The 65724-nt window shown below is 44.3% G+C and overlaps 1 protein-coding gene across 4 annotated transcripts; it reads right to left on the bottom strand.

The window, feature by feature from the left end:
- Window positions 1-6673: 6673 nt before the first annotated feature.
- Window positions 6674-47035, bottom strand: LOC118389800 (cytoplasmic polyadenylation element-binding protein 4-like). Of its 4 annotated transcripts, XR_008147260.1 has the most exons (12): window positions 46594-47035; window positions 43429-44583; window positions 23872-23962; window positions 21324-21374; window positions 19827-19850; window positions 18788-18958; window positions 15446-15535; window positions 14416-14534; window positions 13634-13748; window positions 13106-13287; window positions 8372-12332; window positions 6674-8252 (listed from the first exon to the last, which is right to left on the bottom strand). XR_008147260.1 is itself a non-coding variant. In XM_035779658.2 (11 exons), exons 2-11 carry the CDS (start codon window positions 44536-44538, stop codon window positions 12105-12107), a joined length of 2181 nt encoding a protein of 726 aa, XP_035635551.1. In that variant the 5' UTR covers window positions 44539-44583; window positions 46594-47035; the 3' UTR covers window positions 6674-12104. The 4 variants fall into 4 exon arrangements, 3 of the variants coding, with proteins under 3 accessions (XP_035635551.1, XP_035635552.1, XP_035635553.1); XM_035779658.2 differs by having other exon boundaries at window positions 6674-12332; XM_035779659.2 differs by lacking the exon at window positions 19827-19850 and having other exon boundaries at window positions 6674-12332.
- Window positions 47036-65724: the final 18689 nt, after the last annotated feature.

Genomic DNA, 65724 nt, shown 5'->3' with positions numbered 1-65724 from the left:
CCAGACACCACGACCTAGCTGTGTTTACAGAGTGGTCCATTTCTCTGTGACCTTGTTACTGACTGCGACAGAGGCAGAGAGAGAGAGAGAGAGAGAGAGAGAGAAGCAGGCATCCGGTAGCAGAATGGATTGGCTCAGCAGAACCTTTGTCTCCCCTGTGAGATAGACAGGCTTTATGTCATCTGGGTCTTTCATCCAAGCCTTGTGTCACTAATATTCTATGCACACTTCCTGCAGCGGGATAGCCATGCAATGCCATCCAAAACTTTTTCTCTTGCATGACTTATTTGGATGATAGCAAGGTAATTAGATATCAGATGATTTCGTCTACATTGAAGAAAAACACTAGGGGAGAGTTGGGTTAGTTGAGCCACCCCTTTTTTCTAGGAAATCATACACAAAAAGAGGTCATCATTTCATGGAGTCTGTAAATGAAGAAACCACATACAAAAAAGTGGTAAGCAAGTTAGGTAAAAAAAAAAATGATTTTCACAAAGTAAAATGAATTTATTGTGTTAAAGGTTTCATGATGCTTGTTTCTAAACCAAAGTAGATTGTTTTAAGACTTTAATGCATCTGCTGGGGTCTCTGAAAGCTACAATATGAGATCCTAAAACTACATGACAGTACATCTTTGTAGCTGTGTGGGCTCATATAGTCAAAATGTTTGCCTTGGGTTAAATTGAGCCAATCACCACCATACCCCATTCAAGTGATGATTGCAAAAATTCTATGCATATTAACCATAAAACAGACTAAATGTAATATGTCATAGTGCATTTGTATTGTTACATCGTGTATTAAAAGTAAAACAAGCAGGGGTCTAGCCCCCCTTGAGGTTCTTGAGAAAGAAGACAAGGAAGTGAGAGAAGGGATGAAGTCCATATGAACAGCAGCAAGGACCTGAATGACACTGAAGAGGTACATTAACAAAAAATACTAATAACATGTATCTGTGTGAAAGGGAGGCTATGATAGAGTAGCAGAGACACACCAGGTCCTATCTGATGACATGGAGTCTCAGCTTGATAAAGAGAGGCTATGACAGAGTAGCAGAGACACACCAGGTCTTATCTGATGACATGGAGTCTCAGCTTGATAAAGAGAGGCTATGATAGAGTATCAGAGACACACCAGGTCTTATCTGATGACATGGAGTCTCAGCTTGATAAAGAGAGGCTATGATAGAGTATCAGAGACACACCATGTCTTATCTGATGACATGGAGTCTCAGATTGATAAAGAGAGGCTATGACAGAGTAGCAGAGACACACCAGGTCCTATCTGATGACATGGAGTCTCAGCTTGATAAAGAGAGGCTATGATAGAGTAGCAGAGACACACCAGGTCTTATCTGATGGCATGGAGTCTCAGCTTGATAAAGAGAGGCTATGATAGAGTAGCAGAGACACACCAGGTCTTATCTGATGGCATGGAGTCTCAGCTTGATAAAGAGAGGCTATGATAGAGTAGCAGAGGCACACCAGGTCTTATCTGATGGCATGGAGTCTCAGCTTGATAAAGAGAGGCTATGATAGAGTAGCAGAGACACACCAGGTCCTATCTGATGACATGGAGTCTCAGCTTGATAAAGAGAGGCTATGACAGAGTAACAGAGACACACCAGGTCCTATCTGATGACATGGAGTCTCAGCTTGATAAAGAGAGGCTATGATAGAGTAGCAGAGACACACCAGGTCCTATCTGATGACATGGAGTCTCAGCTTGATAAAGAGAGGCTATGACAGAGTAGCAGAGACACACCAGGTCTTATCTGATGACATGGAGTCTCAGCTTGATAAAGAGAGGCTATGATAGAGTATCAGAGACACACCAGGTCCTATCTGATGACATGGAGTCTCAGCTTGATAAAGAGAGGCTATGATAGAGTAGCAGAGACACACCAGGTCCTATCTGATGACATGGAGTCTCAGCTTGATAAAGAGAGGCTATGACAGAGTAGCAGAGACACACCAGGTCCTATCTGATGACATGAAGTCTCAGCTTGATAAAGAGTGGCTATGACAGAGTTGCAGAGACACACCAGGTCTTACCTGATGACATGTAGTCTCAGCTTGATAAAGAGAGGCTATGACAGAGTAGCAGAGACACACCAGGTCCTATCTGATGACATGGAGTCTCAGCTTGATAAAGAGTGGATATGACAGAGTTGCAGAGACACACCAGGTCTTATATGATGACATGGAGTCTCAGCTTTATTAACATATCAAGAATCTTGCAGACCAGTTTCATGGGCTTTAGTAGCCTCAAATCCAGAGATCTTGCCTACGAATTGGCACATCAAAACAACATCCTTGTCCTGGACAATTGGTCAAGAAATGGAAGGGTAAGTGATAAAATTAAACCAAATCAAATGTTATTTGCCACATGTGCCGAATACAACATGTTTAGACTTTACCGTGAAATGCTTACTTACAAGCCCTAAACCAACAGTGCAGTTCAAGAGGAAGAACATATTTACCAAGTAGACTAAATAAAAAGTAATAATCAAAAGTAATACAATCAGAATAACAATAACGAGGCACCGGTACCGAGTCAGTGTGCAGGGGAACAGGCTAGGTAACCTGTACATGTAGGTGGGGGCGAAGTGACTATGCATAGATAACAAACAGCAAGTAGCAGCAGTGTACAAGAGGGAGGGGGTCAATGTACATTGTCCGGTGGCAATTTTTCTGAATTGTTCAGCAGTCTAATGGCTTGTGGGTAGAAGCTATTGAGGAGCCATGTGGTCCTAGAGTTGGCACTCCGGTACCGCTCACCGTGCGGTAGCAGAGAAAACAGTCTATGACCTGGGTAACTGGAGTCTCTGACAATTTTATGGGCTTTCCTCTGACACCGCCTATTATATAGGTCCTGGATGGCAGGACGCTTGGCCACAGTGATGTACTGGGCCGTTCGCACTACCCTCTGTAGCACCTTAAGGTCAGATGCCGAGCAGTTGCCATACCAGGCGGTGATGCAACCGGTCAGGATGCTCTCGATGGTGCAGCTGTAGAACCTATTGAGGATCTGGGGACCCATGCCAAATCATTTCAGTGTCCTGAGGGGGAAAAGGTTTTTGTCGTGCCGTCTTCACGACTGTCTTGGTATGTTTGGACCATGATGGTGATGGTGATGTAGATACCAAGGAACTTGAAACTCTCAACACGCTCCACTACAGCCCAGTTTATGTTAATGGGGGCTTTTTCGGCCCGCCTTTTCCTGTAGTCCATGATCAGCTCCTTTGTCTTGCTCACATTGAGGGAGAGGTTGTTGTCCTGGCACCACACTGCAAGTTCTCTGACCTCCTCCCTATAGGCCGTCTCATCGTTGTCGGTGATCAGGCCTACCACTGTTGTGTCCTCAGCAAACTTAATGATGGTGTTGGAGTCGTGTTTGGCCATGCAGTCGTGGGTGAACAGAAACTACAGGACTAAGTACACACCCCTGAGGTGCCCCAGTGTTGAGGATCAGCATGGAAGACGTGGTGTTGCCTACTCTTACCACCTGTGGGCGGCCTGTTAGGAAGTCCAGGATGCAGTTGCATCCTCACATAGGTGTTCCTTTAGTCCAGGTGGGAAAGGGCGGTGTGGCGTGCGATTGAGATTGCGTCATCTGTGGATCTGTTTGGGCGGTATGCGAATTGGAGTGGGTCTAGCATGTCCAGGAGGATCCTGCTGATGTGAACCATGACCAACCTTTAAAAGCACTTCCTGGCTACCGGCGTGAGTGCAACAGGGCGGTAATCCTTTAGGCAGGTTATCTTCTCTTCCTTGGGCACAGGGACTATGGTGGTCTGTTTGAAACATGTAGGTATTACAGACTCGGTCAGGGAGAGGTTGAAAATGTCAATGAAGACACTTGACAGTTGGTCCGCGTGTGCTTTGAGTACATGTCCTGGTATTCCGTCTGACCCAGCGGCTTTGTGAATGTTGATTTGTTTAAAGGTTTCGTTCACATCGGCTACCTAGAGCGTTATCACACGGTCATCCAGAACAGCTGCTGCTCTCGTGCATGCTTCAGGGTGGCTTGCCTCGAAGCGAGCATACAAGGCATTTAGCTCGTCTGGTAGGCTCGTGTCACTGGGCAGCTCGCGTCTGAGTTTCCCTCTGTAGTCAGTAATAGTTTTCAAGCCCTGCCATATCCGACGAGTGTCATAGCCGATGTAGTAGCATTCTATCTTAATCTTATATTGACGCTTTGCTTGTTTGATGGTTCGTCTGAGGGCATAGCGGGATTTCTTATAAGCATCCGGATTAGTCTCCCGCTCCTTGAAAGCGTCAGCTCTAGCCTTTAGCTCGATGTGGATGTTGCCTGTAATCTATGGCTTCTGGTTGGGATATGTACGTACAGTCACTGTGGGGACGAGGTCATCGATGCACTTATTGATGAAGCCGATAACTGAGGTGGTGTATTCCACAATGCCATTGGAGGAATCCCGGAACATATTCCAGTCAATGCTAGCAAAACAGTCCTGTAGCATAGCATCTGCTTCATCTGACCACTTCCGTATTGAGTGAGTCACGGGTATTTCCTGCTTTAGTTTTTGCTTGTAAGCAGGAATCAGGAGGATAGAATTTTGGTCAAATTTGCAGAATGGAGGGCGGGGGAGAGCTTTGTATGTCTGTGTGTGGAGTAAAGGATGGTCTAGGACTTTTTCCCCCCTGGTTGCACATGTGACATGCTGGTAAAAATTTGGTAAAACTGATTTAAGTTTGCCTGCGTTAAAGTACCCGGCCACTAGGAGCGCCGCTTCTGAGTGAGCATTTTCTTCTTTGCTTATGGCCTTATAGAGTTGGTTGAGAGCTGTCTTCGTGCCAGCTTTGCTTTGTGGTGGTAAATAGATGGTCACGAATAATACAGATGAGAACTCTCTTGGTAGATAGTGTGGTCGACATCATAAGGTCCTCTACCTCAGGCGAGCAATACCTTGAGACTTCTTTAATATTAGACGTCGCACACCAGATGTTATTGACAAAAAGACACACACCCACACCCTTCGTCTTTCCAGAGGTAGCGTCTCTGTTCTGCCTGTGCATGGAAAATCCCGCCAGCTCTATATTGTTCGTTTCTTCGTTCAGCCATGTGTCAGTGAAACATAAGATGTTACAGTTTTTAATGTCCCGTTGGTAGGATAATCTTAATAGTAGTCAACAATTTTATTTTCTAACGATTGCACGTTAGCAAGGAGAATGAAAGTCATTGGGAGTTTATTCACTCACCTCCGGACTCTCAGAAGGATCCCTGATCTGTGTCCCCTTTTCTTCACGCAAAAGGTGTGGATCTGGGCCTGTTCCAGTGAAATCAGGACATCCTTCTCATCAGACTCGTTAAAGGAAAAAGTTTCTTCTAGTCCGCGGTGAGTAATCGATTTTCTGATGTCCAGAAGTTATTTTCGGTTATAAGAGCAGCAAAATTATGTACACAATAAGTAAAAAAATAAGTTACGCCAAAAAAAGATCAAAATTGCACAATTGGTTGGAAGAATGTAAAACTTCAGTCATGTTCTTCGGCGCCATCTTGATGGGAGTGATATTGAACAAAGATATATATATATATATGTATGAATGTACACCCCCAATCCATGAATTCAACTCTGACCTACCAGCACCATCACACTGTCACAGGACACCATAACCCACTTACCCCAAGGAGGCTCAACTTACTCTGTCCCTGTTCTCAACTTACCCCAAACCCGGGGTAAGTTGTGTCATGCGACCACTTTTTCTTTCGACAAGCTATGTTTTCAAAACTTTTATGTTTACATTAATTCTGATTACATCCAGGAATACACAACATTCTGAATATATGTAGATATCTTTGTTAGAATACTATATTCCCCTTGACGTAGTGATGCTGAATGTAAAAAATGTCTCAACATACCCCACTCTCCTCTACTAGGATGAGATGGTTTTGCCTATATTGAAGGAATATGGTATGGGTTTACACTTTAGCCTACTCATGCAATGTGAGTGCTGCTACCTAAGGCACGCAAGGTCCCAAAAGGTAGTGAGCTAATGGTTTTCTTTTCAGGTTGGACAGATTATTAGAAGACCACAGAAAAGTGGATTCTAAGTAGTGCAACAAGGTTTCACACTTTATATTGGTAATGTACCAGTCAGCAGGCAGGTGGAGCTGCTGAGTCTGAGGAAGGTGATTACTTCCTGTGTTTGGAATTGCTGCAGTATTATCAATAACCAGGCATGCATGATGCATCTATTTTACATTGACTGGCTTCATCAGCTATGGCTTGTGTAGGATGACCAAGGATACACAAGGATGACCATAGCATTATAGTGACATTCTAAGTCTTTGAAAAGATCAGAGTAACAGCTGGCATACAAACACAATGACTTCCTAGTCTGGACAAGGAAATAATCAATGGTTGCAAAATAAATGCTCATAAAATATGGTTACTTTGATACCGACATTATCGAAAGCTGCTTGTGGTCAGCATTTCAACTCCGTCTCACGCTCTTTCACACACAGCCTAACGTACAGAACTCATCGTGACCTTATCGGCTTGTATGTAGTAAAGATATCTGAATTCATTTGGAGGTTTTATGAGCCAGGGCCCAACAATGGCTGCTGCCTATCTTTGTGAAAGCAGCAACCGATAGACCGCTACAGAAAACAGACTGTTTACAATCCAGACCAAAATAAACAGACAATGAGCCTTATCACAGTTAAGTTTTATTCATTCAACATTTCACATTACAAATATTTCAAAATGATGCACTGTTATAAATAGTTGGCTGCAAACAATTAAATAACAGAATTGTATTTTTCGTTTCACTAGCACTGCTACAGACCAACTCCTAGAAATATGGACATTTTTGTATTACATAACTTAATTAGAAAGGAAAATACAAAAATAGGAACTTATAAAGTGAAATGACAATAGAAATTAAGGTGATATCTGAAGTAAAAAATGCTATTAATAAATACAACAACCTTCCCATACAGTTAAAAACTATTGAAATTTTGCCATTAAGTAACATCATTAACAGACAAATATTTAAATATTTATTTTCCTTCAGAAAATGTTAATCATATATTGTGGAGCACAATATAGCAATTAGTAAAAACTAGACACTTTAAAAGCTTCACCTCAAAAATATAACAAAAATCTGATCAAAATTATAAAAATTATACATTCCAATTAAAAATATACCAATAAACAGCTAAATACATTATTGACCTAATAATTACAATGCAATCACAGTAGCTTGAAATAAACAAATGAGCACAAAACCTTTAATGTTTTAAAAATAACTTCAATTATTTATATTAGTACAAATAGTTTGATTTCTTTTTCTTTTTTACAAACACCAGCATGAAAAGGATTACAATAACAGTAGAAAATGACTGAAAAACATATTAACGTCTTCTTTAAATGTCTGCAATTAAAAATGGCATTAAAGAATTACATTGCAAAGAGTCTTTATCTGGAAAAAAATAAAATAAAATGTATTGCACATAACAACTCGAAGTTAACTTGCAACATTTACCACATTCAAGTCTTAAAGTTCCCCTTCTTCCAAAACGGTTGAATTACCTCAGACAGTGGAGATGAGTTAACAAGTCTTTTCAACAGTGTCCGTCCTATAAGATGCTCAAGTCCTCCACTGCTAAAATAGATTTTAGAGTTATTTTTTTTCTTATTTTCTCATATTTTTTTCTTTGCATCCTGCAGAGGTCTGAGTATGGAGAAGGCAAAGATATCAACACATGGGAGAAGTGAGGTGTGGGGGTGGCCTTAACAAATTAAAGTTGAGAAACATCTGGTGCACAACCACAACAATCAAATTCAATAGCTAATTCATGTACTTATCTTTTTTTCGTCATGCATGCTAAGGATTACAATAGGAGCTAGTTGGCAAGTTCAAGAATATATATTTTCAAATGTTAAAATATCTAAACACCAAACATCCATTCTTGTGATACGAGATTCAGCCGAAGCATGAACCATAATTTGCATTATCCTTATAATAGTTATATTCCAGCTATGGAGAGGAAACCAAAAAGAGAAGTTACCATTTTCCCCAACTAGGATAGCCATTTTTTTTTAAACAATAACATTAAAATTTTAAATGACAACTTTGTCCTCGCCATGCTGTTAAGATCTGATTTTTGTGAAACATCTAGTGTATAAGGTCTAAGACCTTTAAGCAGTACACTGATCGTTCCTCTGCCGTTTCGGAAGTCGCGTCAATGCACGCACGCTACTTGGTTGTGAAGATTCCTCAGCACTGAAATGTAGAAAAAAGCATAACTGAAAATAATATATATCGAAATCACTACATTTTTTTCGTTAAATGAAAAGTATCCATATATGCAGATCTCTCAGTAACAAAAGTACAAAAGCTACCTTTCACAATGTGAAAAATTGAGGTATTGCAAAAAGGAGTTTTCCCCATTTGTGAAAAATGTGCCTAAAATGACTGTTGGGAAGAAAAAAGAAATATTTAGAAAAGTAGTGCATAAAATGTTTATATGTGCATGACAAAATAATTTAGCTAGAAAACACTGTACCAAAAATCAGCAGGCCATGTATAAAATAATCTTTTTTTCTCTCATTAACAGCAAATTCTTCAAAAAGTGTTTAACTCCTAAAATGTTTATCCACCACACCAGCAAGCTAAAGTCCTGGTGCAGAACTGGTGCAGTAGAACACCAGCAAGCTAAAGTCATGGTGCAGAACTGGTGCAGTAGAACACCAGCAAGCTAAAGTCCTGGTGCAGAACTGGTGCTGTAGAACACCAGCAAGCTAAAGTCCTGGTGCAGTAGAACACCAGCAAGCTAAAGTCATGGTGCAGAAGAACACCAGCAAGCTAAAGTCATGGTGCAGAACTGGTGCAGTAGAACACCAGCAAGCTAAAGTCATGGTGCAGAACTGGTGCAGTAGAACACCAGCAAGCTAAAGTCCTGGTGCAGAACTGGTGCTGTAGAACACCAGCAAGCTAAAGTCCTGGTGCAGTAGAACACCAGCAAGCTAAAGTCATGGTGCAGAAGAACACCAGCAAGCTAAAGTCATGGTGCAGAACTGGTGCAGTAGAACACCAGCAAGCTAAAGTCATGGTGCAGTAGAACACCAGCAAGCTACGGTCATGGTGCAGAAGAACACCAGCAAGCTAAAGTCCTGGTGCAGTAGAACACCAGCAAGCTAAAGTCATGGTGCAGTAGAACACCAACAAGCTAAAGTCCTGGTGCAGAAGAACACCAGCAAGCTAGTCCTGGTGCAGTAGAACACCAGCAAGCTACGGTCATGGTGCAGAAGAACACCAGCAAGCTAAAGTCCTGGTGCAGTAGAACACCAGCAAGCTAAATTACTGGTGCAGAACTGGTGCAGTAGAATACCAGCAAGCTAAAGTCCTGGTGCAGAACTGGTGCAGTAGAATACCAGCAAGCTAAAGTCCTGGTGCAGTAGAACACCAGCAAGCTAAAGTCATGGTGCAGTAGAACACCAGCAAGCTAAAGTCCTGGTGCAGAACTGGTGCAGTAGAACACCAGCAAGCTAAAGTCATGGTGCAGTAGAACATCAGCAAGCTAAAGTCATGGTGCAGAACTGGTGCAGTAGAACACCAGCAAGCTAAAGTCATGGTGCAGTAGAACACCAGCAAGCTAAAGTCCTGGTGCAGAACTGGTGCAGTAGAACACCAGCAAGCTAAAGTCATGGTGCAGTAGAACACCAGCAAGCTAAAGTCCTGGTGCAGAACTGGTGCAGTAGAACACCAGCAAGCTAAAGTCATGGTGCAGTAGAACACCAGCAAGCTAAAGTCCTGGTGCAGTAGAACACCAGCAAGCTAAAGTCCTGGTGCAGAACTGGTGCAGTAGAACACAGGCAAGCTAAAGTCCTGGTGCAGAACTGGTGCAGTAGAACACCAGCAAGCTAAAGTCATGGTGCAGTAGAACACCAGCAAGCTAAAATCCTGGTGCAGAACTGGTGCAGTAGAACACCAGCAAGCTAAAGTCATGGTGCAGTAGAACACCAGCAAGCTAAAGGCATGGTGCAGTAGAACACCAGCAAGCTAAAGTCATGGTGCAGTAGAACACCAGCAAGCTAAAGTCATGGTGCAGTAGAACACCAGCAAGCTAAAGTCATGGTGCAGTAGAACACCAGCAAGCTAAAGTCATGGTGCAGAACTGGTGCAGTAGACCACCAGCAAGCTAAAGTCATGGTGCAGTAGAACACCAGCAAGCTAAAGTCATGGTGCAGTAGAACACCAGCAAGCTAAAGTCATGGTGCAGAACTGGTGCAGTAGACCACCAGCAAGCTAAAGTCATGGTGCAGTAGAACACCAGCAAGCTAAAGTCATGGTGCAGTAGAACACCAGCAAGCTAAAGTCATGGTGCAGTAGAACACCAACACAAGGATACGGTTTTCACTAGTGTGTTAAATTCTATTTCAGCACTCCCTCCCTGACATATTAAAACGCTAGTAGATTCAGATACTGTATGACTATAATAACCAAACCAAATGTGAGCCTTTGTTTAGCTTTTTGTGTTCATTTCCCCAAACCTGTTGCAGACCTATTCACGTTACACAACTGCCTAGCAACAAACATCTCTATTTTGACCTTTGGAAATGAGAGGATTGACTGGTGAAAAAGCCTGGGTGTCTGTAAACTGAATAAATCCAGTTGTTTTCACAAGTGTTTTCCTGGATTTTGACTGCACTGTTATCTATTCAAGGCCAATCTTTGGTTTGCTGTAGTCCATCTGGTCTTCGTAAGAAAAATAGGAAAAGAATAATGAACTCAGAAAAACTGAAATGAAATACTGTATTACTGCACTACTGCACAGGCGACTTTGGTTCCCTAAAGCATCTAGGTATAACCTCTTTATTGCAGTCTTGTTTGAGTGAGTGAACTGCATTGTGGGACGTACGTAGTAGAGCACATCGCATGGACTATCTTCATTTATGCTTAGAACACTGGCTGAGTTAGCTGGGCTGGCACAGGAAGAGAGGTCTGCAGGTCTAATAACGGCATCCTCCTCTAGATGGAAATGTGTTGATGACAAGCCTGGCTTTTGTAATTCATTTCTCTTTTTGAGGGGGGTTAAAAACAGAATACGGTTGTGAATAAAGGATTGGGAGATTTGCACCAACGCAATAATAATAATAATAATACATGAAAAGCAGGGCTTTCTGCTCACGTGCAGCCCTGATGACAACTAGGCATTAGCCTCTCCTCTCCTAGCTAGCATGGCCTCAGACACAGAGGGGGGGGGGTCACTTATCTCTATACGGGCCAGCGCTGAGGGTCTCAGGGACCTCCAATGCCATACATTCCCCAATAAAATGCTATGTTCATTCTTAGTACAACCTTGGGTCAGATTACAAAAATAAAGAAGTGACAAAGCAGCGTCTATAAAAATGTGTCTTTTTGCTGAAGCCGTTTCCCTTTGATTGTGGTCCTAAGGGAAGCGGGATACCAGCTTACTTTCTTTAACTTATTCGTCACATTAGCAGCTAAGCTTGAGGTATTAGTTTTTGCATGTCAAAATGGAGATCAAACCAGAACGCCTGTTGTGAAATGGATCTTGTCAAGTAACATCAAATATTAGCATGGTCTCAAAAAAAAAAATTCAAACATCTGATCTGGGAAATAATCCACGTTTCTGTACTTGTTTCTTTTTCAAACCAATTGAGATTAAGCTTTGGTTAACTACTGAGACTTTATATTCTGCACTCTAAAATAAAGAAATAAGTGCACTCTTCTTTAGCAACACCTTTGCTATTAACATCTGCTCTGTAGCCTATTGGATGAACATTTGAACTGAACATACTGCTGTGAAGTTGATGGTCAATGACACGCCAATTGGATAACAAGGTGACAATTGAAAGCCTAATCTTTTCAAATTCTGCTCTAATAAAAGATAAAAGCAACTGGAGAAAGTCAAGAGAATGGGATTTCACATGGGATACACAATTTCTTTTCCTTTCTTGACATATCTCCTCATCTTTAAAAAAAATATTAATTTAAAATTAAACTTTTTTTTTCTCCCAAATTAGAGTTAAAAAGGAACCAGCAACAGAAAAGTGCATTTATTTGTACAATGATTTTGCGACTCCTACTCCCCCCTCTCCCCTCTGCCTCTCAGTTCCAGCGGAAGGAGATGTGCCTAGGCCGGTCCCCTCCCTCCTTGACCAGTGGCTTGTGGAACTCCCGACCAGCGCGTGAGTGGATGGCCGCCCAGCAGTATTCACAGTAATACTGGAGACAGGTGACGTTGGCGCAGAAGAAAGGGGCAAACTTGCCCCCGCACCGAGTTCCCTGACACTCATCACACAACTGGTCGTCCAAGACGTATGGCTTCACTTCCACCTGGGGGGGGGGGACGAGGGCAGACAGAGAGAGAGACGGGGGGGACCCAGAGAGAGACGGGGGGAAGACCCAGAGAGAGACGGGGGGAAAGACCCAGAGAGAGACGGGGGGGGGAGGACCCAGAGAGAGACGGGGGGGAGGACCCAGAGAGAGACGGGGTGGGGGGACCCAGAGAGAGACGGGGGGGGGGAGGACCCAGAGAGAGACGGGGTGGGGGGACCCAGAGAGAGACGGGGGGGGACCCAGAGAGGACGGGGGGAGGACCAGAGAGAGACGGGGAGAAATAAAACCATCTATCAGACATGCAGTAAAGAATACAGCTAGGATGAATACATCTTACATTAATTAACGTACTGTATCTAAAGATTTAACACAACACATAATTGCATTGACAATTACATTCCAATTAGGACAATGGTCTCCAATAAACATTCTAAAGTCAGAATCAAAGTAGAGACGTGATTGGTTTGTACGTTCATTATCAATTATTCAAGTTGGACTGATTGTGGCTGAGTGAATTAGCATAATTCTTCTGTAGGTGGCAGCTGGTTAAATGTCTGCGCGACAGTAATTTCTTATCCGTCCTCGTATGACCCAGTCAAAATACCCCAAAATGTTTTACCTTAATCTATAAAACCATTACAATAAATAACAAATTGTCCTTTTAAAAATGTACAAGACAGGAGATAGGAGCCTTTTATGTGTTTGGTACAACATTTCTGTGTATTTGTGTAATGCTGTATTAGCCTGAGAAAGAGAGGGCCTTCACTAACCCGTTTATCGATTTCTCCATGCTGCAGCTGGACAAAACGAGCGCTGATAGCAGCGATGTAGCTCTGCTGATTGGAGAAGGCGACCCGCCCTGCTCCCTTGGGGTACTTGAGCTCCGGGTCTGTGTCGATGCCTGCATAGCACACGCCTCCATACAGCCTGTCCATGATCATAGCCAGCTCCACTGTGGACGGAGGGAAACAGGTTGCAGGTGGCACAATGCCAGGGTGCAGCCTCGTACACTTCATGTAACACTCGCAGCTTGGTCATCATGTTCCAAATAGCTTCCATTTGAGTTGCTACCAATTCCCTTCTCCATTACATACTGTGCATGCTGATGTGATGAAATGCAGCACTAATCTAACAGGTTTTAATACGCCGTCGAGGATACAGGTCTGTGTCCCAAATGTCCTATTGGCCCAGGTCAAAAGTAGTGCCCAATATAGGGAATAGAATGCCATTTGGGATGCAGACTAGGACTAAAGTGCCAATGGAAACGGTGCTTTAGCTGACTAGGGTCAAAAGGTTACCTGCACGGAGAGGGCGTGGCACCCCACCCACAAAGATTGTCTTCCTGGGGTCCAGAGGCTGGGAGCCGTCCATCACAAAGTCACTGTCGTTCAGGTTCCAGGGACGGATCTGGACCTGTCACACACAGAGAGACATGTTACACGCCGCGTTGTGTCTCGCCGCCGGCCGCGTTGTGTCTCGCCGCCTGCCGCGTTGTGTCTCGCCGCCTGCCGCGTTGTGTCTCGCCGCCGCCGCAGCATGCCCGCCGCCCGGCCCGTGCCTGCCGCCCGGCCGCGTGCGTCTCGCCGCGCCGCGCACGTCTCGCCGCCGGCCGCGTTGCGTCGCCGCCCGGCCGCGTTGCGTCGCCGCCCGGCCGCGTTACGCTCGACGCCGGCCGCGTTACGTCTCGCCGCCGGCGCGTTACGTCCTCGACGCCGGCCGCGTTGTGTCTCGCAGCTGCGTATTTGCTTGGTCTGCCACTAATCGAATGGACTCACAATCAAACATGAAGCAGTACAATTCTAGGGTGTATTAATTACAGAAACACCTTACCGTTTAAGAACGAAACGGAATCAAATGTAACAAAACGGAGAGTGACCTACCCAAATTTGTCCAATAGAAACTCTCGTTTGCATTTCCCCTTTTGGAAGTAAACCGTTTGTTGCGAAACGTTTTGCAACAGACTAAATGTTTCACAACATAATCGCCGTAATGAATACACCCCTGCTGCATCTTGAGCTCTTTCATAATGAGAGTTAAAGAAGGGAGCAGATGGATGATGGTGATGGCACAATCCACTCACCGGCTTGTCTTTGATGGTGGGGCTAGACACACACAGGTAGAGCTTGCCGTCCTCTTCAATACAGGCTTCAATCAGGGCCTGCACAGAGCTCTCATCCTGGAACAGCAGGAAGGCATAACCTACAGGACAAAACAGACACCACTTAAACCGCCTGCACAGAGCTCTCATCCTGGAACAGCAGGAAGGCATAACCTACAGGACAAAACAGACACCACTTAAACCGCCTGCACAGAGCTCTCATCCTGGAACAGCAGGAAGGCATAACCTACAGGACAAAACAGACACCACTTAAACCGCCTGCACAGAGCTCTCATCCTGGAACAGCAGGAAGGCATAACCTACAGGACAAAACAGACACCACTTAAACCGCCTGCACAGAGCTCTCATCCTGGAACAGCAGGAAGGCATAACCTACAGGACAAAACAGACACCACTTAAACCGCCTGCACAGAGCTCTCATCCTGGAACAGCAGGAAGGCATAACCTACAGGACAAAACAGACACCACTTAAACCGCCTGCACAGAGCTCTCATCCTGGAACAGCAGGAAGGCATAACCTACAGGACAAAACAGACACCACTTAAACCGCCTGCACAGAGCTCTCATCCTGGAACAGCAGGAAGGCATAACCTACAGGACAAAACAGACACCACTTAAACCGCCTGCACAGAGCTCTCATCCTGGAACAGCAGGAAGGCATAACCTACAGGACAAAACAGACACCACTTAAACCGCCTGCACAGAGCTCTCATCCTGGAACAGCAGGAAGGCATAACCTACAGGACAAAACAGACACCACTTAAACCGCCTGCACAGAACCATGTCACAGAGACCACTACTTAACTCTGATCTCTACTGTTTCATTCGCTGTCTGTTGCTGGAAATGACAGCCAATGTTATGACCGCTCTGCTCACAACTTTGTTTTTAACAAATAAAACTATTAAGACTTCAATAATAAACTCTGATAATCCATTTTGATGACAATGCTGCATGTGGCTGACAAAAGGGCAGACTTGTCACGTGACTCACCTTTCGGGGGGAAGTAAGATTTGCTCTCTGCCTTGTGAGGCCAGTCCACAAAGAGGTGTCCAAAGCGACGGAAACTTGCAGTTATTTCATCTAAAAGTGAAAAAGCAAACAAAAAACATTCAACAATTGCCTCACAGCAGTTGTACTGTGATAAGGTGTGTGTCATCAGATGACTGTTCTTAGTGGGCTCTACCAGAGGGAGGTCCTGGTACATTAGTGGGCTCTACCAGAGAGAGTCCCTGGTACTTTAGTGGGCTCTACCAGAGAGAGTCCCTGGTAACATTAGTGGGCTCTACCAGAGAGAGTCCCTGGTACTTTAGTGGGCTCTACCAGAGAGAGTCCCTGGTACATTAGTGGGCTCTACCAGAGAGAGTCCCTGGTACATTAGTGGGCTCTACCAGAGAGAGTCCCTGGTACATTAGTGGGCTCTACCAGAGAGAGTCCCTGGTAACATTAGTGGGCTCTACCAGAGAGAGTCCCTGGTAACATTAGTGGGCTCTACCAGCGAGATTCCCTGGTAACATTAGTGGGCTCTACCAGAGAGAGTCCCTGGTAACATTAGTGGGCTCTACCAGAGAGAATCCCTGGTAACATTAGTGGGCTCTACCAGAGAGAGTCCCTGGTAACATTAGTGGGCTCTACCAGCGAGATTCCTGGTAACATTAGTGGGCTCTACCAGAGGGAGGTCCTGGTACATTAGTGGGCTCTACCAGAGAGAATCCCTGGTACTTTAGTGGGCTCTACCAGAGAGAGTCCCTGGTAACATTAGTGGGCTCTACCAGAGGGCGTTCCTGGTAACATTAGTGGTCTCTACCAGAGGGAGTTCCTGGTAACATTAGTGGGCTCTACCAGAGGGAGTTCCTGGTAACATTAGTGGGCTCTACCAGAGGGAGTTCCTGGTAACATTAGTGGGCTCTACCAGAGGGAGTTCCTGGTACATTAGTGGGCTCTACCAGAGAGAGTCCCTGGTACTTTAGTGGGCTCTACCAGAGAGAGTCCCTGGTACATTAGTGGGCTCTACCAGAGAGAGTCCCTGGTACATTAGTGGGCTCTACCAGAGAGAGTCCCTGGTACATTAGTGGGCTCTACCAGAGAGAGTCCCTGGTAACATTAGTGGGCTCTACCAGAGGGAGTTCCTGGTAACATTAGTGGGCTCTACCAGAGGGAGTCCCTGGTACATTAGTGGGCTCTACCAGAGGGAGTTCCTGGTAACACTAGTGGGCTCTACCAGAGGGAGTCCCTGGTAACATTAGTGGGCTCTACCAGAGGGAGTCCCTGGTACATTAGTGGGCTCTACCAGAGGGAGTCCCTGGTACATTAGTGGGCTCTACCAGAGGGAGTTCCTGGTAACATTAGTGGGCTCTACCAGAGGGAGTCCCTGGTAACATTAGTGGGCTCTACCAGAGGGAGTCCCTGGTACATTAGTGGGCTCTACCAGAGGGAGTTCCTGGTAACACTAGTGGGCTCTACCAGAGGGAGTTCCTGGTACATTAGTGGGCTCTACCAGAGGGAGTCCCTGGTAACATTAGTGGGCTCTACCAGAGAGAGTCCCTGGTACATTAGTGGGCTCTACCAGAGAGTCCCTGGTAACATTAGTGGGCTCTACCAGAGGGAGTGCCTGGTAACACTAGTGGGCTCTACCAGAGGGAGTGCCTGGTACATTAGTGGGCTCTACCAGAGGGAGTCCCTGGTACATTAGTGGGCTCTACCAGAGGGAGTTCCTGGTACATTAGTGGGCTCTACCAGAGGAAGTCTGTGGTACATTAGAGGGCTCTACCAGAGGGAGTCCCTGGTACATTAGTGGGCTCTACCAGAGGGAGTTCCTGGTACATTAGTGGGCTCTACCAGAGGGAGGCCCTGGTAACATTAGTGGGCTCTACCAGAGGGAGTCCCTGGTACATTAGTGGGCTCTACCAGAGGGAGTCCCTGGTAACATTAGTGGGCTCTACCAGAGAGTCCCTGGTACATTAGTGGGCTCTACCAGAGAGAGTCCCTGGTACATTAGTGGGCTCTACCAGAGAGTCCCTGGTAACATTAGTGGGCTCTACCAGAGGGAGTGCCTGGTAACACTAGTGGGCTCTACCAGAGGAGTTCCTGGTAACATTAGTGGGCTCTACCAGAGGGAGTCCCTGGTAACATTAGTGGGCTCTACCAGAGGGAGTCCCTGGTACATTAGTGGGCTCTACCAGAGGGAGTTCCTGGTAACACTAGTGGGCTCTACCAGAGGGAGTTCCTGGTACATTAGTGGGCTCTACCAGAGGGAGTCCCTGGTAACATTAGTGGGCTCTACCAGAGGGAGTTCCTGGTACATTAGTGGGCTCTACCAGAGGGAGTTCCTGGTAACAATAGTGGGCTCTACCAGAGAGAGTCCCTGGTAACATTAGTGGGCTCTACCAGAGAGTCCCTGGTAACATTAGTGGGCTCTACCAGAGGGAGTGCCTGGTAACACTAGTGGGCTCTACCAGAGAGAGTCCCTGGTAACATTAGTGGGCTCTACCAGAGAGAGTCCCTGGTAACATTAGTGGGCTCTACCAGAGGGAGTCCCTGGTACATTAGTGGGCTCTACCAGAGGGAGTCCCTGGTACATTAGTGGGCTCTACCAGAGGGAGTCCCTGGTACATTAGTGGGCTCTACCAGAGGGAGTTCCTGGTACATTAGTGGGCTCTACCAGAGGGAGTCCCTGGTACATTAGTGGGCTCTACCAGAGGGAGTTCTTGGTACATTAGTGGGCTCTACCAGAGGGAGGCCCTGGTAACATTAGTGGGCTCTACCAGAGGGAGTCCCTGGTACATTAGTGGGCTCTACCAGAGGGAGTCCCTGGTACATTAGTGGGCTCTACCAGAGAGAGTCCCTGGTACTTTAGTGGGCTCTACCAGAGAGAGTCCCTGGTAACATTAGTGGGCTCTACCAGAGGGAGGTCCTGGTACATTAGTGGGCTCTACCAGAGGGAGTCCCTGGTAACATTAAACAGGGAGATTAAAGCAGAGCAGATGGTAGCCTCAGCTGTTCTGTAGTCTTCTGCCAGCAACACTGATCACACCTGAGAGATGTCCTACACTACTTATAACAGAATGTACTAGAACTATGCCTATTCGCGAGCCAAAGCCCTCAGGAAGCGGAAACTAAATAACACAAGACTTGCTATGGTTGAGCAGTGCTGCTTGGTGAAAGTCTACGGCCGAAATTGGTCAGGCCGAAACCTGTGACTACTGGCCATGAAGATATCCACATTGTAGACCTCCACCTGATCAACCAGTTGTTCAGCCCAGTCAAAGCATCACCATAGCGTGGTCACAGCACCTCCGCCTGTGTGAACGTGGTCTGCAGTGTTGTAAAGGTTACCTTCATCAATATCTGGCGGGAGGCCACCGACAAAGACCTTGCGGGAGTAACGCTCAACACGCTCCCCATTCTGGTGGGGGAAACAGTGGGGCGAGCCAAGGCCAGGCAGGCTCTGCTCACCACGCTCGTCGTCAGGGAAACCATCCTCCATGGGGAACAGGGAAGAGTGACCTGAGGAGAGGGCGTGAGAGAGGAGAAAGGAGGGAAGAGGGGACGAGGAGAGAGAGAGGAGACAAATCAGTCAATGACAGATTGCATAAAGATGTAACACAATGGATACTTTAATAAAATTACTTAGGTGTATCAACATGAATGCTATTACATGGTTAAGTATTGTATTGTCAAGCAATACTAGCTATAACAATGTGTCTATTTTACAGTAATTCACCTGACTCATTGACTGCCAGAAACAGTGCTACATTAAGGACTTCTACAAGCAGCCCTGCTGTGCTGTTTGAGAGGTACTGAGCCAGGGATACCTCTCTCTCCCTCCTCCACCAGCCATCCCCATATCAGCTCACTTGGCTACTCGCTAGGCTGGGTACACACACACACACACACACACACACACACGCACACGCACACGCACACGCACACGCACACGCACACGCACACGCACACGCACACGCACACGCACCTAAGCCTATGGCAGCAGCAGAGGCTAAATATTGTTCCCGCCCTATGTCCTGGAGGTTAAGCCACCCCAGCCATATTCCTGACCAAGTGACAGAAAACAGAGACGAGCAGCTTTATGACCAATTATGTAAGAGAGTTAGCCCTGAGTCTGTACACTGTGCGTGTGCGTGTGTGTGTGTGTGTGTGCGTGTGTGACCACAACACCACAAACAAAAGCTCTTAGAGCTGAAAATCCCCAAAACAACATGCCAGATCAAACAAATAGACCAACAACAAACCACAACATCTACATGCAAACACATACTGTCTACTGTCCCCGTTCAGAAATACTGGACATGGACGCAAAAGACCGGTGTCTTTCTATGCCAGTTTGAGGCGAAAAATAAAATAAAATTATGTTTACCTCGTCTCCTCCCATAATTCCTTGCTGCATGTAAAATACCAAAATAACACCAACAGTGACCAGGAATGACAGATATTATCCATTCTTTCATTCACAACATATGCCCTCTCCTTCTCAGTCACATCCTCCATGTGATTGGGTCTATGTTGCCTCCTCAGTGCTTCAGGTTACGTGGCAGACAGATGAGCTTGTATTGAACATTCACCCATGATTTCACAGTTTATTATTGTGGCTTTTTCTTATACCTTGTTGTTGTGATTGTTATTGATTACTCCATTGGTGAGCTGTCAAGAAAGGCATTTCACTGTACTTGTGCATGTGACATTAAAACTTGTTTTCCTGTGCAGTCACGTCTATACACGCCTGCAGGCATACTCATGAGGATCGCAGACACTCTCCCTTCCTAGGCCAGATACAGAGAAGGTCTTTAGGAGGTCAGTGGAGGGTGGTTATACACACTCTCTGGTGTGTGTTCTACAGAGTAACGATCAGCTGGTGTGACTGCCTCTCTAAGACTGGTAGTACCCTCTGAACGGCATCCATGCAGAACCACCATCTGTCCTGTTGGACCAATATAACACTATGAGGCTCAAGGAGAGAGTCCATGGTGGATCACCATGTTGGACCAATATAACACTATGAGGCTCAAGGAGAGAGTCCATGGTGGATCACCATGTTGGACCAATATAACACTATGAGGCTCAAGGAGAGAGTCCATGGTGGATCACCATGTTGGACCAATATAACACTATGAGGCTCAAGGAGAGAGTCCATGGTGGATCACTGAGCTTTCAGTTGCATTTCAGCTTATACATATCAAACTGCAGTTGAGGAAGCTGTAGCTAAAGAGATTAGATTTAGTCTACCTTTGCAACTAGCCTACGGTATTCGTGTCTGCATAGAGGAAAGAAGTGAATCACGCACTGATTCAATATAAAGAACTATAACAGGAAATGTCACAGAATGTTGAAGGAAATACGCAACACAACATATTGAGAAATGGTTCAACTAACATCTCTAGGCAATAGGTTTTATTCTAAACAAATAAAATAATTTAAGAACACAAATACTAGGAGCTTAGTTCCTTCACTGCACAGGCAAAAGAGATCTGCCGACTGAATGCAAATGGGATAGATACACTGCCTTAGGTGAGGGATTACACAACGCTAAAACGTGTTTAGCTATGCAATTTCAAATTAAATAATGAATCTATATTACTAAATCCTTATTTATTAAATCCGAATAAACCATTAAAGAACTAATGGAATAAGAATAGTGGAACACAGAGAAGGAAATCCACATAAACCATTAAAGAACTAATGGAATAAGAATAGTGGAACACAGAAGGAAATGCACACTGATGCCTCAAGAGCATGTTAAGTACAAACATGGTGCTGCGAATCTTGTCGACTACGTTACCAAATGGTTTGATTCACCTTCCATCCATTAGCATGGGTTGAGCATGCAGAGCACTAGTGTTAAACCCTTTTTACGTACCATTTATGGGCAGAGGACTTTCTCCCCCTGGATGGGTGAATCCTAGGCGACCTAGAGAGCGGATTGTACACCGTTAAGAGATTGTCACAACCAAAAACACAAAACAAGCCCTGGTTACATTAGCCCACATCATCTATCTCTCAGCCGCCTGCTCGCTGGCACATTCCCTGTTCCTACCGACCTCCTGCCAAATGTACTTGAGAGTTGAACTGTGCCATGCTGGGGTGCCTTGGTGGAGGGGATGAGAGGAAAACTAATAGTAAACCCATTGTGACTGGAGTGGACTAGTGTAGGGTTTCCCAGACCTTTCATCGGGCCACCCACCAGACGTTTCACATTTTGATTTAAAAAAGAAACTGGCACTCCTGATTCAATTAGTCAACTAATCATCAAGCCTTTGACTAATTGAATCAGGTGTGCCAGTTTAGGGTTGAAACAAAAAATGTGGAAAATTTGGGGGGGCCCCGAAGGAGACGGTTGGTAGAGTGTTCAGTGATTGGTATGTCCCGTCACACAAGAGAGCGAGAGAGAGCGAGAGAGAGCGAGAGCGAGAGCGAGAGCGAGAGCGAGAGCGAGAGAGAGAGAGAGAACCAGCTCAGTAGTCAGTGGTGACACAGAGTACTCTTTTCAGTCAACAGAGGACACTGCTGGAATCGATTCAAAGCCACTTCTACAGTCGATTTCCCCCTCCTTCCTTTTCATCTGTTCTGCAGAGCAGCGGGGTTCATGTTTGAGGGTCAGGTCATTATTTTCAATTAGGGGTAGGGGTGCTGCTTGGTACCCTTAGAGCTCACCCCAGTAGGGACAGCACAAAGTGGGAGCAGTAAACCCTTCATCTGTGTGGATCTTTGTAATGTAGAAACACGTTACCCTGGAGACAGTGGTGAGATGGAATGATGCCTCATAATGATGTTTTCCTCTGCATCTCTAACCCTCTGTAGCTGGCACGAGGCACTGGGAGCATCAAGGCACTAAATCAGCTCAAACTAGACTGAGAACAACAACTCATCACTTCAGGCTCTTCGCCTCTCAAATGTTCGCTAAAGTTGTGTTTCACTGTGGTTTAACTGAATACAGAGGTGTAAAAGGAATAAATGCATACGCAAGCTATGGGGGCAGTTAAATAGAAACGCCACCCAGGCTACTCCCTCTAATTAAATCTTCCCCAGACAAACACCAGTTGGAGTAGTAGTAGAATAGATCATCCTGACTGACAACAGGAACTTTCTGGTTTGGGACGTTTGCATCACAAACCAGATGGACAACAGATAGAGACTGCTGCGAGCGTTGTATTTACATTTCCCATAATACCATCCAATCAACAAACCCTTCACAATCTGCAGCTATGAAAACTCTAAAAGGGGACAAGTAACACCTCCAACGCCACCACCATAAAGTAGATTTAGCTCCAACTTTGACATTTTTGAAAACGTTTGAAATATTTATGAACAATAAGTCCAAATAAAACCAGTATGTAGACCCAGGGTACATCTCCTAACTTTGTTTGAGTTATTGATAAATCAGATTTTCCATGTCCATTTAAAACCTTTGCAAATCCACTAAACAATGGCCTACCAACTTGAAACTTTAAGGTCAAAGACATTACCATGACGAACCATGTTATGTTTGGCATTGATGTCGTAAAAAAATTAGGAAACGCTTAACAATTCACTTTTTTGACTGTGTACCACTAATGCTTAAAAAAAATAATTAAAAATCTTCATGGACTAAATCTAAGAGTCACTGCAAATTTGGTCTTTGGACTAAGTGAATGCATATTAGCACATACACTAATGGGCTAAGATAGGCCAAAAATACTTCAGAAATCTTCTCATGAACCATAAATCAGATTATACCAAATCTGGAGTAATACTCGATGAATTAGCTTCTAATGAATTTGACAACGATTAGTTGCTGCATTCAAAGGCGGCCACGCTACCAACCTATAGCACTATATTTTACATTTGTCATTTAGCAGACACTCTTATCCAGAGTGATTTACAAGAGCAATTAGAGTTAAGTGCCTTGTTCAAGGGCACGTCAACAGATTATTCACCTAGTCGTCTCTGGGATTCAAACCAGCAACCTTTTGTTCAATGACCCAACGCTCTTAACCGCTAGGCTACCCAAGACCCACTAGACAAAACTCCACTTCCGTCATCCTTGTGGTATTGAGAGATAAACATGGTAATGATTTCACTGAAAACATGATATAATGCTTGCTTTGTTATTCAACTGAGCTTGTGTCCTTTTAGTCATCCTGTGAACCCCGTTCATTGCTGCTTGCAGCAATATTTCTATTTGCACTCTCTGTAGAATAGCCTAGCCTACATAAGCCTCCACTCTTCACTTTCTAGTCCATTCTAGTGCCACTGAAAGGAAAGCTCAAATCAGCAGTCATCGGACATGGCTGTGGGGCAGCAGACAGACGCCCGTCCTAGATGACCTTGCAGCAGATTTGAAGGACAAAAGGTTTTTAGATATGGCCGCTAGCATCAATATTGTGACCAGACATGCAATCCTGGTGGTTTTGTGATTGTTATCTTACCTTTCAGGGTATCTTGCTCGGCCCTCATGATGTCAATGAGAGAGTTCTCCAGGGAATGCATGTTGAAGCCATCAAAGGATCTGGTGCGCTCCTGTGTAAAAGAGAGATGAGAGGGCTGCTTTGAAAGTATGGAGCTGCCACTGCTTAAATGTTACTTTTTTGGGGGGGGATAATCTTTAATATTATAGAGTGCCCCATGGTGGCAGTGGGGTTATGGTATGGGCAGGCATAAGCGTCGGGCAACGAACACAATTGCATTTTATCGATGGCAACTTGAATGCACAGAGATACCATGACGAGATCCTGAGGTCCATTTATGTGTTAAGGTATCTATGACTTACAGATGCATGTCTGCATTCCCAGTCATGTGAAATCCATAGATTAGGGCCTAATTTTTTTTAAATCTATGAAATTGTTGCATGTTGCATTTATATTTTTGTTCAGTATACGTTGCACTGTATTTATAGAGGATGTAGTTGCTTTTGTGGTTATGTAAACCACAAACAAAATGCTGCTAAATAATTGTAACTTTAATATTAGGTAAGAAATCATAATTTAGAGTATATGTTAATCCTTTGGAGCGTAATTTGAGTGAGAAAAAAAACGATGTATCGGCAGATACAATACAGTCGGAAAATATTCAGACCGCAGTGTTACGTTACAGCCTTCTTCCAAAATGGTTTTAAAAAATATATATATTCTCAATCAATCTACACACATTACCCCATAATGACAAGATTCTCTGGTCTGACTCCTTGGCCTGAATTCCAAGCGTCACCTCTGGAGGAAACCTGGCACAATCCCTAAGGTGAAGAATGGTGGCGGCAGCATCATGCTGTGGGGATATTTTCAGGGACTGGGAGACTAGTTAGGATCGAGGGAAAGATGAACGGAGCAAAGTACAGAGAGATCGTTGAGTGCTCAGGACCTCAGACTGGGGTCGAAGGTTCACCTGTCAACAGAACAACGACCCTACGCACACAGCCAAGACAGGGCAGGAGTGGCTTCGAGACAAGTCTCTGAATGTCCTTGAGTCGCCCAACCAGAACCCGAACTTAAACCCGATCGAGCATCTCTTGAGAGACCTGAAAATAGCTGTGCAGCAACGCTCCCCATCCAACCTGACAGAGCTTGAGAGGATCTGCAGAGAAGAATGGGAGAAACTCCCCAAATGGGGTATTGTGAGTAAATTGATGTTTTTTTCCCCATGTTTTATCCATTTTAGAATAAGGCTGTATTGTAACAAAATGTGGAAACGGTCAAGGAGTCTGAATACTTTCCAAATGCACCGTATATCAGTCATTTGTCAATTTTTTTTGTATGAATAAAAAAAATACAAATTGGTATCGGACCCAAAAATCCTGCATCTGTCAGGATGACAGTAATTCAAACTAACAGTCTATATGATAGAATGCACAAAGACTATCAACTTCCAGGCTTAATGGTTTGTATCACAAACCATGTTTGAGAAAATCATGATGAAAGTGGCCATTTTAGACCTACACATGCCTCCTGTAAGACCTTATGAACTGTGAACCGTACATGATACAGACATCATCTTGGTGTCATACTTCATATGTTACTATAAGGAGTATGTCTAGATTCTGAAATACTTATATAGTTTTAACAGAAAAAAGGCAGTTTGAAATGTTAAGAAAATGTTTCCATGTTACATACCTAGTTGAAACCCTCCACAGAATGGCATACCAGAGACCAGCCAACACACAATACAAGTCCTACTTGGTAATAATGAGAGGCTTGTTGCACAAGACCTGGAATTAATTCACCATTGACAGCATCTTTCAGCCCAGGCAAGATCTGGCTGCCTGTCAAAGAACTAAAGAAGCACTTCAACTAGGCCAGAGTCCAAGTTTGACAAATCCAAAAACATAGTGTGAAGTCTCATGTGGTTGCGTCATACATTCTATCAAATCAACGTTTATTTGTCACCTGCGCCAAATACAACAGGTATACATACACCTTACAGAGAGATGCTTACTTACAGGCTCTAACCAATAGTGAGAAAAAAAAGGTGTGTGTGTGTGTGTGTGTGTAGGTAAGTAAAGAAATAAAACAACAGTAAAAAGACAATAGAAAATAAGAGTTGCAAGGCTATAATAAAAGAGGGGTTGGCAGGTGGTGGGACACAATGCAGATAGCCCGGTTAGCCAATGTGCGGGAGCACTGGTTGGTCGGGCCAATTGAGGTGGTATGTACATGAACGTATAGTTAAAGTGACTATGCGTATAAGATAAACAGAGAGTGGCAGCAGCATAAAAAGGGGTTGGGGCAGGGGGGAGGCACACAATGCAAATAGTCCGGGTAACCATTTGGTCACCTGTTCAGGAGTCTTATGGCTTGGGTGTAAAAACTGTTGAGAAGCCTTTTTGTCCTAGACTTGGCACTCCAGTGTGGTAGTAGAGAGAACAGGCTATGAACAGGGTGGGTGGGGACTTTGAAACTGTTTAGGGCCTTCCTCTAACACCGCCTGGTGTAGAGGTCCTGGATGGCAGGCAGCTTTTCCCCAGTGATGTACTGGGCCGTACGCACTACCGTCTGTAGTGCCTTGCGGTCGGAGGCCGAGCAATTGCCGTACCAGGCAGTTATGCAACCGGTCAGGATGCTCTCGATGTTGCAACTGAAGAACCTTTTAATAATAATAATAATAATAATAATATATGCCATTTAGCTGACGCTTTTATCCAAAGCGACTTACAGTCATGTGTGCATACATTCTACGTATGGGTGGTCCCGGGAATCGAACCCACAACCCTGGCGTTACAAGCGCCATGCTCTACCAACTGAGCCACAGAAGGACCACCACTCTTTTGAGGATCTCAGGACCAATGCCAAATCTTTTTAGTTTCCTGAGGGAAATAGGCTGTGTCGTGCCCTCTTCACGACTGTCTTGGTGTGTTTGGACCATTCTAGTTTGTTGTTGATGTGGACACCAAGGAAGCTCTCAACCTGCTCCACTACAGCCCCATCGATGAGAATGGGGGTGTGCTCGGTGCTCCTTTTCCTGTAGTCTCCTTGGCCTTGGTTACGTTGAGGGATAGGTTGTTATTCTGGCACCACCCGGCCGGGTCTCTGACCTCCTCCCTATAGGCTGTCTCGTAGTTGTCTGTGATCACTGTTGTGTCGTCTGCAAACTTAATGACGGTGTTGGAGTTGCGCCTGGCCATGCAGTTGTGGATGAACAGGGAGTACAGGAGGGGACTGAGCACGGACCCCTGGGGAGCTCCAGTGTTGAGGATTTTTTATATATTTTTTAATTTTACCTTTATTTAACTAGGCAAGTCAGTTAAGGATTAAGAACAAATTCTTATGTTCAATGACGCCCTAGGAACAGTGGGTTAACTTCCTTGTTCAGGGGCAGAACGGCAGATTTGTACCTTGTTGCAAGTTCAAATCCCGAGCTGACATTTCAGTTACTAGTCCAATGCTCTAACCACTAGGCTACCCTGCTGCCCCAGTGTGGCAGATGTGTTGCTACCTACCTTCACCACCTGAGGGCGGCCTGTCAGGAAGTCCAGGATCCAGTTGCAGAGGGAGGTGTTTAGTCCCAGGTTCCTTAGCTTAGTGATGAGCTTTGAGGGTACTATGTTGTTGAATGCTGAGCTGTAGTCAGCATTCTCACATAGGTGTTCCTTTTGTCCAGGTGGGAAAGGGCAGTGTGGAGTGCAAGAGATTGCATCATCTGTAGATCTGTTTGGGAGGTGCAAATTGGAGTGGGTCTAGGGTTTCTGGGATAATGGTGTTGATGTGAGCCATTGACCAGCCTTTCAAAGCACTTCATGGCTACAGACGTAAGTGCTACGGGTCTGTAGTCATTGAGGCAGGTTGCCTTTGTGTTCTTGGGCACAGAGACTATGGTGGTCTGCTTGAAACATGTTGGTATTACAGACTCAATCAGGGACATGTTAAAAAATGTCAGTGAAGACACATGCCAGTTGGTCAGCACATGCCCGGAGCACACATCCTGGTAATCTGTCTGGCCCCACAGCCTTGTGTATGTTGACCTGTTTAAAGGTCTTACTCACATCGGTTACGGGGAGCGTGATCACACAGTCGTCCTGAACAGCTGTTGCTCTCATGCGTACCTCAGTTGCTTGCCTCGAAGTGAGCATAGAAGTGATTTAGCTCACCTGGTAGACTCGTGTCACTGGGCAGCTCGCGGCTGTGCTTCCCTTTGTAGTCTGTAATAGTTTGCAAGCCCTGCCACATCCGACAAGCGTCAGAGCCGGTGTAGTATGATTCAACTTAGCCTGTATTGACGCTTTGCCTGTTTGATGGTTTGTCGCAGGGCATAGCGGGATTTCTTGTACGCTTCCGACGTCCTCGATGCACTTATTGATAAAGCCAGTGACTGATGTGGTGTATTCCTCAACATGTTCCAGTCTGTGATAGCAAAACAGTCCTGTAGTTTAGCATCTGCTTCATCTGACCATTGTTTTATAGACCGTGTCACTGGTGCTTCCTGATTTAATTTTAGCTTGTAAGCAGGAATCAGGAGGATAGAGTTGTGGTCGGATTTACCAAATGGAGGGCAACGGAGAGCTTTGTACGCGTCTCTGTGTGTGGAGTACAGGTGATCTAGAAATGTTTTCCCTCTGGTTGCACATTTAACATGTTGATAGAAATTTGGTAGAACTGATTTAAGTTTCCCTGCATTAAAGTCTCCGGCCACTAGGAGCACCGCCTCTGGGTGAGCGGTTTCCTGTTTGCTTATTTGCTTATACAGCTGACTGAGTGCGGTCTTAGTGCCCGTCTCTGTTTGTGGTGGTAAATAAACAGCCATGAAAAGTATCGCTGAGGACTCTCTAGGCAAGTAGTGTGGCCTGCAATTTATCACAATATACTCAACTTCAGGAGAGCAAAATCTAGAGACTTCCTTAGATTTCATGCACTAGCTGTTTACAAATATGCAGAGACCGCCCCCCCTCGTCTTACCGGAGTGTGCTGTTCTAGCCTGACGGTGCAGTGTGTATCCCGCTAGCTTAATATCCATGTCGTCATTCAGCCACGATTCCGTGAAACATAGGATATTACAGTTTTTGATGTCCCGTTGGTAGGATATTCGTGATCGTACCTCGTCTAGTTTATTGTCCAATGATTGCACGTTGGTGAGTAATATTGGACGGTAACGGCAGCTTTTCTACTCGCCTTCTACGGGTCCGGACGAGGCATCCGGCTCTTCGTCCTGTGCGTCGCTTCCTTTTGCGAATAATTGGGATGTCTGCCCTGTGGGGTGTTTGGAGAATATCGTGTGAGTCCTGCTTGTTGTTGGGAAAAAAAACGATATACCAGTATTGATGCACAGACCGGTTTGGGGTTTTACTATACCTTATATAAATGATATTTGAATGTTTGTTTTGTTAAATGTGATAAGCTGTGTGTAACGTACATTTTTATAGTTTACTCCGCTACTTGAGTCATCTCTCTCCAGACCTAGCCCCGGCCCCTGTTTACTCACCGAGTGCATGTTTTTGTTGCTCGACCACAAGACACTTGCGTTCAGTCTGCATGGTCAATGCAGAACATGCAACAACATTGATGACTACCATGCTGTTTTAACTTTGCTTCTTAATATAATCCACAAGTGTTCTATAACTACACTATTAGCTTGTGTTTCTTACATTTGCAAACAGGTCATTTGTATTTTCTTAGCAAGTTGTGGCTAAGTCATGTTAGCCAATAATGCTAATTGCTAGTTAGCTGGCTACCGAGCTAGCTAATAAATATACCGAGTGATAGAAAACGCAACTAACTACAGCCTGATACCAGTGATGGTATAGGCCTAAATCAGCATGCTGCTTGTGAAACAGTATCTTCTAAATCAAAGAGGAATAGGCAAAGCATATGTTAGCTACATATTTAATGTAGCCAAAGATTATAGGGTCCCCTAGGAAACACTCACCAACACTTTGGTTCCTACCCTGCTGCAATAACTTCTCCCTGGTATGTTAATCCGTTGTCATATCAAAACACTGTATTCAAAATGCCCACTATTATCATCTAACTATAGAATCTGAATAAATCTCAAGTCAAATCGTAATTGCAACATTTTGTTAAAAATAAGGCCTTGATTTTTTTGCCCATATCGTGCAGTTCTACGTGGCAGTGAGGAAAGGATCACAAATGAGATTGATGAAAATGCAGACAATTACTTTGGATTGAAGATGAATTAACCAGTATAAAACCATCAGAATGGAGAGAGACCCATTGAAATCACTTAGAATGTATGTAGGGTCACACACTACTCATAAAGCATTTAACTTGTACTATTCAAAAACATAAAACAGTCAACGATTTGAAAAATACTGTGATACGATATTGTGGCCATGTCGACCAGCCCTAATGCTAAGCAGTGGGAATGGAAACAAGCGTTAAAATGGTGGCCATGGAGCAGTAAACTAACTGAATTAACAACCATGACCTTAGGAGTGGCAACCACACAAATCACCAGTAGGCGGGGGATGCAGTAGCCTAGAATGTATTTTCTACAATCCACTGAGAGGTGAACTACTTGAAGTCAAATAGGAGATTAACACAAAAACACTCTTAATTAATTACAAAATAAATACTCAACAAAAAAAACAGTGTGCACATAACCCTATCCCTATCCTAAGAGGCGAAACAGAAAGGGTCCACGTGAAGTACTAGGTAATGAGATGCCGTTCGGCATCATGACGACGCACAAGTATGGCTGCTGTTGCAGTAGTTATGCATCTGAATGGATTGGCAACCGTAGCGATTAAAGGGATACTGCGAGATTATGACAATTGTGCTGCTGTTCTACTTAGCCAGAGTCAGATCCTAGCGTATGCTACTGTACCTGTAGACTTCCAGTTATTGCGCTAACGCTAGTTAGCATTGGCCAGTTGAACTGAAGGACAGGCAGGTTCAACTCTTTCCTTCTCACAGCCTCACATGACAAGTTTGGTTCACCTCAAGTACACACACAAAGGTGTACTTGAGCTCAACAATAATCTTTAACCTCTTGCCTGACACGCAGGCGTCCCATCTAGACATCTGGAAATGCAAATGCAATACGCTAAATACTAATAGTACTAGTTAAAACTCAAACGTTCATTAAAATACACATGCAGGGTATTGAAAGCATGAGAAGCTATTATCTGATAGCATGTAACACCCCAAAAGACCCGCAGGGGACGTAAACAAAATAATTAGCATAGTCGGCGCTACACAAACCGCACAAATAAAATATAAAACATTCATTACCTTTGACCATCTTCTTTGTTGGCACTCCTAGATGTCCCATAATCACTATTGGGTCTTTTTTTCGATTAAATCGGTCCATATATAGCCTAGATATCGATCTATGAAGACTGTGATAAACTGAAAAAAATAGTGTCTTATAACGTAATGTCATTTTTTTAAATTAAAAAAGTTGACGATAAACTTTCACAAAACACTTCGAAATACTTTTGTAATGCAACTTTAGGTATTAGTAAACGTTAATAAGCGATCAAATTGATCACGAGGCGATGTATATTCTATAGGGGTACGTCTGGAAATAATGTCCGGGTAAATCTCAACCAAAATATCCGGTCCGGGACCTGAAGAAATCGGCTGTCTCTTCTTCGTTTGACCAAGAAACAAAGCCTAGGCAAATGACAAGACTGTTGACATCGTGTGGAAGCTGTAGGAATTGTAATCTCGGCTCCAGGTAATTTGCTTTCCCATAGACAATTCATGCAAGTGGCGCATTGATATATTTTCCAATTTTCAGTGATCAGATTTTCCTGCGCTTTTCGATGAAACGCACGTTCTGTTATAGTCACAGCCGTGATTTAACCAGTTTTATAAACGTCTGAGTGTTTTCTATCCACACATACTAATCATATGCATATACTATATTCCTGGCATGAGCAGCAGGGCGCTGAAATGTTGCGCGATTTTTAACAGAATGTTCGAAAAAGTAGGGGGTAGGAGTAACAGGTTAAGGAACATTTTTTTTAAAAGTCAAGCTTAGGCTAAATAATAGGCGAGTGGCACATAGGGAATTATTTCATTACATTCCTAACTATGAGGGAAAATTGTTTTCACCTGATAAAGAGACAAAAGAATAGCGAGAAACAGTCAGAAATACCAAACTGGAGTATTTTGTATTTCAACTTGCTCCAGGCAGAGAGCCTGTGTTTGGGAGTATAGCTAGAAGCTAAGGCCAAACTATCCAACGTGAAGAACACTGCTAAAACAGGCCTTGATGAAACATGGGTTTCTGCCACAACATTAATCTACAATGTCACGGCTAAAATAATGGAAAGGGAAGGGGAGGGAGCTAGGGGAGGGGGAGGGAGCTAGGGGAGGGGGGAGAGAGCTAGGGGAGGGGGGAGAGCTAGGGGAGGGGGGAGAGCTAGGGGAGGGGGGAGAGAGCTAGGGGAGGGGGAGAGCTAGGGGAGGGGGAGGGAGCTAGGGGAGGGGGAGAGAGCTAGGGGAGGGGGGAGAGCTAGGGGAGGGGGGAGAGAGCTAGGGGAGGGGGGAGAGAGCTAGGGGAGGGGGAGAGAGCTAGGGGAGGGGAGAGAGCTAGGGGAGGGGGAGAGAGCTAGGGGAGGGGGAGAGAGCTAGGGGAGGGGGAGAGAGCTAGGGGAGGGGGAGAGAGCTAGGGGAGGGGGGAGAGCTAGGGGAGGGGAGAGCTAGGGGAGGGGGAGAGAGCTAGGGGAGGGGAGAGAGCTAGGGGAGGGGGGGGGAGAGCTAGGGAAGGAGGGAGGGAGCTAGGGAAGGGGGCTTAGCTGACACTTGATTTTTGTGTTGCTGGTCAAGGCATTTCAAAGCTTCCACATTAAAACACCCACAAACCCATGAAGCCAGCCCCAGAGCATGGTTAGGGAGGGAGGGGTAGCAAGGGGTGCAGACTGGTTCCCCAGGGGAGACAGATCTACTTTGGTGATAAAGTCATTAAAAACAGCAACAGATCCTAATCAGAGACTGGGAGTTAAAACGCCTGTGACACTTCTGACACGTCCCCGTCCCCCCCCATTCTCCCGCTCGTTAAAACACACAGTACGCATCCTGTTTCATAACTCCATTCAAGGGTAGAAGGTTAGAGAACATAAGAACACGGTCGTGCACTTGTCACTGATGGTCAATTCTTTCATTATTCAAGGGGCATTTACCGCCATCAGGATCGTGACTAATTGGCTAATGCCCTCTAAATTTTAATAGCTGGGAAAGTGTGCTGGCTGTAAATGGGGGGCTAAATGAGAATGAATGAATGAGGCTTGTTACTATAACCATAGAACAAAAGACAACATCTGACAGGGCTCTACAGTGCGACCATTTTACTTGCATATACACCCAAATCTTTTGCTGTGTGACCCATAATTTATATTTAAGAGCACCAGTGCGCCTAGAAAATTGAAGGATTCTAGCTTTAATATCTCAAATATTTTTCATTGTGCTCCTTCTTTCTGTGTGCCTAAATCTTTCATCTTAGTCAATCTTTCATCTTCTTTCATCTTTCATCATGTGCTCCTTGTAAAAAAGGTCAGTGTAGAGCCCTGTCTGATACTAACCTCAGCACATTAGTCAGTCAAACAGTCAGTCTACACATCCCAAAACATCTTCCCATTAGTACACCATCAACTGATACACACAGTGATGTGAACATGAGACTTTTGGGGTTGATATTTTCTGTTTTGATAAGACATCCTGCCGTATCATGAACGAACAGACGTCATAGGCTGCTTTCATATTCTTAAAGGAATACATTGGGATTTTGGCAATGAGACCCTTTATGTACTTCCCCAGAGTCTGATGAACAAGTGGATACCATTTTTGACTCTGTCCACTATGAAGGAAGTTCGATGTAGTTTTGCAAGTAAAAAGCATGCTAGCAGATACCCATAGACTTCAGTCATTGTGCTTATGCTAGTTAGCATTGGCTCGCAAAACTACCTCCAACTTCCTCCATACTGGACACAGAGATAAGTGGTTTCCACTAGTTCATCAGACTCTGGGGAAATAGATAAATTCCCAAAGCATCCCATGGCAAAATCCCAAAGCATCCCTTAAAATGTAAAATGGTACCAGAGCAGAACGCAGACGTTTTACATGCCCCAAACCGCACCATCGAGAGCATCCTTACTGGTTTAAGTCACTGCCTGGTATGGCAACTGCTCGGCCTCCGACCATAAGGCACTGCCAGTACATCACTGGGGCCAAGCTTCCTGCCATCCAGGACTTCTATACCAGGCGGTGTCAGAGGAAGGCCCTGAAAATTGTCAAAGACTCCAACCACCCTAGTCATAGACTGTTCTCTCTGCTACCACACGGCAAGTGGTACTGGAGTGCCAAGTCTAGGTCCAGGTGGCTTCTAAACAGCTTCTACCCCCAAGCCGTAAGACTCCTGAACACCTAATCAAATGGCTACCCAGAATATTTGCATTGCCCCCTATTTTACACCGCTGCTACTCTGTTGTTATCATCTACGCATAGCCACATTAATAACTCTACCTACATATACATATTACCTCAACTAAACGGTGCCCCCGCACATTGACTCTGTACCGCTACCCCTGTATATAGTCTCACTATTGTTATTTCACTGCTGCTCTTTAATTACTTGTTACTTTTATATCTTATCCATATATATTTTTAACTGCATTGTTTGTTAGGGGCTCGTAAGTAAGCATTTCACTGTAAGGTCTACCTCCACCTGTTGTATTCAGCGCATGTGACTAATACATTTTGATTTGATTATAGAAAACAATCTCACAAGCACAAGCCCACTTGCTAGTGAGTAGCCAGCTAATCTTTATAATTCAAGTTCAGCCAACTTGGACATATTTCCTAGCTAACAAGGTAGAAGCGGTGTCATGAACACACCCTTCTGTCCATTTCCATACGTTTGAACAGTATGCTAGCCTGTTCAGTTGAAATCGAGTGGCATACCTTGTTTCTCAGAATGAGAACGAGTTCGCAATTCCTTATTTAGGGTGTGTTCGTAAATTCAGAGCGTTGTCAGATTGTCCATTCGTAAATTCAGAGCACTTCGCTCTCAGAGCGTTCAGAGCGCACACTGGACGCTGTGACCTGGGAGTAGGGTTGATCCGAGCGTTCTGACCTCACAACGGCAGTCAAGCACCCAAGCTAATTGGCTAGCTTTCTATCTACTTCGACACAAATTAGAACATTTCCCTCTGACCATTATATTTCCGGCGTCGACAGAGATGGCTGCCTCGCTTCGCGTTCCTAGGAAACTATGCAGACTTAGAATTCCTCACGATCAAATGTCGTCCGCATTCCCTTAACAATTATCTACCAAGGGTATTCTCTTCGATTATAATCACAGCCGTATATATTCCCCCCCAAACAGACACATCGATGGCCCTAAACAAACTTTATTTGACTCTTTGCAAACTGGAAACCACATATCCTGAGGCTGCATTCATTGTAGCTGGGGATGTTAACAATGCTAATCTGAAAACTCCCTAAATTGTATCAGCATATCGATTGTGCAACCAGGGCTGGTAAAACCTTGGATCATTGCTATTCTAACTTCTGCGACGCATATAAGGCCCTCCCCCGCCCTCCTCTCAGAAAAGCTGACCATGACTCCATTTTGTTGCTTCCTGCCTACAGACAGGAACTAAAACAAGAAGCTCCCGCGCTCAGGTCTGTTCAACGCTGGTCCGACCAATCTGATTCCACGCTTCAAGACTGCTTCGATCATGCGGACTGGGATATGTTCCGCATTGCGTCCAACAACAACATTGACGAATACGCTGATTCGGCGAGCATCAGTATAGAGACAAAGTAAAGTCACAATTCAACGGCTCAGACACAAGAGGTGTGGCAGGGTCTACAGTCAATCACAGATTACAAAAAGAAAACCAGCCCCGTCACTGACCAGGATGTCTTGCTCCCAGGCAGACTAAATAACTTTTTTGCCCGCTTTGAGGACAATACAGTGCCACTGACACGGCCCGCAACCGTAGGCTTGATTACCAACAACGACGAGACGGCCTACAGGGAGGAGGTGAGGTCCCGAGGAGTGTGGTGTCAGGAAAATAACCTCACACTCAACGTCAACAAAACAAAGGAGATGATTGTGGACTTCAGGAAACAGCAGAGGGAGCACCCCCCTAGCCACATCGACGGGACAGTAGTGGAGAGGGTAGTAAGTTTTAAGTTCCGCTGCGTACACATCACGGACAAACTGAATTGGTCCACCCACACAGACAGCGTCGTGAAGAAGGCGCAGCAGCGCCTCTTCAACTTCAGGAGGCTGAAGAAATTCGGCTTGTCACCAAAAGCACTCACAAACTTCTACAGATGCACAATCGAGAGCATCCTGGCGGGCTGTATAACCGCCTGGTACGGCAACTGCTCCGCCCACATCCGTAAAGGCTCTCCAGAGGGTAGTGAGGTCTGCACAACGCATCACCGGGGGCAAACTACCTGCACTCCAAGACACCTACACCACCCGATGTCACAGGAAGGCCATAAAGATCATCAAGGACAACAACCACCCGAGCCACTGCCTGTTCACCCCGCTATCATCCAGAAAGCGAGCTCAGAGCTCAAGGCCATCAGACTGTTAAACAGCCACCACTAACATTGAGTGGCTGCTGCCAACACACTGACTCAACTCAATTGATGTCAAATATATCACTAGCCACTTTAAACAATGCTACTTAATATAATGTTTACATACCCTACATTACTCATCTCATATGTATATGTATATACTGTACCCTATATCATCTACTGCATCTTTATGTAATGCATGCATCACTAGCCACTTTAAACTATGCCACTTTGTTTACATACCCTACATTACTCATCTCATATGTATATACTGTACTCGATACCATCTCCTGCATCTTGCCTATGCCGTTCTGTACCATCACTCATTCAGATATCTTTATGTACATATTCTTTATCCCTTTACACTTGTGTGGATAAGGTAGTAGTTTTGGAATTGTTAGGTTAGATTACTCGTTGGTTATTACTGCATTGTCGGAACTAGAAGCACAAGCATTTCGCTACACTCACATTAACATCTGCTAACCATGTGTATGTGACAAATTTGATTTGATTTTACTCACCCTAGCAGAGGTGGTTAGGCTGTTTTCACGTTGGTGACTAACTGAGCTGCTGGCAACAATTTAAATGTTGCTGACGCTTACCGACACCAGCCATATTCAACAGGTGTTGAGTGTTCATCAGTTATTCTGCACTCTACCACACAAACGAGAGTGCTCTGAATTTACAAACGCACCCATCTTTGATGCTAATTGCACATTTCTAAAACACAGACTAGACAGCTAGTATCACAGTTTTTGGCTAAAATGCTGCTAGTGGTACATGGTACCTCAAATGCTGCTTGTGAAAAACTGATAAGTTAATTTTCCAGAATGAATTTTAATTGATACTCCACATTTTAGTAGTGACTGCTCTGTGCGAAATTTGAGTTGATACATAAAAAGGTTCTCACTACTCCTTTATTACAGTAAAATAATGTCTCAATGTCTTTGTGTGTTCATATGACTGATTCAGTTGGAACAAACCTCAAATACAAATAGTGGATTGAAACCGTTTCGGTTACGGGAATATTGTGCTAAAACATTTGAATTCATTTGATATATCACCCAGCCCTAATGACAACAACTGTGATTTGAAGCAGTTATAAATGCAAGCAAACATATGTCCTTCGTTTAAAAAAGGTTAACCAGAAAAATCACAACCGTAGGCTACCTCTAACAATTTCCCACATACATTATATTGCTAAATGTGGCCCTTTGAGTGCCTGCCCAACCCCTGATCCACAGGCATGTTACCAAGCAGTAGGCCCTATCCCCTCCCAGTCACGGAAGTGTGTAGAGCAGCTTACACAGAGCTAAGAGGATGCCCGGGGTTTAGAAAGTGAAAGACCGGCCCTGCCTCAGTGCAGAGAGCTTGGCTTAAGAACAGAGCTCTAGTACCGTACCCAAAGGCAGTAAGCCTATAGTAGGGACCAGGGGCCTGTCCATGTTTTATATTATCAGAACATCCCTGATCCCTGAGAGATGACACTGGACCTACTGTAGGAAACGTATGACTGTTTGCCAATGGCACCTGCAACCAGTGACAAAAGATGCTCTAATACAGAAACAAACAGACAGGAGACCTAGCCTGAAAAACAAACAGCCTCCTTGTTCATTTGGGGCAGCAGGTAGCCTAGTGGTTAGAGCGTTGGGCCAGTAACCGAAAATCCGAGCTGACAAGATAAAAATCTGTTGATCTGCCCCTGAACAAGGCAGTTAACCCAGGTAGGCCATAATTGTAAATAATAATTTGTTCTTAATTAACTGACTTGCCTAGTTAAATAATGGCTAAATTTAAAAAAAAATGTAGGCTAGGTCTCCCAGTACAGTCCTGCTCTGATCAGCAGCAGCACATCTAAATAAAGAGTCCTTCTTTATGGCCCTAGAAAATGTTTTATTTTTTGCCCGATTGTGTTATCTCCGTTTCGTTTTTCCCATTTATTCATTGTATCGCTCTGAAAAAAACAACATTGGATGAGTCCACAAAAATGCTTAAACCGCATCAGACTACTTGAAGTCTGGGGGGGAGGGAGGAAAAAAATATTTTTGGGTGTAGTTACTCTTTAATGCCATTGTTTGGTTAGCCAAGTTTCTGTAGTGCTCATGTAATTGCAGAGCTGGCAAAACAAATGCCCACTGGATTGATGCAAACAGTCATGATATTCTGTCTGGTAGGCCTAAAAAAAACTGTGTCTTTGTAATTAGCATTTAATTGAAAACCTTTTTGGGAAACGTTATCATTAGCATCATCGCTAACGGCCACACAAAGTGTAGATATCAACGCGCGCACACACAAGCAAACACACACACACAAGCAAACACACACACACACACACACACACACACACACACACACAAGAACATTGCTGTTTAGTTTCAGAAAGTTGCAGGAAAAAAATCATCACTGATGCATTTAGTTAATAATAATAATAATATTTCATGTCTTATGATTAACTTATGATGAATTTTCTAATAAATTCAATACATTTTGTGGATTTCCTACTAAGTTCAATACATTTGTCTGGATTCCATAATTCCGTCTGTTTTCTATGCAACACTTTTGTTTTTAGTGCCATTTTCTCATAAACCGGTTTTTGTTCTCCCAAGTGGGAGCAGCATCTCCCTTCTCATTTTCTCCCTGAGACACAGGTTAATCATCAACATCTCACCTGTGTCGGCTTGCATGGAGCGCCTGCTCTAGTCCCCCCATCAGACAGCCTCTACTTTCACACCGAACATGTGATATTCTTGGCTGAGACACAGCAGGCCTATGGAAACTTCCAGCACCATTAAACTAAGAGCTCAGTATCACATCACTTGAATGTGTTAACTCCCCAAGGCAGACACCTAAACAGTCAGTGAAAGCTCATTTAAATAAGTTAAACAGGCAGCCACTGTTGACTAACATAACCAAGATTTCTATGAAAAGGTGCTGCTACAGTATGAAGCCGAAGTATTGTAGACAGTAAGGTATTTCTACACAATGTTACTTGAGCAATGTCAATGTTGTGCAGGCTTGATGGATGTAGGCTATGCTAAATAACGAGATGCAAAATAGCCTACAGCAGGGGTAGGCACCTAGATTCAGCTGCGGGACGTTTTGTCAAACCAGATGGTCGGGGGACGATTTTTGTTTTTTTATACCTTGACTAAATAAATGAAAATGTATTCATGGGAATGCTTGGGAACAGATTTCCTACAGTCAATTTATTCTATGCTGAATTCCTGTTACATGTTGAAGTCTTTTTTTCACCAAGAAACAGAATTCTAAAACATTTTTTGTGTGTGTGGGGGGTCTCCTGTTGCCGACCCCTGGCCTAAAAGCATTATACCCTTCAAAACAGGTACAAGGTTAGGAATGGATATGGAGAAAAATGACTCCAAAAGGGACACCACAAACCCCCCCACCTGTTCTCTCCGTGATGATATGGAAACTATGTAGAACCATTTGGACATGCCTGGCAGTCACAAGAGTCATGCAATCAATGGGTGTTCATTATCACTGTCCAAGTTAAGCTGAAAATATTGCATGTTCAGGGACAGAGAGACAGGGAACCTATTTATTATGTACGGTAACAGTCAAAAGATTAGACACCTACTCAAGGATTTTTCTTTATTTTTACTATTTTCTACATTGTAGGATAGTGAAGACATAAAAACTATGAAATAATACAACAACACAAATCATGTAGTAACCAAAAAGTGTTAAACAAGTCAAAATATTATTTTATATTTGAGATTCTTCAAAGTAGCCACCCTTTGCCTTGATGACAGCTTTGCACTCTTGGCATTCTCTCAACCAGCTTCACGAGGAATGCTTTTCCAACAGTCTTGAAGGAGTTCCCACATATGCTGAGCACTTGTTGGCTGCTTTTCCTTCACTCTGCAGGTCCAACTCACCCCAAACAATCTCAATTGTGTTGTGGTCAGGTGATTTTGGAGGCCAGGTCATCTGATGCAGCCCTCCATCACTCTCCTTGGTCAAATGGCCCTTACATGATGATCAGACCGGACACGTCGCGTGCTCGAGCGTTGCAAAATAAATGTAGAAATCCATGTTATTCAATTATTGCACCCACACTGCTCGCATCTGCGTAGCCAAGGGCTAAAATAGAAGTCATTCCTATTTCTGACGCAGATCACGGTGCAAGTCCTGCCTCTCCCATCCCCTCATTGGTTTATAGAAGCAGGTACCCACATGCCATCTCTTCATTGGTTATACCCACGTGGGTGATTGAAAGACTAACCGTTTTGCTGGTAGTCGTTGTAATACTATGAAAGTTCAGATGCTAATCACCATACAAGTTCAAAGATGAAAAGGCCTGGAAGGAGGAGAGATGACTAGAAATGATTTGGTTGACCGTTTTGTGTGTGGATTAATTGTCGGAGTAGAGGACCTTTTGCATTTCAGGTAAAATCACAACTCAATGTTTATATCCCAAGACAAATTAGCTAGCAACAGCAAGCTAGCTAAATAGGACAAATTAGCTAGCAACAGCAAGCTAGCTAAATAGGACAAATTAGCTAGCATGTGCAAGCTACCTAGCTAAATTGACATTCATGTTTAATGCTTTTCGACCTGTCCCCAAATTAATGTAATTGGTTCAGAGTTTGTTTTGATATTTTAACCTGCGTGTCGTGATCGCGTTTGGTGTGGGGGGACAAAATACATTTATGCACGATAGCGCACGCGCGCAGCCAGTTTGGGTTCCGTGTTACACAGCCTGGAGGTGTGTTTTGGATCATTGTCCTGTTGAAAAACAAATGATAGTCCCACTAAGCGGAAACCAGATGGGATGCTGTGGTAGTCTAGCTGGTTAAGTGTGCCTTGAATTCTAAACAAATCACTGAGTGTCACCAGCAAAGCAAAGCACCCCCACACCATCAGATTTCCACCGGTCTAATATCCATTGCTCGTGTTTCTTGGCATAAGCAAGTCTCTGTTTCTTATTGGTGTCCTTTAGTAGTGGTTTCTTCGTAGCAATCCGACCATGAAGGCCTGATTCACGCAGTCTCTTCTGAACAGTTGATGTTGAGATGTGTCGGTTAATTTAACTCTCAAGCATTTATTTGGGCTGCAATCTGAGGTGCAGTTAACTCTAATGAACTCTGGGTCTTTCTTTCCTGTGGCGGTCCTCATGAGAGCCAGTTTCATCATAGCGCTTGATGGTTTTTGTGACTGCACTTGAAGAAACTTTCAAAGTTCTTGAAATGTTCAATATTGACTGACCTTCATGTCTTAAAGTAATGATGGACTGGCATTTCTCTTTCCTTATTTGTGCGGTTCTTGCCATAAAATGGACTTGGTCTTTATACCACCCCTACCTTGTCACAACACAACTAATTGGCTCAAATGCATTAAGGAAATAAATTCCACAAATTAACTTTTAACAAGGCACACCTGTTAATTTAAATGCATTCCAGGTGACTACCTCATGAAGCTGGTTGAGAGAATGCCAAGACTGTGAAAAGCTGTCATCAAGGCAAAGGGTGGCTACTTTGAAGAATCTCAAATATAAAATATATTTGGATTTATTTAACACTTTTTTGGTTACTACATTATTCCATGTGTTATTTCATAGTGCTGATGTCTTCACTATTATTCTACAATGTAGAAAATAGTAGAAATAAAGGAAACCCCTGGAATGAGTAGGTGTGTCCAATCCTTTGACTGGCACTGTATTAATGTAATTAGCCAATATAATAAAAGTAATCATTAGGTTACATAGAACAGATCTTTTTTTTAAAGAACAAAAATAGAATAGCCATGTGATTAATCCTAGCGTGACTAAGCATGATTATACAATGTAATATCTGTGTAATAATTCCACAGCAGTTCCGGACAGCTACGCCTAACCTACTATTGGATTTTGATCCACGGCAGATACCTCAGTTCAGTCACACGACAATAGCCTTTCACTACTCAAACCTTCGATATAGAGACCGTTGCAGAGGATTTATTTCCAATGGATTTAAAGAGCACAACTTCATTCCGACAGTCTCTATGGAACACTCTTCTACATCTCGAGCTGCCTGTCAGGCCAACCTTACCCGATATGTGAGAATATTCAGCATCCCTCATTGAAATAGACTAGAAAATGCTTCTTAATTATTAGAAAATGCTTCTTAATTATTTAAAAAACAATGTGTTTCAGTTATTACAGCCTGCATCAGGAAGCTAACCTCCAATCACACCCTCTAACCCCAATGCATTTAGAGGTCAGAGTGCCACAATCCAGCTAGCCTGAGCAACAAGAGCACAGCACTGCTGTGTGCTACAGTAACATAGCAGTCAGGCTATATCTAACATGGTCGATGTGGCATCATGGCATCAGCACTTCTGGGGGGGGGGGGTCCACAGAGCCTTCAAATCAAGCCTTCCAGCACGTATACTAGCCCAACCCCTGCACCCACCTCTACCTCCCCCCCCTCCAGACGCTGTCACCCCTGTGCTTGATCAATAAAATAATCTCCATGCCCTTTCCATCAAGCCTATCAGAGTTTTCCAACACATTCTACCGTTATCCAAGTCATCTTCATTGTGTGCCATCAATCAAATTTCAAATTGCATTATAAATGAGGTGGCATTATAAAGGATGTGTAGACCGGAAGTCTCGGGTTATTAATAGCCCTGTAATCCTAAAAATCACTTTCACAGAAAGATAGGTAATTGATGTTCCATCTATTTCGCTACAGTGTGTTCTCTGGATGAAGAAAATGATCTGATATTTTCTATGCTGTCATAGCTTCTGTATGTCATATACGTGGCACACATCACTGCAGTGGTACAGCTACGCTAGTCATAAGAGGCCTCTGGCAATTAAAGCATTAGGACCAACATCTAATAGCGTGACAAATTCATCACGTAACGCAGAGTAAGGTCTTTGGGTACACACAATTATATTTTCTATGTACAATTATATATTTTTCGCTGAATGGCTCTAATATCAGTACACAGTTAGAAGACACTGTATAAAACCAGTGGGAATTATTGACTGACCTGGAAGGGGAAGATGTTGTCACTCCTGCTCACACTCTCGTCCATCCAGGATTTGGGGTTGAACCCAGGGCTGGTGCGGGAGTACTTCTGCGACGGCACGTGGTTGTTGGGGAATGTTTTCTTCAGTGGGGAGATGGAGTTCAGTGGGGTCATGCCTCCGTTGAGGCCCCGACGGTACTCACGCCCCTGGGAGCCTCCCCAGCCACCATAGCCCCCGCCGGGACTCCAGGAGGTAGAAGAGGGAGAAGGAGAAGGGCTTTGGTAGCTACCCCAAGGTGACGGGGGTTTATTCAGATTATTGGACAAATGCGGCAACTGGCTGAACGCAGCATTCCTATGGGGGAAGGGAGGAGGGTGGGGGCTGGCCGGGGACCTGCGATGCTGTTGGTGTTGGTTGTGTGGGTGCTGAAAGTGTGGATGTGGGGGATGGTGCTGGGAGATGGGTCCAATCTGGGGGGAGAAGTTTCCCCCAAAGCCTGGGCTGGTGTGGTGGGAGAAATTCTGGAACAGGAGGGCCCCATTGTTAGCAGATGCAGCTGGGTTGAAGAAGCTGACATCCTCGTTGATGATGGTGGAGGGTGTCTGGGAAATAGCCGCTGACCAGTTGTTGAAGCCGGTCAGGGACGAGGAGGTACTGGACTGGGCCGGAGCCCCAAGACCCGATGTCTCTTGGTAGTCGAAGCCTGTCAGTACTGGGGACTCGAGGCGCAGCTTCTCCTTTCCATTGCTACCCTCTGAGGGGCTGCCCTCCACCTTGTTCTCCTCGGACCTCGCCTTCTCTAACTCAGATATGATTACAGACTCCTGGTGGCCTGGGGACAGTTGCTGCTTTTCTTGCGTTTCTTGCATTTCCTGTTGCTGGGCTTTGGGTTTTTCAGACCCAAGAATTTCATCTTGCATGCTGCTGTGGGCAGCTGTGGCTGAAAAAAGCCAAGGCGACCCACTGCTACTGCCATTACCAGATGTGGTATTGTTTATGAAAGCAGCAGGGCTTGGAGACGCATTCTGATGATGATGTGGAGGTTGCAGATGTGGGTGAATTCTAACTGGGAATGCAGACTTGTTGCCAGTGTTGTTTTGCACTAAGACTCCAAACCCGTAATCCCCCATTTGTTTTCCCCCACACAATATGTGCTATCCCGTGATCTTTACGTCCTAAAGAGAGGGGCAAACACAAAAAAACACACAAGTTATTATTTCAATGGTTGTAATTGAGAATTAGGCAGTCACCAGTGTAATGGACTTTGAAAGCTAGCTACGTCAGACCCTTTTCTGCTAGAAACCATGTGTCCACATGTGGCAAACTCATTCAGTTAAATAAATAAAACAAAGGTTTTTTTTTTTACTCCACAGAGGACCGAGTGCCTCGGGTTCACACTCCTCCCTTGTACTTAGCTAATTAATGAATTAAGGTCACTGATACATTAGGAACTCCTCTCACCTTATGGTTAAGGTATTAATGGACACAAATTCATGGAATGAGTTAAAGCTATCTGTCGAGAATAGCTGCCGATATAATAACCTTGCTACCGTGACAGATGCCACATCAGTTCCACCTTGTACGTTGTCGCTAAATGGTTTATTGCATGCGAGCTAGTTGGTTAGCTAGCACCATCTTTACATTGCCACAGAATATGCTACACTCGTCTAACTATCTAGTTAGCTAACGTTTTCTGATAAGCTACACTACATGCTCGTCAAACATCTTATTACAAAATCTTGGGCATTAATATGGAGTTGGTCGCCCCTTTGCTGCAATAACAGCCTACACTCTTCTGGGAAGGCTTTCTACTAGATGTTGGAACATTCCTGTGGGGACTTGCTTCCATTCAGCCACTGATGTTGGGCGATTAGTTCTTCCACACCGATCTTGACAAACCATTTCTGTGTGTACCTCGCTTTGTGCATGGGGGCATTGTCATGCTGAAACAGGAAAGGGCCTTCCCCAAACTGTTGCCACAAAATTGGAAGGACAGAATCATCTAGAATGTAATTGCATACTGTAGAGTTAAGATTTCTTGCCACTGGAACTAAGTGCCTAGGCTGAACCATGAAAAACAGTCCCAGACCATTATTCCTCCTCCACCAAACTTTACATTTGGCACTATGCATTAGGACTGGTAGCGTTCTCCTGGCATCCGCCAAACCCAGATTCATCTGTCGGACCTCCAGATGGTATAGCGTGATTCATCACTCCAGAGAACATGTTTCCACTGCTCCAGGGTCCAATGGCAGCTAGCTTTACACCACTCCAGCCGACGCTTGGCATTGCGCGCATGGTGATCTTAGGCTTGTGTGCGGCCGCTCAGCCATGGAAGCCCATTTCATGAAGAAGTTCCCAAAGAACAGTTCTTGTGTTGTCGTTGCTCCCAGAGGCCGTTTTGAACTCGGTAGTGAGTGTTGCAACCGAGGACAGATTACTTTTACATGCTTCAGCACTTGGCGGTCCTGTTATGTGAGCTTGTGTGGCCTACCACTTCGCAGCCGTTGTTGCTCCTAGTCGTTTCCACTTCACAATAACAGCACTTATAGTTGAGCGGTGCCACTCTAGCAGGTGAGGTGTCAACCTATGACGATGCAACGTTTAAAGTCACTGAGCTCTGCAGTACTGGCCACAATACTGTCAATATTTGTCTATGGAGATTGCATGGATGGGTGCTCGATTTTATGTACCTGTCAGCAAGGGGTGTGGCTGAAATAGTCGAATCCACTATTTTGGCAATGTAGTGTATATCGGACAGTCGACAGGAGATTGCAGTGGTGACATGTCTAAGGCCAATTAACTAGCTAGCATTTTGTCGATAACATACTAAAGTTAGCTTGCCAGTTGCAATAGTCTTATGCAACAGTATTTGGAAAATGACGCTAGCCAGCTAACATTAGCTAGATACATTTGAACGAAATCTTGACAGACAAGCGACCTTGCTTGCCTGACAGCTGTCAAAGCCTATCCCGTTGCTTGGATTCGACCCTTTAATTCCAGAAAATGATGGTTTATTTACTCTTAATCTGTATTAGGCACTTCCCCCAACAGTTTGTTTTAGGCAAAATCTTAAACAGATATGACAAAGTCGGTAGTCACAGATGCTAGCTAGCTATAGTAGTGTATGAATAATCTGGCTAAAGCGACGTTGCACACACATCGACAATAAAATCAATTTTCACCTTTTGGTCGCTAACGTTACCCTTGATCCAGGCGATGTCTCGATCCGTCCTGTAGTCAATCGGCAATCTCGATGTGTCTGATAAAATTGTGAAAATCAAGTTTATGACAAGCGATAGGGTACTTTTATGGCTTTCGCTCATATAGTAGCTAGTTATGGCTAACCAGCTTTTCTCTCGTCTCCTGACGTGTCCTGCCTGCTCAATGACACAGCTCTCTCTCGCGAACCGCTAACCTTGCTTGTATTAAAAAAAAAAAATGTCATTGAATTAAATGTTTAAAACGAATTCAATACTAGTTGACTGTAGTGGCTTATTCGGTCGGTTTCATTGTTTAAAGGATTTCTGTATTATTTTCTTTCTTCTCTCTATCCAACTGACTTGTTCCTGCGTTTCTTTGCGGTTGCTGTCCCTCTCCTCAGAACCGACCGTGGCCAAATGACAGAGTGCTCAGCCGCGAGACACTTCCGGGTAGAGCTCCGCCCCCTTCTAAAACCTTCCCACGGATGACTGGGAGCCACCCACACCTCGTGAGATAGTGGCGTATAATTGGTCATACAAACCAGTAGCCTCACCCACCTTAAAGATGTGCCCGCCCTTTAAGGTCAATTAACGTGATATGCGTATATCCTCTTCACGCCAAGTCTCCGCCTAGTAAGGTCGAATCATGAGAGCTCAGATCAGAGAGAAACAGCTGAAATTGCATTCCCTCCCTATCGTTTGTAAGTTATTAAGAGGTCAAGCCTCCTGCAAAAGGTTTAAAATGTGAACGATATGGATTCTGAGCAAAAATATAGCGTTGAACAGGCTGTAGTTGTAATATAGACATAGTCCTACCTTATTCTTACATTCATGCATATCATCCTTAACTGTTATTGTTTGCTTTTGGCTAGAGGTTATATATTAGCTATAGCATGAACACCCCAGTACAGCTCAATGTTCAACATGGAAAAGAGAGCTTGCTCCTTCCAGTGTTCATATACATATTCACCATCAAATACTGAGGATAATGTGATGTGCCTTGGTTGCAGCCCTATTACTGCAGATGATATGCATGGGAGCTTGTGTGGTGGAAATATATTCTGCAACTTCCTGAAAATCTCTCAGTGGTTTGAAAGGCAAGATGCTGGTTATAGTATGGTGTCAATTTCATGCTTTGGGTATTGAATTCAAAATAAAATAAATCGTAAACAGTTGAAAATGTAAAAATAATATTTTAGCTTAAAAATGAAATAATGGATGTTGAGCTTAAAAGCAAAAAAAGTTCAAAAGTAAAAATGTGTAGAATTGTAAGCAAAAAGAATATCAAAAGATAAATAAAAAAAACTTGCACGCAAATCATTTTTAAAGCCGGTGTACAAAACCAAAAGTTACAGACGCAAAAATGAAACTTAAGAAAGGGAAGCATAGAAATAGTGCACATATAACAGATATACTGCTTCTTATACTTGCTTTCAACGAGAATGACAGGTCTATAACTTAGTTTTCTATATGTATTTGGTAGGGTAGGCCAAAAAGTCACATTTTGCAGCTTACATTTTTTTCCAACAACCAAACCTATTGAATCCATTTCAATTATCCTCTTGTCTGCTGTTACTACCTTTGGTTAGGTTACTCTATTTGCTTTCACTAACCATGTTCCATCCACAGTTTTTATCCAAGTAAAGTCATACCTCACAAAACATTATCACAACAGCTGCCATGGAAACAAGATGTTTCGGTTTCATTTTATAAATGCCAACAGATCATTTCTTAATTTGACATGGGTGGAATCTTTTTCTGTCAATAAAATTATGCGAGAAATGCTGGTGGAAACGCCTTTATGCGTATACTGTATATTTATATAATAACCATCATATCGAAGTAAACTTAGCGTCCTCCCACTACGACTCAGGAAACCATGTACAGTAGTTTGTTAGGCTAGCCTACAGATGAAATAATGAACTTCACAGGGTGGAGAAAGTGCATGGTAATGTGCTTGATGCAAATTCCCAATAAATATGGAGGGTCTTATTCTGGTGCCATGATGATCGATGCTTGACTGCCGTTATCCATAATAATCTCATCATGTACAGTAGACTAGCCTCACAGCCTACCTGTACTGTATCTGCAAGCTGTTGGCTAGAGTGCAGGTATCAAGACCGGAGTGGGCACACTTTCTATTTAACACAACAGTTTTTGTGATAAAACTATCCGTGGGCCTAGAGTTAAAAATGTGATGAAAACACTGATTTTTATTCTGAAAATTAAGTGAAAAAGAAAATGTTGTGTGCACAGTGTCATCACACTGATTTTTATCCGTAACAAGTCTGTTTGTGCATATTTTCTTTATGTGGATGTTAGAATATTTGCATGAAAATCTGTTGTAGCCACTGCTAGTTTTTTCAATTGCGAGTTTTGGCATTTTTTAAAATGTAAAGGCGGGGTTTAGAGGGAGGCATAGATAATGCACCTGCATTGGTCCACTAATTTTGGAGTGACGGTTCATCCTAAACCAATCAATGAGCAGGATAGACAGAGGGTGGTTTCTTTCTATTCCTATTCCATTTCTAGCATAGTTGGTTGTCTTACTGTAGTTGTCTGACTAGCTAGTCAAATGGAATGAATCGCAAGACTCTGCATGCCTGTAGCTAGCCCGTACCAGCCGTAGTGAAAGGTTTGTCTGTATATTTTTAGTAAACCATAGTGCTTGTTATGGATGAATAGACTATTGTGATTTTAATTCCATGACGAATGTCTCCAGTTAAATGTAACTAGCTAGCTGCATCATTTGTATTTAGACCAGGGACTTCTGTATCCACTTTGACACATCAACACTCTTACACGAGTCCTCTGGATTACATATACCATTTAGCTAGCTATTTATCTAGCTGGAGATATTCATAAGGAGATTGAAATCACATTACGCCCTTTACGGACAGAATAATTACTTGGCTTGTGAAAAGCATACAGTCAAACCAGTCATTCATATACAGTATGATTGTATTCGTAATAACCCTTAACAAGATGTTCTGGACTAGCTGGCTATTTCATGGGCAAGCCGGTTAATGCTCTTCCCTTGTTGCCCCTATATCCAGCTAATGTTCACTTTGTCTTCAGCAGAAATAATATTCAGAGGTGGTTTCGGCTGCACACGGCCTCATCTCTGTGCTGACCCAGACTATTAAGTACTGTAGCCAATATAAAAATGCCACCCTCCTCAGTCTATCCTGCTCATGGATTGGGTTAGGATGACTTGTCATTCCAAAACTTGTGGATAAATTGAGACACATTATCTACCACTCCCTCTAAACCTTGCATTCATTAAAAAAATAGCCAAAACACGCAATTGATAAAACTGGCAGAGAAAGCAAAGAAACGGACAGTGAAAGCAAATATCAGAACAACCTAACCAAAGATAGTAACTGCAGGCAAAAAAAAACACAGGAAAAATGGATACAATAGGGTTGGTTGCTGGAAAATTTTACAAAATAAATATTTTCGCATTAGTTTTGAAATCAATTTGTTTTGATCTCTCTTCATTTTTTTTGTATGCACATTTTTGGGGGTTTTGCTTTTGATATCATTCTTTTTGTTTACAATTAAAATAATTTAGCTTTTGATTTTTTGGTTTTTGATCTCAACATCCATTATTTCACTATTCCTCAAAAATTACAAATGATTTAATTTCAAAGTCAATATTTAAGGCAATACTTTAGGCATGAAATTGATATGTGATAGGGCAGATTGTGACAGCGGTGGAAAGGTCTGCTGTCGGTGGTATTGGTGGTGGCACCCGCTTGCTCTCTTCTCAACATTTTTGGGCCAGCAGGATCAATCTCATTACCAGTGCGGATGTGAAATGATGGGTCAGGGAGCATAGAGAGAGAGAGCCTCTGCTCTGAACAGCTGTGGCCACAAACAGAGATCTCATTAAACCAAGCTGCTGCTTAGCCTTCTATTCTCTCACCCGCTAATCAAGCTCTTCCTGCCTGATCATTTTCACTAGGCTGCTCGGGTCATGACTAACTGAGAATCTCTCATTGCCTTTTCATGAAACGTGAAGTCTACAAATGTGCTCATTCAATTAAAATTGTAATTTTATTTTCAGGTGTGTGTGTGTGTGTGTGTGTGTGTGTGTGTGTGTGTGTGTGTGTGTGTGTGTGTGTGTGTGTGTGTGTGTGTGTGTGTGTGTGTGTGTGTGTGTGTGTGTGTGTGTGTGTGTGTGTGTGTGTGTGTGTGTGTGTGTGTGTGTGTGTGTGTGTGTGTGTGTGTGTGTGTGTGTGTGGTATACTGGGGGTTCTAGAGCGTGTGTAACTGCATGCGGGTGGTAGCCATGGATACTAGAGTATGAGAGTCTCTCATTTCTCTTTAACCTCACACTTCACTCAGTGAGACAGGCCATATCCCTTTAACCTGCTGATAACAGCTCTGACTGAATTTAATTCAAATGTGTGTGTGATTATCTGCCTGTGTTGCCACTGCAGTGTTTGACAAGCCCTCTGAATTGAAATACAATGAGGCATTTGTTTGCAACAGATTACATTACACAGTTATAATGCAACATCAGCAATCATTTAACAGTCAAAAATCCAATCATTCTGACATGGCATTACATACAGTATGTCATGTCTCTTTAAATGGGCCTCATCCACTTCTGCCAACATTTCAGGATTTCTGTAGAGGAGTAAAACGTAACCATTCTGTTTCACTGGCCGCTGCTGTTCTGAGAATCAGCTCTTTTACACTGAATAAATGTTTATTTATGGTCCATAGTTTTTCCCGTTCAAAGAACCAGAAAGCAACACAGTAATACTTGCTTAGTGTCCGTTAATGTAGACACCTCCACAGCACTCTGTCCGATACACATTTCCTTATTTTTACCATTTTCTCTCCAATTCAGCAAACATGATCCCAGGGATATTGATTCATCCATTCATCATATTAATTCACTAATCTTGACAACAGTGGGAAGAGGTGGAGGAAAGGAGCATTTGAAACACATATTTCTCTCTCACAGTGGGGTGGAGATGTTGAAGCGTAGGTAAATGGATTACAGAAGGATATAATAACCGAGCTTACTGGTTTCATTTACAGAGAGAGACAACACCTTTTCTCCCCCAACTCATATTCCGTCCCATGCACCCTCAATGCTAACATGCAAAGCAGGGAAATAAATGCTAACATGCAAAGCAGGGAAATAAATGCTAACATTCAAAGCAGGGAAATAAATGCTAACATTCAAAGCAGGGAAATGCAAAGCAGGGAAATAAATGCTAACATTCCAAGCAGGGAAATAAATGCTAACATTCAAAGCAGGGAAATAAATGCTAACATTCAAAGCAGGGAAATAAATGCTAACATTCAAAGCAGGGAAATAAATGCTAACATTCAAAGCAGGGAAATAAATGCTAACATTCAAAGCAGGGAAATAAATGCTAACATGCAAAGCAGGGAAATAAATGCTAACATGCAAAGCAGGGAAATAAATGCTAACATTCCAAGCAGGGAAATAAATGCTAACATTCCAAGCAGGGAAATAAATGCTAACATGCAAAGCAGGGAAATAAATGCTAACATTCCAAGCAGGGAAATAAATGCTAACATGCAAAGCAGGGAAATAACATCCATATTTATGAGAGAAAGCGGTGTGGCGGATGATAATAGCTTTTAAAATATGTCCTACTGTATTTCTGGTTGGTTACAGTGTTTGTCCACCGTAACCAATCGCATATCAAGACATGTTTTGTATCTCTTTTTTACGTGTATACATTGCAACAGTTCCGGCGAGGCTATGAATAAAACATTAAATCCATGAAAAAATGAATTACCCCTACTGATTTCCTCTAGAGAGCTGTGAATAGACGACTACAACAAAGCCACATTATATTGTGTAATACCATTGTATTGTACTACATTACATATTCAATACATCAAACAAATACATCAAGTTTCAAGGTGTTATTGTCACGTGCACAAGTACAGTGAAATTGCTTTCTCGACAATGCAGTAATTAATATCAGTTGTACTATAAAGTAGAGTAGAACAAAAATACACGAGAAATAGAAATAAGAAGAACGTAAGCTGACAGGGTCAGGGCACGCTACTGGGTGCCTGGTCTTGTGTTCTCAGCAGTTCTCTCGTGAGCTGCAAGGCAGAAGTATCAACAAAGGCATCATTTCTGTTTGACGTGTTGTATATAGTATAAACATACATGTTTGTTTACCACCACCACTATGTAAGTGCCAGGCGCCCAACCCTAGCACGCTCCACTATACCTCCATTATGCCTCTCTAGCTTTGACTCTTGCTCCACTCTGTATTGCCCTCCTTTGTTTGAAAGGAATGGAATATAATAGTCATGAACTGTGTTCCAGCAGAGTAGGCCAGGGCTTGTTCACATTGTTCTCTGTGTATTTGTCCTGGTGGGTTTTTCCCAGGGATGAAATACAAATTAAGCCAAAGAGGACTAGCCAGTGGAATATCTCTACGTTTGAGGGAGGAATGGTGAATGTCAGAGAGACCTTAGTGATTTCATTAGTCCTTTGGGTACTGTACAGAATACATTACAGTGGACCAGCTGTGTGTGTGTGTGTGTGTGTGTGTGTGTGTGTGTGTGTGTGTGTGTGTGTGTGTGTGTGTGTGTGTGTGTGTGTGTGTGTGTGTGTGTGTGTGTGTGTGTGTGTGTGTGTGTGTGTGTGTGTAACAATTGAGATGCCACTTTCCTTCTGGGCAGCTCTCCACAGTTGATGAGCTTGGCCCGTTGACAGGGGACATCTGACAATGGTCATATCGAGTGGCACAGCTCACTGCGATGGTGAATAATGAAAATGGCTACCTTACCATCAGCTCACTTACACTACCAATCCACCCAGAACGACCTCTCTCTCCCCTCTACCCTCTCACTCCTCTCTCTCCCCTCACTCCTCTCTCTCCCCTCACTCCTCTCTCTCCTCACCCCTCTCTCTCCTCACCCCTCTCTATCTCCTCACTCCTCGCTCTCCACCTATCTCTCTCTCTTCTAGCTCACATAGTGCTGACACGGCCAAAATCCTGGAGCTCTGGACGCAGAAGAGCTGAGTAAGACCGACCTGAGCCATCCTTCGCTCCAGCAGAGATATGGAGTGTGGCCTCATCAATAATGTAAAGTCCTCAGCTGTATTTGATGGGGCAGACGTAGCCTACAGTATACCGTTCCACCTCTCCTCAGGTGAAGGATGGAGTTTCAACATGAACCTTATCAGTTGATGCAGTTTCAGCCCATGGACAATGTAATGTCTATGTGTCAGCCACTCTGACAAAAACGTGTCTGGGTGACGTGATACAGTGGCTGCCCATGTGAAAGTGTCTTTTACACCACAGTCTAAACAGTGTGCCACATGTCATTATTATCATTTGTTTTAAATCACACATGCGAACAACAACTTACAGACGCACACAAACCACATTTCAGAGAGAGTGAAAAAAATTCCTGTCCCTGTCAGTAAACTCTAAACACTAAACAACAGTGCTTGAGATCATCATCATTAAAAACTTGAAAGCCTGAGGAGGGAAGATATGTATATTTTTGACTGCCTCTTTCCAAGATTTCATTCAAGTTCTGACTTAATTACTTTAGATGTTAGTTTCTTGGTGTCCCCATAAACTTAATGTGTTTAAGCACCGGACCAAAAATGACTGAGGTGGATCCCCGTAGGCTTGGCATGGCCCCATTCTTTTCTTCACTGCTTTCAGCGTACAGTAGCCTACTCAGGTCTGGGAAACTGGCTTTGCTCTGCATGAGCTAAACTGTATCTGACTAGTCCAGGTTGGGTTTCAGCCTTCCAGGTCAAACATGAACGTAAGTGTACAGTAGCATTAATGTAGGATTCAAACTAATATTCCAAAGCGTGCCGTGCTTATAGAATGAATCATCACACATAAGAGTTAGTAGAAACGGACGGACATTGATCTCTGTGTTATTGTTCAGTTTTATTTTCAGGTTTCTATATATCATTTCTGGGAAAATCATGATTAGCCTCACTGTGTTGTTATGTTGTGAAGAGGACTGTTGACCTTTTTTTTATCAGGATCAGAAGGAGGCAGGGCTTTGGTTAGAGATTTCCACCCGGGGCCCCAGAGTACTGTTGTGTTTATTGACTTCTGTTTGCAGAGTTCACAATCTGCCTGATTGATAGTTAGTCCCATTGATTGAAGTATAACACATATATTATCAATCTGTTTAAATCTCTCTCTCTGCTCCAAGCCTCACAGCACAATGTGACTGCTGCCTAGATAACAACGAGAGAACCAAAGGAGAGACTCTGCAGTGTAAATGTATGAGAGCTCTCCCCCTCCCCACCCCCACCTATACACTGCACCGTGCAGGATCAATACTGCACAAAATCCACGAGAAACAATTTAACATATCCTTTGATCATCACTTATTCTGCCCTCTGAAGAACCTCTTATTATAACGGTTCCATGGGTAGAGGAAAGGAAACACTGATGACTGTCGTTCAGTTTCTTTCTCTCGCTCTCTCCATCTCCTCCCTCTCTTTAGAACACAAGGCTCTGCTGGGGACAGATGGCATGATGCAGCATATCAGAGCAGTAATCTGCAACCCCATCAAACATTTACATCACCATCCCACCTCCTTTACTGGGCAAGCAGGACAGACACAGCCCTGTGCTGCCTGCCCTGGGATAACACGCCTTGCTGGTCTCCTGTTACCAGTTACCTTCACAGAAACATTAGGAACAGGACATCGCTTCATGTGTCACAACCCGTACTGTCTGTCCTCTTGGGGACGCCATGGATCGACATGAAAGGGAAGGGAATGAAGAATACAGGTACTGGTGTGAGAGAAAAGGCTTGGTTTATATATAGATATATATATATATATATAGATATAGAATTTAATCTTTTTTATTGAACCTTTATTTAACTAGGCAAGTCAGTTAAGAACAAGTTCTTATTTAGAATGACGACATACCCCGGCCGACCCCGGACAACGCTGGGCCAATTGTGCCCCGCCCTATGGGACTCCCAATCACGGCCGGATGTGATACAGCCTGGATACCGAACTAGGGACTGTAGTGAAGCCTCCTGCACTGAGATGCAGTGTCTTACAGTATATACAGCATCTGCTCTACTTTGGAGAAGTTTAATATATGCCATTTAGCAGACACTTCTTTACAAAGAAACGTATTAATGTGTGAATATATTTTACGTATGCATTTTATGAATACATATTTGATGCCTCTGTTTATGTGTTCCTCTTCCCCTTTGAAGCCCAACAATACACAGGCATACTGGTCATCAATACTCTGAGACCCTTCTATTCACTGAATTCACTTCAATCCAGTAGCTAGCTTTGATCAATACTGCCTTCCATTGTACTCCACTGCATCCATTGAGCTCTCGCTCCTGCTCTCTTTTTCATGGGAATTGAAGAGTTGTTTAGGGTGGAGGGGCACCGGCTCTTTCAGTTTCCACTCACCAGGTCTGGCTGGGTCACTGGCAGGGCATTCTGCTACAGGCCAATATCTGCGCTTATCAGATTGATCACTGTCATTCCCTGTCCATTGATCTCTATTGACACATATAACATGTATTAGACACACTAACACAGCAACTCACAGGGATTATCTAACAACTCTCCCACAAACATTGAAACAAAACACACACATTGCAGTTTGTCCATTGAATCATGACAGTCTGCATGGAGCCGTCTGTGTAATGTTTTTTCTACCGCTTTTTTTCTTCTTCCGGAAACATCTATGAAGTTACTGTATTTTATATACGGATTAGGAGCAACTCTAATCAAACATTGTTTTGTGGAAAAGATAAGACGAAGGAATCTTGGTTAGACACAGTGTTTCTTTTTTCGTGACCTGATTTTGATTCAGCCAGGCATTCAGAAGGCGTCCTCTGTCCTTCTGCTCATGGCGACTCCTTAGCCCCAGTGTGTTGCATCTCAAGCAGTGCGTGGGCGTGGGCAGCTAAAGGCGCTGCACTGAGCCGTGGAGGACAGCTTACACCAGGCTCTCCTCCAGGCCATCTGTGGAAGGCCACAGCCCACTCCCTAGAGCAAGGCCAACACAGCGCCACATACACAGAGACACAGCTATAGGGGGATATCAGATAACACAGAGACAGACATAGACGCTCTATACCAGAGACATGTTACTTTATCTAGATCAGAGTTTCTCAATCCTGGTCCCGGGGACCCAAAGGGGAACACTTGATTGTTTTTGCCCTAGCATCTAACACACAAGCTTGATGATATGTTGATTAGTTCCATCAGAGAGGAAGAGGCGAAGCGAGAGGTTTTTATAAATTGCTAATTAACTACATAAGGCTTATTTGATTAAATAGAAGTTGCTTAATGGTTAGGTTGTTATGAATGCACTGATATGAGTGGATGCACGTGGCATTTTGGCAACTTTTTCTTTTTAAACGACTTTATATGAGCTGTTGTCATAGAGATCGATAGAGGACTCATCATTGCTACAACCCGTTTTAGCATGGACATTGCCATTGAGGGCCTCCACCATTTTAAAGTAGTCAACTGGGTGGGGATTCCTATGAGCTGGGAGCAATCAGCCAATGAAGAAGAAAATGTACGACTTTCAAATGGTGATAGCCTCAAAGGCGCTGCCCATGTTGTCACAGACACTATAATGGTACAGTTACAAAGATGAGTCCATCTATCGCTATGGCCTGTTGTTCACACACATATTTTCCCTCTCATTGGCTAGAATGGTCCCATCTGATCTCGCCCCCTCCCACCTGCCTTCCATCTTTGAGGACATGTATTTCCATTGTTAGAACGGCCACTTGACTATCTTGTCAATATAATAGACAATCTTTGGTTCAATCAAGTGTGTTAGTGCTAGGGCAAAAACCAAGATCAAGAAACATTGATCTAGATAGCACTGCAGGTTTACACTGTATCTGTTAGACATCTCTCAAGCGCAACTAAATATGTACTGCATGTGTTTCTACGTCAACAACAGTTCTCTGTGCTGGTTGCTAAGTCAACCATAGCCTTATTATCCTTTCAGTTATTACTCATCTTTCTTCTAATCACATCAGATAGGAATGCTGTAACAGCTCTCAATACAAAGTCTACTTGACACTCTGTCCTGTTCTATTTCAAGCCAAAACATGACCATTGATTGCTATTGATCGCGGTTTAAACCTGCTCACCCCGCTTTAGAAGAGGCCAGGTCAGTGCACCTTAGACTGTTCACCTGTCTGCCCATTGGTGGAGAGAATCCAGAAAGCTGTTGGAATATATGGGGGGGGGGTTTCATTTTCTTGGCCCAGTGCCATGCTGACCTTTGTGATAGGTGCCTGGCTACATTGCTGCTGTAAAACATACTCACTTTATGTGGACTGAAAATTATGGATGGCATGTTGTTATCGTACGAAAGTCCTCCTGGATACGGTAAATTAAATGTATCGTATTGGACACTATATTACATAGCAATTACATTAGAACGCATCGTTAAAACGTGTTATACTGGGTATGATAAAAAAGACATATCTGCTTTCCAAGCAAAAAAATGTTTAGTGCTAGCTTGCTTGCAGTGGAGGATGTTACTCCACAAACTGTCCATGTCCCGCTCCCCATAGGTTAAGTCAGGATAGAGCAGTCCAGAGCAGATGTGGATATTATCTCACGGAGGGGATGCCCGGCAAACACACCGTAATCTAATTTCTGCTGGAAGGTAATTAGTTCAGCTCCCCACTCATCACAGAGGCGAGGAGGTGTGAGGCACTCTGCCAGTGGAGATAATGTAACAGCCAGGCCCTGTGGAAACACACATTGCCCAGCCCTGCCCTGCCCCAGTCCTTCCCAGCCCTGCCCCAGCCTTGCCCCTGCCCTGCCCCAGACTTGCCCCTGTCCCAGCCCTCCTCAGCCCTGCCCCAACCCTGCCCCAACCCAGGCCCAGACTTCCCCCTGTCCCAGCCCTCCTCAGCCCTGTCCCAGCCCTCCTCAGCCCTCCCCCAGCCCTGCCCCAGACTATCCCCTGCCCCAGACCTCCTCAGCCCTGTCCCAGCCCTCCTCAGCCCAGGCCCAGCCTTGCCCCTGCCCCAGCCCTGCCCCTGTCCCAGCCCTGCTCCAACCCAGGCCCAGCCTTGCCCCTGCCCCAGACCTCCTCAGCCCTGCTCCAACCCAGGCCCAGCCTTGCCCCTGCCCCAGCCCTGCCCCTGTCCCAGCCCTCCTCAGCCCTGCCCCAGCCCTGCTCCAACCCAGGCCCAGCCTTGCCCCTGTCCCAGCCCTCCTCAGCTCTCCCCCAGCCCAGGCCCAGCCTTGTCCCAGCCCAGGCCCAGCCTTGCCCCTGCCCCAGCCCTGCCCCTGTCCCAGCCCTCCTCAACCCTGCCCCAGGCCAGGCCCAGCCGCATCCTCCTAAAGTACAATACAGTACAGTACACTCTGTCCACCAGGTAGGCTAGACAGCACAGAGCCACAGACATAATGATGACTTCTTAAATGCCTCCCAGTGTCCATTCAAATGTCCTTTTCCAGCAGCACCACTACAATTCATTGAAATGCATGGCATGGTCCAGTGAGAGTGTTGCCAAGTGGTTTGCCATTGCTGCAGAGCTCCGCTTCAAAAAAGAATAGCCCACCACCACCTCCTGTTTTTGCTGTATAACCAAAATCATTGGTATGCAACGTGTCTGTCATGTACAAAGGGAATGCGCCACAGCATGCACAGTCATGTGTTTTACAGCACAATTGAACAGCCCCATCCGCATCCTGCATTGTAAAAAACGATCAAGTCAGTCAGACCAACACGGAATAGACAAACAGAATCTTGTACGATACGGCTTCAGCTCAAGCTGATGTTTGACGACCCAATGTGTTTGTGGAGCGGACCTACTGAGCCTTGCATGCCTCAAACAAGGTACCGTTACCACACCACATACCATTAGTTTATTAAAGACAGAAACAACACCAACTGTTTCTGGCATGCACACCATACAAGATTCTCTGAGGTTGCTCTAGTGTGCAATTAAATCACAACGCTTGCCTGCTCTTTGGCTCCACATCATCTGCAGGGAGGAGGAGGAGGAGGAGGTAGGGAGACTAGAGAGCTCCTCTTTTTTTTAGCTGCATGTTCTTTTTTCATATGGTGATACAGTTTAATCTGTAAGATTTACGCATCTCGATATAGCTGCTATAGATGAGCAGTCTAATTCAGATGCTATAATTGAGGCCAGGGAGCATCATTATAAAACAGCCCTCTCTCTCTCGCCTGCTTGCTTGTATCCACCAACCTGCAATCATCTTTTTATGGGTGGGAATGCCATGACTGCGCCGTTCCACTCCACTTCGGTCGCCGCCGCACCCCTCGTCTCATCTAAGTGGGGGTTGGACACCCCCTCTCCCAGAATTCCCAACAGGAAGCTGCCCCAGTAACAGCACAGTTGACAACACAAGACCCTATGCGCTCCCATCCTGATGATTAGCTCTGTCACATTCAGGTCCACATTCACATCTCACTCTCAAGTCTCGTTTATGGTCCACAAATGAGGAAACACATTTTAATTTCCCCATGTCTAAAAATACATAGATATCCTTGTGTCATCTAGTAGAAGCCCTGCTCTGGTTGTCTCTAATTCCTTTAGTATATACCTTTGCTCTCTGTAGAAGTGGAGAGGAGGAAAAGGGCAACTGGAGCAGGGGATGTTGACCCTTCATCACTGCCCTGACAAGGGTCCCAGTCTGCTCCTCTAGCCCCCGACAGAGCTGCTCAGTACAGCACAGAGTAGCACTCTGTCCTGGCATAGAGTGGGGCTCCTGTCTGACACCCTGACCCCTGCTAACCCCGTAGGCCCTGCTTCACCTTACAGTGGTGGAAAAAGTACCCAATTGACAAACTTGAGTAAAAGTAAAGATACCTTAATATAAAATGATTCAAGTAAAAGTGAAAGTCACCCAGTAAAATACTACTTGTGTAAAAGTCTAAAAGTATTTGGTTTGGCTTCTCAACGGCTGGCCATGCCTTCCGCCTGGCTACTCCAACCTCGGCCAACAGCTCCGCCCCCCGTAGTTCCTCACCCAAGCCTCTCCAGGTTCTCCTTTACCCAGATCCAGATAGCAGATGTTCTGAAAGAGCTGCAAAACCTGGACCCGTACAAATCAGCTGGGCTTGACAATCTGGACCCTCTATTTCTGAAACTATCCGCCACCATTGTCGCAACCCCTATTACCAGCCTGTTCAACCTCTCTTTCATATCGTCTGAGATCCCCAAGGATTGAAAGCTGCCGCAGTCATCCCCCTCTTCAAAGGGGGAGACACCCTGGACCCAAACTGCTATAGACCTATATCCATCCTGCCCTGCCTATCTAAGGTCTTCGAAAGCCAAGTCAACAAACAGGTCACTGACCATCTCGAATCCCACCGTACCTTCTCCGCTGTGCAATCTGGTTTCCGAGCCGGTCACGGGTGCACCTCAGCCACACTCAAGGTACTAAATGATATCATAACCGCCATCGATAAAAGACAGTCCTGTGCAGCCGTCTTCATCGACCTCGCCAAGGCTTTCGACTCTGTCAATCACCAAATTCTTATCGGCAGACTCAACAGCCTCGGTTTTTCGGATGACTGCCTTGCCTGGTTCACCAATTACTTTGCAGACAGAGTTCAGTGTGTCAAATCAGAGGGCATGCTGTCCGGTCCTCTGGCAGTCTCTATGGGGGTGCCACAGGGTTCAATTCTCGGGCCGACTCTTTTCTCTGTATATATCAATGATGTTGCTCTTGCTGCGGGCGATTCCCTGATCCACCTCTACGCAGACGACACCATTCTATATACTTTCGGCCCGTCATTGGACACTGTGCTATCCAACCTCCAAACGAGCTTCAATGCCATACAGCACTCCTTCCGTGGCCTCCAACTGCTCTTAAACGCGAGTAAAACCAAATGCATGCTTTTCAACCGATCGCTGCCTGCACCCGCATGCCCGACTAGCATCACCACCCTGGATGGTTCCAACCTTGAATATGTGGACATCTATAAGTACCTAGGTGTCTGGCTAGACTGCAAACTCTCCTTCCAGACTCACATCAAACATCTCCAATCAAAAATCAAATCCAGAGTCGGCTTTCTATTCCGCAACAAAGCCTCCTTCACTCACGCTGCCAAGCTTACCCTAGTAAAACTGACTATCCTACCGATCCTCGACTTCGGCGATGTCATCTACAAAATGGCTTCCAACACTCTACTCAGCAAACTGGATGCAGTCTACCACAGTGCCATCCGTTTTGTCACTAAAGCACCTTATACCACCCACCACTGCGACTTGTATGCTCTAGTCGGCTGGCCCTCACTACATATTCGTCGCCAGACCCACTGGCTCCAGGTCATCTACAAGTCCATGCTAGGTAAAGCTCCGCCTTATCTCAGTTCACTGGTCACGATGGCAACACCCATCCGTAGCACGCGCTCCAGCAGGTGTATCTCACTGATCATCCCTAAAGCCAACACCTCATTTGGCCGCCTTTCGTTCCAGTACTCTGCTGCCTGTGACTGGAACGAATTGCAAAAATCGCTGAAGTTGGAGACTTTTATCTCCCTCTCCAACTTCAAACATCAGCTATCCGAGCAGCTAACCGATCGCTGCAGCTGTACATAGTCTATAGGTAAATAGCTCACCCTTTTTCACCTACCTCATTCCCATACTGTTTTTATACTGTTTTTATTTATTTACTTTTCTGCTCTTTTGCACACCAATATCTCTACCTGTACATGCCCATCTGATCATTTATCACTCCAGTGTTAATCTGCAAAATTGTATTATTCGCCTACCTCCTCATGCCTTTTGCACACATTGTATATAGACTGCCCATTTTTTTCTACTGTGTTATTGACTTGCTAATTGTTTACTCCATGTGTAACTCTGTGTTGTCTGTTCACACTGCTATGCTTTATCTTGGCCAGGTCGCAGTTGCAAATGAGAACTTGTTCTCAACTAGCCTACCTGGTTAAATAAAGGTGAAATAAATAAAATAAATAAATATACTTAAGTATCAAACGTGAATAAAATTGCTCAAATATACATAAGTATCAAAAGTATAAATAATTTTAAATTCCGTTTATTAAGCAAAGCAGATAGCACCATTTTCTTGTAATTTAATTTACAGATAGTCAGGGGCACGCTCCAACACTCAGAAATAATTTACAAACATAGCATATGTTTAGTGAGTCCGCCAGATCAGATGCAGTAGGGATGATCAGGGATGTTCTCTGTTTAGTGAGTCTACCAGATCAGATGCAGTAGGGATGATCAGGGATGTTCTCTGTTTAGTGAGTCTACCAGATCAGATGCAGTAGGGATGATCAGGGATGTTCTCTTGATAAGTGTGAATTAGAATATTTTCCTGTCCTGCTCAGCATTCAAAATGTTACGAGTACCTTAGGGTGTCAGAGAAAATGTAAAGAGTAAAAAGTATATTATTTTCTTTAGGAATGTAGAGGAGTAAATGCAAAAGTTGTCAAAAATATAAATAGTAAAGTAAAATACAGATACTCTTCAAAAATAGTGTTTTTAAGTATTTTTACTTAAGTACTTTACACCACTGTTGCCTCATAGATCACAGTATGGAGAAGAAATTGCACAGTCTCAACAACGGGGCCATTTTGTTTCGGGTGCAGAGGCCTGCTGGTGTAGTGTATCAAGCCCAGGACTGACTTACCCATACAGGAAGAAGCCAGGCTTTCTCCCAGGGCTGGATTCAGCTGACTGTCTAAAAGCTACCCCCCCCCCCCTCTTTTCTCTCTCTGTCAGTGCATCAGCACAAGGTCAGACTTAAAAGGAAGGTCGAATGCAGCAAAGTTATGTGGTGTGGTGTGCTGCCTGCCATGGAGCAGCTTCAGCTGAGTGAGGCTACAATACAGCTCACTCTGTAAAGCTGATTTATGGAGAAATCACAAATGGCACTGAAGTGCACCAAACTGTCTGTCCCTATACCCAGAGTCCTCTCGTGCTGTCCCTCGTCATGCCACATAAACAATGCATTATGGTGACTAAGAAAACAATAATTACCATGACAACGTGATGGAGCGACGTGGCAGTGCAGAGTGGTGCAGGGTATTTCTGGGAAGGGCTGCTCATGGTGACTCATTGCAGAATCATAGTCAGGCAGCGTGCTTCTCCTCCACAAAGCTATTCCTCACGAGGTCATGGTGCGTGTCGCCGCCGCCCGTACTCCCTCTCCATGGCAACAGTGATGATTGCATTACAGAATACACATGAAGACTGTGGGGCAGGAGAGATGGAGAACATGCTCACACAGAGGGAAGACAGGCATGTCGATGCACCAGTGGGAGTGAGAGACCTCATCTTGCGCTGTGGAGAGTATTGGGACCACAGCTGGCGAGGTGGCTATCTACATGAAGGCACCAGACATTAATCTCTACAACAGGCCAGAAGAAGATATAGGGGGAGTATTCAGATTAATGATTATAAAGTATTACAATGAGTGATGGACATCTAGATTTAGAAACAGCTGCCCGGTATTGCCCAAGAGACGGCAACGCAGACACGCTTGAGACAGGAAAAGCTCATAACATGAATCCTATGCATCTCATGCAGTGGATAGCCTAAAACGGTTTACAAGTTCTTTAGTCTCACCACACCCAGAGGATGAGTTCCTAAAGAGACTACAGTATCCATTTAGTGTGTGTGTGGGCGCGTGGGCGTGCACGTGGGTGTGCGTGTGTGTGTGTTGGAGGTGTCCTGGACCCTGTCATAGAGATGCCACTGCTGGTGCTCTGAGATGGATGTGCTTGACAGATGGGGCATGTGATAGGTCACATCTGGCAGGAGGAGAGGAGAGGAGAGGAGAGGAGAGGAGAGGAGAGGAGAAGAGAAGAGAAGAGAAGAGAAGAGAAGAGAAGAGAAGAGAAGAGAAGAGAAGAGAAGAGGAGAGGAGAGGAGAGGAGAGGAGAGGAGAGGAGAGAAGAGAAGAGAAGAGAAGAGAAGAGAAGAGAATAGAAGAGAAGAGAAGAGAAGAGAAGAGAAGAGAAGAGAAGAGAAGAGAAGAGAAGAGAAGAGAAGAGGAGAGGAGAGGAGAGGAGAGAGGAGAGGAAGAGAAGAGAAGAGAAGAGAAGAGAAGAGAAGAGAAGAGAAGAGAAGAGAAGGGGAGAGGAGAGGAGAGGAGAGGAGAGGAGAGGAGAGGAGAGGAGAGGAGAGGAGAGAAGAGAAGAGAAGAGAAGAGAAGAGAAGAGAAGAGAAGGGAAGAGGAGAGGAGAGGAGAGGAGAGGAGAGGAGAGAAGAGAAGAGAAGAGAAGAGAAGAGAAGAGAAGAGAAGAGAAGAGAAGAGAAGAGAAGAGAAGAGAAGAGACTGGAAGAGGAGAGGAGAGGAGAGGAGAGGAGAGGAGAGGAGAGGAGATGAGAAAGCCTTTCTAGTCATTTAGACAGTAAAGCGAAAAACTCCCCAGAAGCGGGTGGGCGGGGCAAGCAGAGCGAGGCAGGTGGAAAGGATAACAGTATAGTCCATATTACCAGTCATCTTTACTGATAGCGATGTTGTGTTTCCATAAGTGGATGAAGTGGTCTAATTTAGCACGTATAGTAAAGCCTCAACCCTAAGCCACCTCTTACAATTCAAATGAGGTTGAAGAAAAGGGAATAATGACAACATTTCTATTGTTTTGTGTGACCACAGTGCTAACGATAAAACGATCAAATAAAGGCATGTTCTAATTGAACATGGTGTGAAAGCGAACAACCCGGGCACTCGGCTTCGGTTGGGCCATTATAATTCAAAACAATGCATTCTAAAATAAAATCTCACACATGCCTTTGGTGAGTTAAAGGGCATTCGAGTACACAAGTAGAGAATCTAGGTTAAAAACATGGATATACAAAATATTTTATAGAAAAGTATGAATACATTCTATTTATCAGTCAGTATGTGTGATCACGGTATATTTGTTTGTTTCCCCAAGGTCCTGAGCACCAGCATCTAAGGTAGTATCTTTCCGAGTGTGAGTGAGTGTGTGTGCGTGCGCGTGTGTGTGTGTGTGTGTGTGTGTGTGTGTGTGTGTGTGTGTGTGTGTGTGTGTGTGTGTGTGTGTGTGTGTGTGTGTGTGTGTGTGTGTGTGTGTGTGTGTGTGTGTGTGTGTGTGTGCATGCGTGCGTGCGTGCGTG

This window comes from Oncorhynchus keta, chromosome 11 (genome assembly GCF_023373465.1).
Source record: "Oncorhynchus keta strain PuntledgeMale-10-30-2019 chromosome 11, Oket_V2, whole genome shotgun sequence".
Taxonomy (NCBI): domain Eukaryota; kingdom Metazoa; phylum Chordata; class Actinopteri; order Salmoniformes; family Salmonidae; genus Oncorhynchus; species Oncorhynchus keta.
Note: the sequence above shows the minus strand (reverse complement) of the source record. Positions and strands in the feature narration are given on the sequence as shown.

What these genes read in the sequence shown, in the direction of transcription:
- LOC118389800 (XM_035779658.2), bottom strand. Translation starts at nt 44,538, where the DNA reads ATGGGGGATTACGGGTTTGGAGTCTTAGTGCAAAACAACACTGGCAAC. An exon ending in GCCACGCCCTCTCCGTGCAG is followed by an intron (nt 13,288 to 13,633) that starts GTAACCTTTTGA and finishes CTCCGTCCACAG; the next exon opens with TGGAGCTGGCTATGATCATG. An exon ending in ATGGAGAAATCGATAAACGG is followed by an intron (nt 12,333 to 13,105) that starts GTTAGTGAAGGC and finishes CCCCCCCCCCAG; the next exon opens with GTGGAAGTGAAGCCATACGT.